Source organism: Anabrus simplex, chromosome 6, assembly GCF_040414725.1.
Source record: "Anabrus simplex isolate iqAnaSimp1 chromosome 6, ASM4041472v1, whole genome shotgun sequence".
In the NCBI taxonomy this organism is placed as follows: domain Eukaryota; kingdom Metazoa; phylum Arthropoda; class Insecta; order Orthoptera; family Tettigoniidae; genus Anabrus; species Anabrus simplex.
In genome coordinates, this window is record NC_090270.1 from 139,218,942 (window position 1) to 139,279,889 (window position 60,948).

Consider the following 60,948-nt stretch of genomic DNA (forward strand, 5'->3'; position numbering starts at 1 on the left):
GTTGTCAATTAGTGTTTTGATTTTTTCCATCTGTTCTTGGCATTCTTCCACTTTCCTGACATCCAATCTCCTTGAGAGTGTTCTTCTTTCTTGTTTGTTCTTTCCCTTCCATTCACTTTGTATGTTGATGCTGATTGGAATGTGTTTTCTTGTTGGTGTGTGGTTCGCATTCCAAAGTGGGTTGATATCCCCTTTTATTTCTCCTCTTATGAGGGCGATGTCTATAGTGCTTTTGCCATTGTGGCAAATATATGTAGGGACATTTGTGTCATTTAGCAGGATGAAACCTTCTTCCTGCAGTGAAACTATTACTAATTTTGTTTTGTGATTTGGTATGTCCAAGTGACAATTTAAACCCCCATCAATAACTAAGGGGTGTCTTTATTGCTCTGTGTTATTTGTTGGCCCAATTCGTCTATTATGTCTATAGCTGTTGCATTTGGCTGAAAGTAGGTTGCTAATATTGTGATGTATTTTGTCTCTATTAAGATGCAGTGGTTCTGCTCAGATGTCGATACAATTGGTGTTATCCACGGTTTAAGAAGGACTGTTATTCCTCCTTGGGGTCTTCCTCTATCTCCTTGTTTCGCTAGCAGGGGTATGCTATAGTATTCCAGGTGTTGCGAATGGTCTGTAATAAAGGTTTCCGTGAATATAGCTCTGTCATATCCTTCAGGAAAGTCTGGTGGAGCTATGTATGCTGCGCTTTTTAATCCTTCTACATTCCATAACATAATTTTCATACTTCTTCTCCTATCGATTTCTCCAAGTCTTTTAAATTCCGAGAGCTTCTGAATTGTTTTATTCACGTGATGTCCCTGTGTCCCTTCTAAAAAACTGAATAAAATGGTAGCGTTTAACTGTTACTCCCGTTGGCCAGAATTTCCTCTTGTTTGCACTTTCAAGGGAGTTGAACGGTATTCCTACCTTGAAAGCTTTGGTGCTGTATCTTGTTTCTATCTCTTCGCAAGTAACATTCTCTGTGATTCCTTTTTTGGCTAGAAATCTTTTTACGGCGTCTTTCATAGTCTCCTGTTTGAGTCTTCCCATGAACAACCAGGCCCTCTTTACTTCTGCTTGTATGTCATCGTCCTCCGATCCTGTACCTTTCCTGGTTGGTTGCTGTCTTGCCGGGCGTCTGTGCATATTGTGGGTTACTTGTACCAATTTTTCCTCTTCTTCTTCATCCATTGTCTGATCATGTTCTTGGTGTTGATGCGAGACTTCTGCATGCGGTTGTTGTTCTTGCTCCCAGATGGAGTGGTTCCCCCTTCCACTATTCTCCTCCGTGAGATGGTTGATTCTCCCTCGTATGATGTCGTTCTTATTTGTTCTTACAAATTCCAGTGATGCGGGGTTCTGCGGCTTTGTAGCTGCCATTTCCTCTTTAATCATATTTTTGATATTGTGTGTGATGTCTTCTATCATTGCTCTCATTTGATTGTTTATTTTTTCGGTAATTTTGTATTCTAGTGTTCGATGTAGCTCGGGGTTCAGGTCGTTTGCCGTTTCTCCGGTAGGTGACGTGTGCTGGGTGCCTCTTGTTAATTCTTGTTCTCGGTTGCTAGATGGCGCCACTTGTCCTGCTGCATAGCTGTCGTTCTTCTCTTGTATACTCTCTGTTTGTGTTCTCGTAAGCTCCATTGATGGCATGTTTTCATCATTGTTTTTAGATTTTTGGGCCTTTTTCTGAACAGTGAAGTAATTTTTCAGTACACTCACCGCTTTTAGGATTTCCTCCTTCTTTTCTTTCTTCATATAACCTCCTGTTTCCTTTAAATCTGTTAGATGAATACAATTATTTATAGCCTAGATTGTAGCGACTTATTCCCCGACTTTGGGTACCAATTTTCATTAAGATACGACCACTAATGACATAAATGTTTGAGAATTAAATTTTAGGCCTTCCCCTAAACTACCATTTCATACAGCGTGAATACAATTATTTAAGGGATAGATTATATCGACTTATTATACCGACTTTGCATACCAATTATCATTAAGGTACGACCACTAATAACATAAATATTTTAGAATTAAATTTTAGACCTTCCCCTAAACTACCATCTACCATTTCACTCAATGTGAATAAAATTATTTATGGCCTAGATTGTAGCAACTTATTCCCCGACTTTGCATACCAATTTTCATTAAGTTCTCTTCAGCCATTTTCTCATGATGCGTGTACATACAGACAGACAGACAGACAGACAGACAGACAGAAATAACGGAAAATTGAAAAGTGCATTTCCTTGTTACTGTGGACACGACTGATACAGAAATACCTTCCTTTTTAAATTCTGAGCAATGTACAGACAAAACTCTTATTTTATATATATAGATTATGTGAAGCACCATATAAAATGGAATAGGCTGAAGTCATCATATATGTACACCTATAACGACCGTGGACAATTGTACTGTGCACATTGCAAACGAATATTCAAGACTGAGATTGGATTATCTTGTCACATCCATGCACACCCAAGAAAATAATACTAATGCCAGGATGTCATCATAAACGGATACCTGAAGGAGGTTGTTGTCATCATCGTCACCACTACCACCATTACCATTAATCAGGTGGCGCATTTTACTGTTGTAATGCTAATATTTGTATAATATCTGGAAACTTTTGACTGTCATTAAGGCCCTTTGAGAATATTCTGCCAGTTATGTTGGAGTATTATTATTTTATATGCTTGACAAGTGAAATAATTTTCAGTATTATCCTGTTGTCAATATGGATTGGAAAATGGAAATAATCACTTTTGTACAAACATATAAGAAATCAGATAGTCCTTCAAATTACTTTAACTTGAAAAGTATACCTTTCATTCTGATTTGGTTTTGGGTTGAAAATCCATCTTTTGTATGTGATATTGGATAGATATAGATATAGATATAGATATAGATATAGATATAGATATAGATATAGAGAGAGATAGATGTCTGAAATCTTTGCCTTAGTGTAACCACACTTAGAACAAATTTGACTCTAAGAACACCCCACTTTGAAGTATTGTATTCTATATTTTTATCTAATATCTTATATGAGACTACAGTGGTCTTCATATGGTAAAGACTTGTGAAACAATTAGTATGTATGTGGAGTCTTACATAATGAGAGAGGCATTCTATTTGACAAAACAGAATCCACCATAAATATGACAATAGTTACAGCTTTTTTGATGTTAATTTGCTTGTTATTACTTTCTTTTTGTATGCTCTGTACAGCACACACAATACTGTATAGTAGACTACGGTCAGAATTTAAATATAATGACCCCCTATATTCTAATATGAACAATATGGTGGTCTTGCTTTGTCATGCAAAATGACTCTCATGGAATCAGTCTCGCTAACACACAGGGAAAAAGGTTAATTAGAAGTACAAGCTTTCTTCCTACAGAAATTAGGTCAGTAACATTGGCCGTTAAGGGAGTGGTTTAAATCCCAGTCTACCTCAGGAACTCTCTGAAATTATTTTTGTAGAAACTCCAGCTCCTGTAGGACTTAATTCCTTCAGAAAGGATATTTCATTCTGGGGTTCAGTACATACTGTAGTTGTCAGCAGCTATATATACATATGTATCATCGCCATAAAACCTATTTGTATCTGTGACACAAAGCAGATTGTAAAAAAACAAAAGTCTTCTTGCAAGATCTGCTGCATAGAATTGTTGGTTTGACACTCTCCTTGTACACTTGCAAAAGTAATCCTATCCTAATCAGCTGTCATTTAAAAATGCTGAAAGGCAGCAGATTTAATGGCATGTTAAGCAGCCCCTTTCCAGTGTAAATTAAGGGCACTAATGTCTCTTGGTAGAGATTTTAAGAAATATCAAACGTCCTGCATTTTTATTAGTATTGTCCATGTGTATTCTGAACTGTAGAGTTGTAATTTTCTCACATATGTCATACAGTAGTGGAAATTAGTGTAAAGGCACATGGTTTTGTGTGGGAGAAAAAAAGTTTTATTTACTTATTTAGTATTGCACGCATTTTTTCCCATTCGGTTTGCAATCAAAGCATTCAAAATACATTCTCATTTTATGTTTAACATTTGTACTTGAAAAAGGAAAAATATATATCTTATACATATGTGGAAATTGATATGAAGGCACTTGTGTACTTGTTTTTTTAGAATAAACTGATGTAAACAGTAAACATATCACAACAGTGACCTAGTATTTAGTTGAACCTCCATTGTTGTTAATAACTGCAAAAATTCTCTTGGACATTGATTTTATAAGAGCAGTGATCACTACTTCTGAGAGTGAGGTCCACTCCATTCTAATTGCAGTTTTCAGCTCAGCCACAGTCGCAAACTGCCATCCATTGTGATAAGCACATCTTGCCAGGATCTCCCATAAATTCTCTATTGTATTTAAATCTGGACTTCTTGATGGCCAGCTCAAAAGTGCAATTCCTTTATCTTGAAACTCTTTCCTTCTTTGTCTTGGCAGACTTGTGCATCTCAGCATTATCTTTTGGAAAATTAAATTATCATCATCAAATTCCTCATACATACGAACCAATTCAAATTCCAGCATTTCTGTATGATCATCAGATTTCATTTTGGGGTGTAGCCATGCTATTTTAGAAGTGCCTTTAGCACAGAATGCTGCCCAGAGTATAACTCAGCGACCACCAAAATTTCTACTCATCTGAACTTGTTCTTCTTTACGAAGATCATGCCAGTAATACTGAAAACCATATGGCCCATCCAAATTAAACTTCTTCTCATCACTGAATAGTAATTTGTTTCATTCTACGGTCCATGACATAGTTCTTCACCAAACTTCAATCTAGCCTCCTTATGAACATTATTTAAAGATGGCTTATGGAGCTGTTTCTTGAATTCAGAATTCTCATCTTCAGCCAGGATTTGTCTAACGCATCTGGAAGTGACTGGTAGCTGCAAATCAGCCACAGTTTTTTAGAGGAATACAAGCTGTTGACTTTTGCTTTATGGAGAATCAAACACTTATCCGATGCTGACAATTTTCTTGCCTGACCATATGTACCGTTTTCTCCATATGGTGCACCCAATTTGACAAAATTATCAATAACACAACTTGAACACTCTAATTTCTTAGCAGTTTGGTGATTAGACAAGTCCACTTCTTTGTAAGCCTTAATACTTGCTTGCTCTTTACCTAAGAGAGGAATTCCCCTTTATGTTTTCTTATATATATAAATGATATGAGTAAAGGAGTGGAATCGGAGGTAAGGCTTTTTGCGGATGATGTTATTCTCTATAGAGTAATAAATAAGTTACAAGATTGTGAGCAACTGCAACGTGACCTCGATAATGTTGTGAGATGGACAGTGGGCTATGGTATGATGATAAACGGGGTTAAAAGTCAGGTTCTGAGTTTTCACAAATAGGAAAAGTCCTCTCAGTTTTAATTACTGTGTTGATGGGGTGAAAGTTCCTTTTGGGGATCATTGTAAGTACCTAGGTGTTAATATAAGGAAAGATCTTCACTGGGGTAATCACATAAATATGATTGTTGATAAAGGGTACAGATCTCTGCACATGGTTATGAGGGTATTTAGGGGTTGTAGTAAGGATGTAAAGGAGAGGGCATATAAGTCTCTGGTAAGACCCCAACTAGAGTATGGTTCCAGTGTATGGGACCCTCACCAGGATTACTTGATTCAAGAACTGGAAAAAATCCAAAGAAAAGCAGCTCGATTTGTTCTGGGTGATTTCCGACAAAAGAGTAGTGTTACAAAAATGTTGCAAAGTTTGGGCTGGGAAGACTTGGGAGAAAGGAGACAAGCTGCTCGATTAAGTGGTATGTTACATGTCATAAATCCTCTCCTCCCTTCCGCACTCCCCTATTCCTTCCCCTCCGAGTTCACTACCGCCTCTGCAGCACAGTTATAACACCAGACTCAGAGCCAACAGACGGGCAGCAACCAACTCAACAGTAGTTAACAAATAACAACTTCCACTTACATGTAAGTCCTCATCTGTTTCAAAATTATGTAAGACTGAATTCTCTCCTTACGTTCAATTTCTTATTTCTTCTTTTCCTTCTCTTACAGAAAACTTATTTCTGCATCTGTTGACATTTTCTGGCAAGGATTCAGCCATTTTATTACCTACCGGTGCTAACGGCCTCTTACAATTTTTCAATAGACGCTTCTGCCTTACTTGCTACGAATTTCATCAGCGGCCTTGAAAAGATTGTATTCATGACAATCAAGTTTATGCTTGTGTACACGCCCTCATGTTGTTGGCTTTTTATTACTACCACTTTGATTTTCCAATATTTTATATGAACTGTTTTAATTAGAATTTTAATAGAAGTTTTAGTCTCCGACAAGATTATAGTTTAATCATAAGACAGTTTTCCATTAGCATCTTTTTATTTTATCATTTTTCACATTTTTATTGTTCCGAATTTTAATAACAGACTAAACTTTTAACTTCCACTTTTTATTTTAGTTGTATTTTTGATGATTGTATTTAACTTCCACTTTTAATTTAGTTGTATTTTTGATTATTGTATTTAGGCTGAAGATGCCCTTAATTGAGGGCGAAACATGTCCCATGTAACTAAGAATTTAATTATGTAACAACTATAAGTGAAAATATAAGTATTGAATAGGTGGAATAAATTGAAACACCTTTATTATTGTTGAACTGTTAAGTGGTATGTTCCGAGCTGTCAGTGGAGAGATGGCATGGGAGGACATTAGTAGACGAATAAGTTTGAGTGGTGTCTTTAAAAGTAGGAAAGATCACAATATGAAGATAAAGTTGGAATTCAAGAGGACAAATTGGGGCAAATATTTGTTTATAGGAAGGGGAGTTAGGGATTGGATTAACTTACCAAGGGAAATGTTCAATAATTTTCCAATTTCTTTGCGATCATTTAAAGAAAGGTTAGGAAAACAACAGATAGGGAATCTGCCACCTGGGCGACTGCCCTAAATGCAGTTCAGTAGTGATTGATTGAGTAATTGATTTCTGTGTGGCATTATTACAACTGTTGTACATGTGAACTGTACATTTGCAGACACACACTTCCAAGCTTTGGAGCTGTTTCTTGAATGCAAAACACATTACCTTTATCACTGGTGAAGTCAAATAGTGGATCTGCCTTTATACCAATTTCCACCCCTGAGAGAGTCGTTTTGTTTTATTTATCCAAGTACCAATGCTGAAGGTAAAATGAGAATGTATTGTGTATGCTTCAATTGTAAACTACAGGAATAAATGCTTTCTGTACTAAATAAGTAAACTTTTTTTCCCCCACACAACACCACATGCCATTATACTAATTTCCACCACTGTATTATGGCTACTTGGGTGAAAAGGGAAATGTTCAATGGTGATGATGGGATAGGAAAAGGCTAGGAGTGGGAAGGAAGCGGCCGTGGCCTTAATTAAAGTACTGCCCCAGTATTTGCCTTGTGTGAAAATTGGAAACCATGGAAAACCATCTTCAGGGTTGCCGACAATGGGGTTCAAACCCACTATCTCCTGAATGCAAGCTCACAGCTGCACGAGCCTAACCACACAGCCAATTCACTTGGTAGAAACTCTTTGAAAACAGGCAAAATATTATTTCCAATTAACCTTCCGTCAGTCGCAATATATTTCAAGGCAGGTCGCAATGAGCCTGAGAGATCCCCCCACGTATAAGTTTCGGGAAGTTCAAGTGGGCAGCTATGATGTACTCCTTATGTTATATCATAGGTGTGTTTGAGTCAGTTAAAGATGGTTTAGCAAAATTCTGATCCCAAAATAAGCCGCATTTTATAACCATATATTTTCTTCAAAATTTTAGGTATCTTTGCAGTATTTAAAATTTTAATCGCAGAGAAAATCTTATGTTGGCAGAAACTATGTTCATATGTCTCAGCAATAACAACAAACATGAGAAATATCATAAACAGGGCTAAACAGGTCATATATTCTTCAGTAAGGATTCTACAAGAACAGTAATATTTCGCACAGGCACTAGTCGATCATGTTCCTTTCTTTCTTCATGGGTTTGGCGGTCGTCAAATCTTAAACAACGAATCAAGAACTTAAATCTCCTGAGGCTTATTACCAGTACAAACTTTTCTATACTATCTGCACACTTTTTATGGATAGATTTGTGTACGGGCTTGAGGAGTAAGGAGGGAGCAATTCCGGTTCCAGTAGTACTGCCAACTGAATGGAAATGAAATCTGAATTGAATCGATAATATGATCGATCGATATGAATTTTGCTAAACCTTTGTTATCTTAAGCCAACAACTGTGTCACACACACATTATATAACATTTCTCGATGCAAATCTTATTCCTAGAGTGAATTCTATAGTTTGGCTTTGCTTTGTAAATAACAACAGTACTAGTACGTAAAGTGTACGCCAGATGTCGCACAGCAATGCATAAGCGATTCATTCATTGTGTTTCAAAGATTGCCAGTATGAATCTCAAAGATTGCCGAGGTCGACCAATTCAGCACTAGGGTGTAAATCTATCCAGAAAAGGTGCGCAGATAGTACCATCTCCATCAGTGCCCCAGAGATCTTCAAGGCTCTGCCTATTCCCTCTGTAAGATCCTGCCAAGTACAGTAGGCCAAAGAATGCTTTAATCTCTATCTAGTCTGTAAGCTCAGTATCCCTTTCACGAGTAAAATTTTGTTTCACGTAGTCCACGTATTGATTTGTGTAAGTCATAATAGTGTCTATTATTTCCTCCGTAAATAAACACTACCAGGAGTCAAGCTGTGATTTAACTTGCCTTGCTTGTCCTATAACTCCAGGTAGATGTCGTACGAGATTGTGCTTCCTGGCGCAGACCCGTTGGGTTGGCGGCATCGTACACCATTTTGTCTTGTCTTTCCCTTCATAATAATTAGCACTGGCCTCTAATGCTCCTTGTTCATCAGCATCACCGTTGTCATCTTGTTCTGTTTCCGAGTCACTATCTCTTGATTCCAGAAGATCGTCACTGTTTGTATCACTTTCGTCTTCAAAATTCTCATGTAACGCATTATCATCTTCATCCAGCAACAGTCGTTGGGCATCCTCCACATATTTTGCTCTGTTTGAGTTAAAATGTTCCTTCCTACTGGCCATAATGTATGCTAAATCCAAAAATAAAGATTAATTGGGACGTAAGTAGTTGCAATGTGCCTGTGAGGCACGAGGCACTATCTACATGCTTACGTGGGAAATTACACCAAATTTAGGATAAACAAATAATTTAACTTCTTGCAGAACAGCAATTGTTTGCATCTCTTTGAAACACCAGTCGCAACGGGAACAGTCGCAATGATCTACCAGATCAGATGCAACACTTCCGGCTTATGGAGCGTGCGGACACAGACTGCCTGTCACATGACTAACAAACGTGGCAAAGAGCGAGGCTAGTCAGAGGATGAAAATAGTAGGTCTGTGCATTGGAGCGGTAGCGACCGATGACTACAGCCTGTGCCTGTCAGATCAGTTGCGACTGACGGAAGGTTAAATAAAAATAGGATTGTCATTCCTTTGAATTAGTTTTCACTGGGTTCAGTGCTGGCTCAGTCTGGTGGTATTTGAAGGAGCTCAAATAAGTCAGCCTTATGTTGGTAGATTTACTGGCACGTAAAAGAACTCCTGTGGGAAAAAATTCCAATACCTCAGTGTCTCCAAAAACTGTCAGAATTAGTTACTGGAAAACTTTTTGTTCTATTTTCCAGTTAAATACAGAGTTTCTATAACTACTTGTTTGCAGAAAAAGGAATGCAGTAGACAGAATGTTGTTTAAGCTACAAATGCAGTTTGCAAACTGGAAGGGCTACGAACAAAAACTTGACAGCCTGAAAACGTTTTATGGCTTTTAAAATAGCAAATCACATCTGGTGTATTTTGAAACTATTCTTTTCCTTTTACAAGTTGCTTTACGTTGCACTGACACAGATAGGTTTTATGGCGATGATGGAATATGAAAGGCCTAGGAATGGGAAGGAAGCAACCATGGCCTTAATTAAGGTACAGCCCCAGCATTTGCGTGGTGTGAAAATGGGAAACCATCTTCAGGGCTTCCAACAGTGGGGGTTTGAATCCACTATCTCCTGAATGCAAGCAGATAGCTACGTGACCCAAGCCGTGTGGTCACTTGCTCGGTCATTTTGAAACTAATACACAGAGAACTATTATATTACACTTTTAGCCATCAGTGTGCGCTAAAAATACGCTACCTGACAAAAAAATGTTAAGCACCCAGGAGTGGTTGAAGGTGAATGAAACTACATGTGCTGAAAGACCATGTGCCATTACTGAACTGATTACTATATGGGATGAAAGAGACAAGGCCGTTAGCAATTACAGGTGGAATGTTGGCACCAGGTCAGTAGGGCGTCGCACCCTCCCCAACCCCGGCCTTACATGGTTCAGTTCCTCTCTTGAGGCAAGTTCATCCACAGTTGTTGCAGCTGTTCCTCCAGGTTTTGCAAGTTGGTACTGGGACGGAGTCCCCTTCCAATGTCATCCCACACGTGTTCAAAAATGGAGAGGTCCGGGGATCTTGATGGCCACAGGAGGACCTCAGGATACTCTAGGTGCTCCATTGACACATGTGCTATGTGTGGGCGTGCATTATCTTGTCGGAACACTGTCCCAGGGTGCTGTGCCATAAGGGGTAGGACGTGCGGACACAGAATATCTGTGACATATCGCTGTGACGTCAAAGTCTGCTGAAGCACTATTAGAGGTGACCTGAACGCATATCCTATGGCTCCTCACACCATGATGCCAGGGATTATGCTTGTGTGACTTTCCACAATATGGGCAGGATCTGCCCTCGATGCCGCGAAACCCACACACTATGGTCATCGGAGGTTATGGAGAAGCGGCGGGACTCATCACTGAACATGATGCGACACCAGTCATCTTCTGTCCATGCCTCCTGGGCAAGGCACCACTCCAAATGCAGGCGTTGGTGTTCTGGTGTCAATAGCAACCGACGCAAGGGGCAGTAGGACCCCAATCTGGCGAATGCAAGTTGTCGAGACACTGTGCGGGAACTAACAGGATGTTGTAGAGTCTCCAGTATATGTTCACAGATGGTGGGTGCCAAAGTTATGAGATCCCCCAATGCTTGGCGCACCATACAATGATCCTCTCTCAGGAGGGTGTTTCTTGGTCGACCTGAACCTGCACGGCGTGATTGGGTGCCCTCATGTACCTAATGAGTCCAACATTGAGCCACTCTGATATCTGAAAGGCCCACATGCCAGGTAATTGCACGATACGACCAACCAGCCTCATGCATTCCTACAATGCAGCCTCCATCAAATGCTGTCAGTTGGTGAATAGGCTAACATGTCTGTGATGCATCGCGGGTGCTTTGTACTGTACGTAGTCCTCTCTGCACATCTTGCTTAACTGTCTGACTCACGGCAGTTGACTGGTAACAACTTATCAAATATAAGATGGTGCCATCACGAATGCACTCTGGTGTGCGTTCTACACATTACAGATCCTTGTAAACCCAATAATTTACTCACACATCAATGGTATAATATTAGACCACTGCTGGGTGCTCTTTTTTTTTTTTTTTTTTTTTAGGCAGTGTATTACATTCACTAAACTGTACTATGGTCTTTCGCTTTGCACTCAGTGTATCATGTAGTGAGAGAAGCATGCTTACTCTTCATTGAAGTCTCGCAAGATGCATCCTACCAGCGAGAAGTTAAAGACTTGTACTCTTGTTTCCTATCTCCACTTTCAAGTAATTAATGTGCAGGCAGATATAAGTATTTGGTCATATACAATTTTATTTTTCCCTGTGTGTCAGCAGTGAAGTTTTGTGAAGAAAAATGGGTGTAGGAAAGATAACATTGAGCATAAATAATGCAGTTTGAAGAAGTGCAGGTGGGCTTGGTAGAAGAAAAATTGTGTGTTCTTAATGAAAATAAACTAAGTCCAAAATGTAAACAAAGTCTCCTGAATTTTTGGCTGATAGACCTAGTGATTGAGAAAAGCTTGTTATTCTGTCTTGACCTTATTGCATTATAATTGCTTCTTGTTATCTTTCCTACTTTGGAAGTAATTACATATTTAATTACTTTTGTAAAAATAAATTTTTTTTGAACAGGAAACTCCGAGATTCATAGAAGTTTCGACGCTGGACCTGGACACGTGAAATGAGGTGTTGGACTTAGGGTATATTTTTAAGCAGTTTTTCTGCCAAAATAAAGGAAATTTTTTGCATTTTACTTTATTTTTTAGTATTTGTACAGCAAAATTGGATTTTCCTTCTTTACAAGTTTTCAGTTTTTAAAATTTTGCTGCTTTTTTAAATTTTGTAAATATTGTTAACAAAATTAAATGTAAATGAAAAAAAAAAGTCCAAAATGTAATTTTTTTTTTAATAACTACCTTGTATAGAGATATAAAGGAATGTGCAGGATTATTGTAAGGCAAGATTTCTCATAATACACAATGTTATAATTTAAGTTAAATTTATTTTTCAATCAGGCTTGTTACATAGATTACATGGAAATACTAATATTTCAAGATATTTGATAATGTAATGATATCTTCACAAGAAATAAAAGACAATTTTTTAAATGTACAGCCATTTTAATCACAAACCCTTTTTTTTTAACAACTGAATCACATAATGAGAAATTATGCCACAAAGAAAATGGTAATAAGTCGAAGACAAAAGTTCTTATACATAAATATGAAATAATTGAACACCAAAAGATGCAATTATATACACACATAAGCACAAGCTGAATATATTCAGTGAAACATTATCTGTATACTAGCACACAAGTTATCCTAACCAATAAAATTATAATTACAATATTTACAAAATATAAAGGCAATTAAACCAAAGGTCTCAAACTAGCACCAGTGTGCCCAGTGACCTAGACTAGTAGGGAAGAAGGGTGGAGGGTACACTAGAATTATTAAAGAGCAAACTTGGCATTCTACAATGAAGTTACCAGCTGAATATCCTGCAATTGACAACTTTTAAACCATTCTGCAGACCAAAAATAAGCCCATGCAGAAGTGCCAGATCTACCTCTTATCAGAAACCATTAAAAAACTGACCATTCCTTGCAAACATGCCACAAGTGTTAAATTATAGCTTAATCTCTACATACTGCATAAAAACACAGATAATACAAAAAAAAGGAAAGCACAATATGTTCAATAAGATAAAATAGGTGTATAGAATGTGCTATACAAATGCCTTTACTGCTTAATTGTAAGCATTAGTTTCAATAAAGAATAACACCATTTAGCCAAAAAGAAACTTAAGAACCAGTTCATAGCAGTCCTAGCAGTACAGAACCTTCATGCATTTTAACAGCACACTGAACAAGAAAAAATTGCTAAGGTATGAGGACACACAAAAAGAACGAACACATTTCTTAGCAAATTAGTACACTAGTTTATCAACTCTTCCAATGAAAGATCTGTGCTTTGATACTGGTGTTGATGGATAGTGCAAGCCCATGTCATTTTTCCTGGAAACAGAAAAAAAAATTAGTTATATGCTAGGCATTATAAATATTTTTTTAGGAGGGAGAGAAAAATACTGGCAAAGGATGTCTGTAAAATATATTCAGTAAAAAATTATATGTACACTAGTGCACAAAAACTGGCCAGCAGCAAAATATTTTAATACATTTTTAGAACAAACAGGAATTCAGAAAATAGTTCATCCCATTTCAAAGAAGATTAGGAATCTTCTGCAATGGGAAATTTTTGTGCACAAATGTACAGTACCAGAAATAAGTAATGGCCTATCTATTTAGCAGCAAGAGTAAAATCCCACACAGCATGTTACAAGATGTTTCAGCAGTCACAAAGTTCCTGGGAGAAATTCTCACCAACATTATACAAAATTTTGTCAGAGACAAGAATTACATGAACATGCTACCAAACATTTCAAAGTTAATATTAAACTGGCCTGGACATGTTAGAGAAATGTGGTTATCTTTGTCAAGTATCTCCATGGCTCAGACATCTGAAGAGTTTCACATACGACACACATTCAAACCCAACTCTAAATTATTTTAGTACTGTTACAAGCAATGTGCTTGCAGTCACGGCTATCCTGACTGCAATGTAAAAAAATGAACAAATATTTGCACTTCACAACCTGTGGGCTAGTTTTAGACCTTACCTACTCCAGGACAGAGGAAAGGAACATTAAAGAACATCAAGAATTTGATGAACTTTTCCACAAAATGAACAGGAAACAAAACAGGCATACAATCCAAATACTTTGTACACATTTTTTGGATTCTCCATGGCATGGAGCCCAACTTACAAAAATAACCCTCATCTGCATTCCTCAACAGGATACCACCTGGGTGCTGAACCTCTTGTTTAAACATCACCCATACATTCTCAGAGACATTCAGGTCCAATGACTTCAGAGACATGATCTTGGGCTTCCTCCAAACACTGATGACTTCAGCTTGGTCCACCAGACAGTTATCCTGCCAGAAAAATCCTTTGAAATAACATTCTGGGTTAAAAGTAAGCGTAGTGTTCCCCAGAGTATTAGTATATAGAAAGGGTATCCCAGGATGAATGGTCAATATTCACAGATATGACAGGAACAATCATTTGAAGCAAAAAGACTTCATATGAATGTATGCCCTATTCCAAATGGTTTGAGACAGAACGCATTTAATGTACATTTGTTTTAGGGCCGTGTGCTGGTAGGACTATGCTGCCCCATTTCAATGATGTGTTGACCTATGTTGACTGGGCAGGCTGTTTAACTACACATTTAGAAGAAAAATGGGAACTTGTAAGAATACCTGTTCCATGCAACGTGCTCCAAACTCTGATAAACACTGTACAATCAGGAATTCGAGGAGTCAAAAAGTGCCGACAGTATTCCTCGACAGCAGCAGGACCACTGCCATTGCAGAAGCCATCAACATACACCATATCTGCATATTCTTCATTAGTGCAGACGTGTGGCATTTTAGCCAGTCCATGTACAGAGTTCAACAATGGTTCTCTCTGATACACTCAATCCCTCACACTAATTCACTCACAGAAAAACCATGGACATCTGTGCATTCAACAGGTTAGTTTTATGGCAGAAAGACATCTTGAACAAAGAGGCTGAAAGGTAGGTTGGGCTAACATGAACATGAAAGAGGTTGGGTGGGTGAGACACGTGCGTGCCACTAGTACAAAAACAAATTACATTAAATGTGTTCCATCTCTGAAAACATTCAGAAGAGCATTTTTCCATATGAAGTTGGCTTCAAATGATCATTCTTATATCCCTGAATATTGACCATTCCTTCTGGGACATGCGGTACTATATACTACATATATATCGTACCAGGAAGACATGTCTAGCTGCAGATACTAGCTTGAAGAGCATGGAATATTTCTAAGGGGGTGGTACATAAGCATTGGAGTTGGTAGAGAGAGGGGTATTAGTTCATTGAATTTATATTCTTTTGAAAATCTTGGTTTATTGTTCATTGGAAACAAATTCATATCACCTTTTACACAAGTTGAGTTGATGCATTTTAGCAGGCTGGAATCTCCAGACTACAGGATGGTTACTCGGCTCTGTCTGGACAGGGACCACGCACGTCCTCGATGCAAAGTTCGACATTCTAGAATTTGCAAGTGATAAATATCATCATGGATCCATATGGAAATTCTCAAATTTGTAGGTGCACACATTGCAGAGTTCAATCTCACATGAGAATACTGAGAGATGGGGTGTGACAAGCACAAAAGTCCCCCATATGGTATTCAACTCACTTATATCACTGTCAAATTAATTTTTGCTTTAAATACTGCATTATTTTATTATAAGTGGGATATGTCAAATGTTAATGAAATTGACACTCGAATCTTTGACTCAAACACCTCGTTGAATCACAAAGGTTCACAGAATCGACATTTGAAAAGAAAACAACTGAACTGAGTAACTGATCACACGTTGCATGCCAGCCAAATTCATACTTGGGAAAATTATGCACTAATTTACAATGTCAAGTTTGCTACGCAAGTCCGCTGATATTGGCACGACAATCTGAAATATATTGTTAGGTCACTAACTCGTATTATCACTGTTCCTAACTGACTGGCTTCATTTTTATTATTGGAACACAACTCTGAACATGATATTTACAGTTCATACAAGTTTAGGACATATTAGCATGTTTGTTGTAAATTAAACTTCTAAAGTGCCCCAACCTTAAGATACCAATTCATAGTGTAGGTCACAACTAATATGAGGCTTGTGATGAATTATCATTTTGTCTGCTTTTAAGGTTGTCCCAGGTGGCAGATTCACCTTGTCTTGTACGATATCAAAGAAATTATACTCAGTCATTTGAGATGCATGTCAGATCACTCTTCTCCAATAAGCTACAATGCCCATTGCATGCTCCTGTCATGGCCTCCTTCCCAACAGCCCTACAACTACAAAGATTATGAAAAACGGTTGAAACCCCTGTGGATCAGTAGTAGTATGTCTACCTCTAGATCTTAAGATCAGAGGTAGTTGGATTTTTGAAAGGCAGAAAAAATCCATTTAACATCCATGCCATAAGATGTTGGCATGTATAAGATCTGTGGTGACTTTACCCCACAAAATTAAAACCTTTCCAGTTCCAGTTTACTCTACCATTTGATACTCACAATCTATATAGCACACAATAGCCAAAACCATATGATTTATCAATTATCTAAATGCATGCAAGAAGATGAAGTGGTTTCATGTTAGTAAACATGAGATCATGATACTCTGACATGGGTTACATGAATGAGAAGACAATATTAGTAAAATTGAATGTTTTTAAGGGAAATGGTACATGGAAGAAACCACTGTATACTATTGCAAGAGGGTTCAGGAGCAAACACTACCACTAAACCAACTGAACACTACTCATATCTGTGTATTACTTTTGTTTTGTCCCCCTTTCAGACTAGATGTTATTTGAACTACTTTTGATGAAATGTAATCTATTTGGCCCCTCAGTGACTGGGAACATTTGAGTGCCACTTTACCCAGCAGTCAGAAGAGATTCAGGTGTCAACACTAAGAAAATGCAAAGGTTTCTAAAAATTCAATTACAAGAGTTTAGCTCAGATTATTTTCAAACATTTACAATAGATTCTCAAAATATTGTAGTTCACATTCAACTTTACATTTACCTTAGAGTCTACTAATGGAGAAGAGACCTTCCACATTTTATACAGAATGAAAGAAACAATCTTATTTGCATAGGTTGCTTCACATTGCAATGAAAACTATCGTAATTGTTGCCTTGAGAACTTTGAGCAGAAGAACCAGGAACAATAATTTAGAGATTTATTTAGCAAAATCCCAGATTAACAATTTGTTCATGAGAAAGAGGACATGTACTTTGTCATATTTCATTGCCCATTACTCGTTCTTGCTTACCATGCACACTCATTCGGTACGTTACGCATCCACTCTTGCTTTACTCAGTTTGGTCTGATGCAGTGCTGTTATAGTCTGACTTATTTAAACTTAAATACCTCCCTTTCATTCAAACTGCACCGTGCCATGCTTCTGCACCACACAATGTTGTACTTTAAAGTGACAGTGTGTTAAGCCATGAGTTTTAAGAGGTTTCAAGGTGGTAAAAGAATTATAGAAATGCATGTCAGTGAAACAGTTGTTATTTATACTATTATTCTACATGCAGAAATTTAGTGTTGCATACAACCACTAGAATGTGCAGAAATTTAAGTCAATATGCTCTCAAGCAGAAAGAGTCATTTCAAAGAAAAATAGGAAATGCCAATTTGGACTAATTCATATTGCAACAGTAAATGCCATACTTGGGCTAGCAGAGCATAAGGTTCAACACAGGGCATGTACAGTACTGAACTGGAGTGCTTATAGAGGAAGAGAGGTTTATTGAAATAAAGTTTGATTCAAAAAGACTGAATTTATCAACAAATATTCAAATTTCAGATCACCTCTGTACAGAAGAAATACTGGGAAGTGCTCTTTTCTCGTCCTACAGCTAGTCATGTCGAACTCCGGCTGCTCCTCCCCTTGCTGCACCATGGAACCACAATTCCTCCCTTGGTGGAAATTCTGGATGTTCTTGAAGATCTAGAAGATCTATACGATGTCTAGAAGATCCATGCGGTGTAGAAGTAAGGGTGTCAAAACAGGTCACGAAATGAGGAATGTGAAAGCACACATTTCAGCCTTGGACGTGTTAATGTGGAAAGCGGCTTCTGCACAGACAAGACATATACTGTAGTAATGGTTTCAACAAGGTTTATAACACATAATTGTATAATTGAATTATCACATGGTAGAATGTCACTGAAATCTATCCTGTGTTCTATCAATCATTTGAAATTAATTCTACGTGGCCGAATATCAATAAAACCGAACACGCACACCAATTTTAACACTTGGAAATTAAACAAGCTAAGTTGAATGTTAATGAAATGAAATTCATAGCCACTAGAAACTTTATGTCTAATGTCAATGAGATTGACCTAATAAAATAAACAGCCACTTAAAGTTTGTGATACTTGACAATCTGAAGAAATTTCACGTGAAATATTTCTAAGTCTTAACACAGTTTAAATATGATCACTGATTGGATTGAAATGAAAATCTTTCACTTGTGAAGGCAATCTTGTTCACGCATGTTAATGGAAAAAAAAAATGAAATTGACTGTTTATCAACAGTCCTTAGTTTGAATGTTCATAAAGTTGAAAAATGCAGTTCAAATACACAGTCTACAGTATCATCTACATGAATATTTACAGTTTTAGAGAATCAGCTACACATTGAAATTGTAAGTCTAGTGACGCGGTCATGAAGTATAAGTTAATTCTGTACTCAATCAAATGTTTGCAACACAAGAAATTCTAAGTTTAATGCACAGTTCTGTCAATGAGAATTCTCAAAATATTTCAATCACTTGGTAAGGAGCAAACACTATTCAAAATCCTATCACTGTTTACAATGTTAACTTTGAATTATGAGCACTTGGAAAAAATAATTGCAAGTCTTAAACATTCATTCAGAATAATCAATCACTTGAAAAATATTTAGAGGTTGACAAAGTACAATTTATATCGCTCTAAGTTGGAACAGAATTCTATCATTCACAAGTCGAAGAAAAATTTTATAAGTCCGCACTCGACACTACGGAGTTAAAGTCTGGAACTCGACAAAGAATTATCACTTAGAGTAACATCGCGATCCCCACGAGCCGACCGACTGGGTTCGACCATGGTACAGAAGACACTGTTCTGCCTTGAGAAATGGTTCTCCTTATATACTCAAATCTTTAAGATAACAGCAATTTCATTACATTGAATACCTCCGTTGGTTTACATTTGATTCACATCAAACGTGGTAGAACTGGAGATTCTTTGTTGCCATAATCTAATTATTCTCCTGAGAAAAGGTATTAAGCATAGAACATTTTGAATGTTCTCTGGCTGATATAATCTCAGCCACAAGGAGGGGTAGCTGTGAAGTCACTCGCTCCACGTCACATACGAACTGCATGCTGTCACTCACTGTTGAGCCGGCGCGCAGCACGGAATTAAAGTTCAAAGTGCGAAGACTTTTCTCGGACCAGCATTCCTGGTACAATACATACAAGGAAGGCAGATATCTTCTCCTTCAAAGATATACCATTTCCATCTCTGTTTTAAAATTTTACAAGCTGGAACAAAATGAAGTTAGGCCTACAGGGGTCAATACCACGCATGGTGGTCGGCAGCATGTGAAGAATAGGTCTATACGACGTACAGAGGTCAGTGTCAAGGGGTTAGCATTCATTGTGACAGACATTTGCATTTTACATTTTAATATTTAACGGCACCAACTGACCACCATGCGTGGTATACACCCCTGTAGGCCTAACTTCATTTTGTTCTAGCTTGTAAAGTTTTAAAGTTGTAGAGATGGAAATGGTATATCTTTGAAACATGTCTCATTAATATATTTTAATGTAGTCATAACTATAAAGACAATTCACAGTATTGTAAAGGTGGAACATTTGATGTAATGATTTCACAAGTTAATATATAACAATACAGGCTCTAATATGAAATTAATGTGTAATGTAATAAGGAGACAATAACTTGATTCCGTTAATACCAGTCCCATAGTTCATGCCAGTGTGTAAAGTGCTTTGCATCCTTGGTTAAGCAGTCAACTATCTAAGACTTCCCACAATTCACATATGCTATTGTTTGAAGTACTGTACGTGTCCTAATCCAAGAATGTCTGCTTAACATGAAAGTTTGCATTCTGCTACAAATTGATCTAAACACAGTTTGTCACTTTCCTGATAGAATCACAAGTTTATTAGCAAAGTATGCTAGATAAAATGTATATTAAAGACTTTTTTTTTTTTTACAAAATATACAAAATGTACACAACCCACTTATTCCCATGTCAAAGTCAATACTGTAAAGTAAGATACAGTGGTGGAAATCAGTATCAAGGCACATTGTTTTGTGTGGGGAAAAAGTTCATTTAGTATTTCCCACATTTTTTCCCGTATAGTTCATGATCAAAGAATACAAAATACATTCTCATTGATGATGCTTGTTTAATGAGGCCTAACATCTAGGTCATTGACCCCAAATACATTCTCATTTTACCTTTTAATGATAGTACTTACACAAAAGAATGACAGTCCTGGGGGTGGAAGTTGATATAAAGGCAGGTCTGCTGTTTGGCTTGCATCAGTGATAAATAAGGCCTGGATATTTTAAAAATGCAAATTCATATTTTGAGCGGTAGTGCATATTTTGGATGTTAGTGAATATACAGATATATTTTTCTCTTATGTGTGATTAAGATTTCTGAACGAAATGAAAAATCTAATGAACTCTATATGTTGTACATCATTTGGCAACATGAGAAGCCTTCCCTGCTCAAGGAAAGTGCTTTGAATGTCACAATACAAGCAGGTAGATAAAGGCATTTTTCACAACTGCTATTTCCTTCTTTCTGATATTCTTTTCTCCTTATAGTAGCATCCCAAAGTTTGCTTAAACAAGTGCATCCATCTGTTAACTTAAGCTATAAAAGTACCGAAAGATAAGGAACTCTAAGTCTTTTTTTTCCATTTTAAACAGTGGAATCAGATAACAGTGGCTATACAAGTGGCTGATGTAGTGTACTGTCAAGTGTGCAACAAGAGTGTAAAATACGATAAATTTCAAATTGAACAGCATTCAAAAGCAACTTCACATATCAGATAAAAAGAACAGTAAGAATACACAACAGCTACTTTTAACCGACATGAAAATGCGGTGTGAAGTTAGTACATTTTCCGCAGATATTTGTAAAGCTTTTGTATGCATCAATATCCCGGTGCCTAAATTATTCGTAAATAATCCACATCTACGCTCCTTTCTTGAAAAGTATGGTGCTAATCAAAGGATGCTCTTAGGAAGAACTATTTACTTTCACTGCACGCTTCTGTCATGGATTTGATACGATCCAACATAGGAGGGAACTGTCTGGATATCTGTAGATGAACAACCAATTTGTGTGATCGATACATTGCAAACTTCACAGAGGTAAATTATGTCCAGAAGAACCCAGCAAACCACATTTACTTTCGTGCAAAGTGCTAGAAAAAACCAACCATGCTATAGTTGCAGGGGATCATTAACAAATCTTGCAACTTCTGTGACCTAGTGTATAGGAGAGATTTTTACAAAGAGTCTTTTAGTTGCAGATGCAGCTTCATATATTTTGAAAGGTGGTTAGTCTCTTTCAGTATTTGTTCCAAATCTCATCCATGTCAGATGTATGGCCCATGGATTGCATCATATTGCTGAAGAGATACGTAGCCTCATTCCATCTGTCAACAAAATAATTTCAAGTGGGAAGAAACTGTTTCTAAAAGCATCAGCTTGTGCACAGTTGTACAAAACTCATCGGCCCACATTTCTCTTCCGCCGAAACCTGTTCTCACAAGATGGAGAACTTTGTTATCCACAGAATTGTTCTACCAGGAGAACTTTAATCAAGTAAAAGATGTAGTTAAAAGTATTGATAATAGTCATACTGCGTGTGTTCATGAAGCAAAGCGTGCATTTGAATCTGAAGCAGTATATAAAGGTATCAGTTTATCCAAGTGCATTATTCATCTCTTTTGAGGACAATTAAGGGCGTAGAAACTCGCGGTGTACCCATACATGAATTCCTTCACTTAATTCAAAACACCATTAGTTCTTTAAATGGTGTTCCTGGTGAAACTGGGGGAAAAGTTAAAAACAAACTCAATGCAGTGTTGGACTTAAACCCAAGACTGAAGAATATTCAATCAATGAGCAACTACATAAGTGGAATCAGGCTGTCTTTGCCAGAAGAATGTTCTGAATAGTCAGTGCCAGTGTACAAGTATTGCCCAGTTACGTCCATCAACGTAAAACGATCATTTTCAGCGTATAAATTAATTCGGTCCGACAACCGAAAGTCTGACTCCTGAAAACATTGAAAAACTGTCTATAACCTACTGCCATACTTTATTTTGCAAGGAATGAAACATGTTTATCAATTTAACACCGAGTTAAAATTAAATAATGCGTTCGGTAAGAATTGTGTTTTATTTTCTGTGCATATTTTCAACATTTGTAGTGCATATGTGCATGCATATTTTTGGAATTTTTAGGACATATGAATCTGGACCCTAGTGATAAATGAACATTTATAGCTTGGAAGTGTATCTGCAAACATTTTATAGTTCACACGTACAGCATTTGTAATGACGCCACATGGAAAGCCTCTCAGGTGAAGAGCAAGCAACTATTAAGGCTTACAAAGAAGTGGGCCTGTCTAATCACCAAATTGCTAAGAAATTAGGGCATTCAAGTTGTTATAATTTTGTCAAATTGGGTGCACAGCAGTGGCGGCTGGTGGTTTAAAAGTTGAGTGGTGCACAATTTTTACCAATGATATAATATGATTACAGGCTAATTTTCAAATCTAGATACAATACATTTTTATTATTAAAAATAAAAACATTTTACATTTCTATTTTCAGGAATATTACTACAACGCATTAACATTTTTTCATTTAAAAACTCTTACCATATTGAAATAAAACACTTTGAGGTAGCCTAATTCCGGTATTGAAAAAATATCCTTTTGTAATGTATCTGGTTTCGAAATTAAACGTCGCATGGGCCTACCCATTCGTTTCACCACGGATTTTTCCTGCACCGAATTCATGATCTGGCAAAATACCACTAACTGAAAAACTCACAATAATAATAACACACATGCTGACACGAATGTTTACACAATGAAATCAATAAGCTACTTAGCTTGTACGCACATAAAGCTCACGACTATACTGAAAGAAATAGCGGTGTTTGTTTTCAAATTTAGAGCCATTAGTTTTATATCCAGCCACGACCGACTTGATGCGTCGCTCTAGCCGTCCTGCTCTACCTAGCTCCTTATGGAGGGCAGCGAGGGATCAAACCGGCCGTGGTCCAGCAGATGAACTTCCATCTGGTGTCACTAGATGACACTCCTGTTCTATAACAATGTCACATTGAGCAGGAACAGTCTCTAGCGACTTTGCTAGTAGTTGGTTACGTAGGAGCACGGCTGATTTGACGCTTCACTCTAGCTAGCTCTGTAGCGCAGCGAGGGACCCAGTCGGCCGTGGTAGGAGGAGCCAGATTGATAAACCTCCATTTAAGCAATGTATAAGAAGCCACGCCTATCTTTTCCTCTCCCCACGCACCCCTCTAGCAGCCCAGAAGCACACTTCTAGCAGCCCCGCGCACACCTCGAGCAGCCCAGGTTTCATCCTACCTTAGGTTGACTTCCCGCTGCAAACTTTTCGCTTCCTGCAGTGAACATCTAAGAGTACCGGCTTGTAAAGTACCCTGTAGTTAATATTAGCTCTTTCAAGCTCTTGAAAGGTTTGTCTTGTTGAATGAAAATACAGTAGTTGAGTAATCCAAATTATACAACTTTACCTAAAAAAAAAAAAAAAAAATTTATGAGGGTAGTGCAAACCTGCAACCTTATGGAGAAACCGCCCCTGGTGCACAGTATGAACAATATGGCAAATACAATCAAACAAGGAAATTGGTCAGCATTGGATAACTGCTTGATTATCTGTAAAGCAAAAGTCAGCAGCTTGTGTTCCTCCCAAATTGTGGCTGATGTGCAGTTTCCAGTCACTTCCAGATGAGTTAGACCTGGCTGAAGATGCAGAACCTTTCATTCAAGAAAAAACTGCTCCATAAACCACATTTAAACAATGCTCATAAGGAGGCTAGATTGAAGTTTGCTGGAGAACCTATGTCCTGGACCTTAGAGTGGAACGAAGTAATATTCAGCAATGAGAAGTTTAATTTGGATGGGCCAGACTGTTTTCAGTTTTATTGGCCTGATCACCATAAAGAACAGAATTTTTTTTTTTCACATACAAATGCTAAATGTAAAATGAGAATGTATTTTGTATGCTTTGACTAAATTGTACAGGGAAAAATGCATGCAATATACAGTATATAAAACATCCTGAGTCATTGTCAAGCCAAAACTATTACACATGGCTTGGTCAGACTTAAGAGCCATTGCAAGAAATCAGCTTCATTTCCTGTATCTAATCTTATTTACATGGAATGAATATCAGTAAATTTCCACCTTTTTGATACTTATATTTGCTTTAAGCAAATCAATTAATTTACAGTACATGTTTCATTCCATTTGGAACATCCTCAGCTATATTACAACACTTAGGTGAAATTACAAAGGATATTATCTTCTTAAAACATCTTAAACCTTGTTTTGCTTAAAATTATGTGAATTTAAAATATTAATATACAGTAATTAAAAAGCAATGGGAAGGAAAATTGATTGATTTCTTTTAATCTATATTAAAACTATATTCATATGAACAGAAGTTTAAAATGTTTTTGTTCCCAGCATTTTTCCCCACTATGTAAGATTTTCTTCTTGTGACTATTTACAAGGACGTTCTCTTCATTAGCTCTTTCCAAGGCGAATGTTGTTTATTTTAATTTTTATAAAAGTGTGTTGAATTCAGTTTATGCAGGTTCCCTGAAGCCGATTGCTGTCATACTACTGTATTATTAAAAGAGCTTCCCCGAAATCCTAAATGAAATAAAATGGGGGATTGCTTTTAATAGTGTTTTTTAAATCTGCACAAGGAAACCTAGTGTTTAAAAGAGTGGTTTCATACCTTGTTGTTGGCGACAAATCTACTGTGTCCTTGGAGGAGCGACAGCTGATGCAACCTTCCGCCTTATGAAGTGAAGGGGAGGCAAGGCTGTGGAAGGTGGAGCAAGCTTCAGAATACACACATTACATTCATCTTTTTCCTAATGACTTATGGGAATTGCCTGTGAACTGAGATTATCTTAACTGCAGAAGAACAGATTGAATGATAAATGCCAGATCAAGCTCATCATAATATTCATTAATGGAAGCATCAGCACATTCCTGTCAAATACATAGTTCAAATTAGAAGCAAAACAATTGTTAAATACCTGAAACATTTGCAGCTTCATCTCCTAGAACACAAATCTGTAGGCCATAACTCGTTAATTTTATAGACAACATTATTGGTAATAATTTGTCCACATGTCAATTTCAGTCCAAAGATACAAAATGAAATTGACATATGCGAACAAATTATTACGAACAATGTTGTCTATAAAATTAATGAGTTATGGCCTACAGATTTTAGTGTTCTAGGAGATGAAGCAGCTAATGTTTCAGGTATTTAACAATTCTCTCCCTGCATTCATTATGTACACATTCACAAACAATCTATAGTCATTCAGGAAGATTCCCTTAAATTTCTTTGCATATTATGATGCTTGTGGTTTTTGATTCACCTATGTTCTTATCAAATATCTGCATAATCCTTGTCAAAATTTGAACAATTTAATAGGTATGGGTTTTAATAGAACCAACAATATGAGTGGACAATTTAACCCTTGAACGCCCCAATTTTTTATTTTTTGAAATGTTCAGTTTTACTTAGTAAACCTTCTTAGGATAGGGTATTATTCAAGGAAGATCCACTATTTTGAAGCAAACATGTTTAGTTTCGGAAATATAGTGTGTTTCATATATGCAACACTAGGCGCTGAAGTAGTATGCATGGTACCATCACATGTTTTCTTCGAGAAAATAATGAAAATAAGAGGACAGTGAGCATGGAGAAGATGTTATTGTTGAGTTGATTATTTACTAAGAGACAAAATAAAATAGTTTATATACAATAAGACATAATTTACAGTACCGTACCTTATATATATAGCAATCAAAATAAATATATTTATTAGAAAATTATATTGAAAACTGACAGGGTATTCAGATTCTTCAGTTTACTGGTGTGATTTGCTGTGGGTTTCTCTGAAGACTGATCTGTATGTCCCTTTGTGTGGAACGGAATGAAGCAACTTATGCAGAGCCTAATGTCACACTTTACACACGCTGTACATACTACGCTAGAGCATTTCTCATATGCAGACGGTCTTATTGTCTGGGATATACATCACAAGGTAGTCTCGCCCGTCGTACCGTACAACTTCATGTACGCGACCTTCCCCCGCACACGAAAGCGATGGGCGGCCTGCTCCCCTAGCCTCCGTGACGTAGGATTTGACATTGCACCACTTCCCGCTTGAACTGGAGCTGCGTCATTTTAGGCTGTGACATGTTGCTGAGGTACCAAGTATTTTGCAGACTGACATCTAAAATCCAGGAAAAAATTGTCCACCACCATTTTTTTGCTCCTAATCGCCACGCGGAATCTGTTGACATTCTCGTCCATGAGATCTGTTCCTCCCATAAACGTATTATAAATTCCAAATAGTGCAGGGCATTCTACCGTGATGACTTTCTTATCTGCCCCTCTTGATCAGATCTAGTGGGAAGACGGGGTAAACTGTAGAAGCAACAGTTACAGCATTGTTGATACTTGCTCACTGGCATGACAAGTCATCATTGCTTATTACCCAGCCAGTGAATTGTTGCCGGTGGCAGAAATCTGAACTAATCTGCTCTGCCCGGTCACACACCTGCGATAGAAGTGCATTTGTCGCCAGCGAAACCTCATCGCATGTCATGTGAGTGAATGATTCGTGCTGGGTCGTGCATTGTGCATTGTAGATTAGTGAACCCTTGTACGTAAGTACGCACGTACGGAAGTGAGAACAGTTAATAGACTATTGTTCGTTGAATAGTGGAGTAGATATACTTTAACATATAGTACATAGTACGAATAATAATAATAATAATAATAATAAACGCCGAAACAGAAAAAGGGCGGAAAATGGACTCATTCCGCAAAGAAGAAAATGATGTACAATGTCATGCAGTTTTGTAAGCAAGAGAAAAAAAGAGAAAGTAATTATACCTCTTCAAAAAGCAATTTTAAGGGCAGCACATACGGTTGGCAAGTCTAAAAAACCGTAAGAAATATTTTGAGACATTGAAAAGGCGGACCAAACTGGTAAAAAGGTTACACCACCGCGAAAAAAAACGGTCTGAAAGAAAAGTGATTTCTATAGACGACTTTGATAAATGTCATATTCGTAGAAAATTTGTGGAGTATTATGAACAAAAGAAAAATTCGAACACTGCAGAAACTGCTTGTATTTGTGAAATATGAAATACAGTTTAAGGGAGGAAAGGAAACTTTCTGGAAAATTGTAAAAGAAATGGGGTTTTATTTCCGGAAGTGTAAAAATAAATGAACTATCCTCGTGGAAAGGTCAGACATTGTTACTAGACGTGCGGACTACTTACGAGCTATAAGAAATAACACAAAGGGTTCAAATAAACCAGTAGTGTACACGGATGAAACATGGGTTCATACACACTACACTGTAAAAAAATGTTGGCAACATGAAGACGTTGCAGGGGTTATGACGAATCACAGTCCAGGACAATGAGCTATTGTCCACGCACGAAGGAAAATGGGTTTCATAGAGGGAGCAGATTTAATTTATGACTCAAAATCCAAATCACAAGATTATCATGATGAAATGAATAGCTGCAATTATCAGAAATGGGTATAAGATAAACTTATTCCAAATATTCCACCTGAGAGCATAGTTATCAATAACGCGCCCTATCATACTGTGCAAATCAATAAACCCCCCACTAATGCATCTCGTAAAGCTGAAATGGTAGACTGGCTTACTCAGCGTAACATATATTGTGATCCCACTTGGAGACTAGATGAACTTTTGAAACTTATAACACGTAATAAGCCAAAACCAGCATATGAGTGGATACAGTGTTAGAACAAAAGGGGTTTACTGTCTTAAGGCTCCCTCCATACCATTGTGACCTTAATCCAACTGAACTGATTTGGAATTTGTTAAAACAAAAGACTGCTGCTAAAATCGGTGTTATGGCGACGATGGGCTAGGAAAGGCCTAGGAGTGGGAAGGAAGTGCCCGTGGCCTTAAGGTACTTCCCTAGCATTTGCCTGGTGTGAAAGTGGGAAACCACGGAGATCCATCTTCAGAGCTGCCGACAGTGGGGCTTGAACCCATTATCTCCCCGATGCAAGCTCACAGCTGCGCGCCCCTAACCGCACGGCGAACTCGCACGGCCAACTCGCCCGGCAAAGGAAAAGTAAAATCACGAACTAGGGACCGGAATAATAATAATAATAATAATAATAATAATAATAATAATAGTCCGCCTCTGTGGTGTAGTGGTTAGTGTGATTAGCTGCCACCCCCGGAGGCCCGGGTTTGATTCCCAGCTCTGCCATGAAATTTGAAAAGTGGTACGAGGGCTGGAACGGTGTCCACTCAGCCACGGGAGGTCAACTGAGTAGAGGTGGGTTCGATTCCCAGCATTTGCCTGGAAGTGGTTTTCCGTGTTTTCCTTCTCCAGGAAAATGCCAGGACGGTACCTAACTTAAAGCCACAGCCGCTTCCTTCCCTCTTCCTTGCCTATCCTTTCCAATCTTCCCATCCCCCACCAAGGCCCCTGTTCCGCATAGCAGGTGAGGCCGCCTGGGCGAGGTACTTGTCATTCTCCCAGTTATATCCCCCGACCCAATGTCTCACGCTCCAGGTCACTGCCCTTGAGGTGGTAGAGGTAGGATCCCTCGCTGAATCAGAGGGGAAAACCAACCCTGGAGGGTAAGCAGATTAATAATAACAATAATAACAATAATAAATATCAGAGTATGTAGTTCGGACAAAAAATAGCCAGCAAACTTAGCTACTTTTAAAACAAATGCAGTATTAACCTTACCTCTATTCATCATTGTCTGCTAGGTGAATTACAAATCTATCTTGGTTACTATCCGTGTCTTGTTTAATGTACTTCTCTTCTGACTTAATGGTGCTTCGAACACAAGCAGACCACCTCTCAGGACCGATCATTCCAGCTCCTTCACACAGAAGTTGACACACTAGCACTCAAAGTTGACATAACATTATTTTTCCTAACATACGCCTTCAGCTGAGACCAGATCATTTCTGTGGGGTTTAAAATACAGTGATATGGAGGGAGTCTCACAACTTCGTGTCCACATGAGGCTGCGATCTCTACAGCCCATCTTTTACTGATATTGGCTGATTTGATTTCCTGCAACTTAACTGCCTTGATGGGTACAGGTTTTGGCACGGGAATGTTATTGTACTCCATAAACTTAATGTCCTTAATAGCTTGCATTGTCCATCACAATTACACATTTTCGGTCACGTGGTAGGTTCTGTAGAAGATGAGACCTAAACCAGTTTTCAAAAACTTGAGCTGTCATTTCGTCATGGATATCAGCTTTGCAGTCTCCAATGTTTTTAGCCGATAAAGGCAATTCTCAACCCAACCCTCACTGCCTCCAGCATGCAATACCAAAATACGCTTGCCTCGCGATGTTGGCACTTTCAGTATGCAATTACAAGTTCCATCATCCCACCCTTTCTTCACAATGTCATGAGTATCGTACCAAGTTTCATCTAGACAGACAACTCTGCACCCCTCGGAATGCAACTTCCAGAGACTGTATTAATTTATATCGCCAAGCTACTATTCTAGCAGATTCCATTACAATGTGTTTTTTCCTCAGAATATGGAAACAAAACCCAAGTTTTATCAACAGCTCTTGTAGTGTAGCTTTTTCATAAGGAAAGCCACACACATTTTTCAAATGTTTTAACAGTTCCTGTACAGTTGGTGACTTACCTTTGGTAAAGAATGTATATACCTCGCGTCTCACCAAGTCACAGCAAAAATCAATTTTATTAAAGATAACCCTATTATTATCATACTTTTTTGAAGTTGTAGGTCCCCTCTTTACTATTTTACTTATAGTTTTCCTGTTAAGTTTCAACATTTTAGCTGTCTCAGAAATATAACCCTTGCGAACATTGTTCTTCATAACTTATTCGTATGCGTTACATACCAGCCGTTGACTTTGCTTACTTAAAGTTTAGTCTTCTTTCTTTTCTCCGCAGAACGACTACTACCCGGCTGAATATCACTCGCGGGCGCGGAACCACTGCTACCCGGCTGAGTATCACTCGCGGACACGGAACCAGTACTACTCGGTCGAATATCACTGTTACTGGTGCTCGGTTGAAGATCGTTTGTGTGCACTGGCAAATTGAATTCAGGATTTTCTGATGCGATAATTTCCAGGTGTGATTCCCATGGCCTCCACATTACTGCATGAAGTGAAGTGAAAAGCAACACACTTCACGAATATTAATTAACGAAGCAAAGAAATAATCCAAAACTTTCAAACAGCGAACAAAGCAAGTGTGAATTGTCTTAGCTGAAAAAAAGAGACCGATGACTATTTAACAAGAGGTACATTGGCAACAGAGCTGTGAGGATTTCTGAAGGGGAATGCGAACTTCCGTTTTAAAGCCTACTGCCGTCAAATCACCCCCTGCTAGGACAGTGAGTGGCCAGGGGGATCAAACATTTGCCGAACTGAATGCCGCTGGGTACGGGTTGCCCGTCTCAGCTATACTATAAAACAGCATTAGATATAACTGGCTGCCGCTACACGCACGTCTTGCTTGCCAGATTCTGCTAACTTCAGCGGCTACGGACTTTTGAAAGTCAAACGAGTTTATTGCGCCGTGGTATGTCAATTGATATAGATGTTGATTCCCATAGGAATCTGAAATATTTGTTCCGAATGAGTAAATTTATAATACCAATATAAATGGTACGTTATTGGACATTATAAATTTTCCAGCTAACTCATTCCTGTTTGCCAGCGTTTCGCCCCCGTGTGCTCAGCCTAGCACAAACACGCTGGCAAACAGAAATGAGTTAGCTGGAAAATTTATAATGTCCAATAACGTACCATTTATATTGGTATTATAAATTTACTCATTCGGAACAAATATTTCAGATTCCCTATGGGAATCAACATCTATATCAGCTGATGGCCAAGCAGGCATCAATTTTTGATAAGGAGACAGTCTCTCATAGTGCATTGGCACTGCCGGTGGCTACAATTAGCCTACGCAGTGGCCTCCACGGTATGCACTAGCCAGCATCTTGGTAGGTGTGCTAGGTACCAACTGATGAGCCCAGCCTAGCACACGGGGGCGAAACGCTGGCAAACAAGAATGAGTTAGCTGGAAAATTTATAATGCGGTATGTCAATTCCGCCCTTGCATTTTTGTGCACATACCTCAATTTCATCTTCGACTTCTTTAAAGCACCCTTGTTGCGGGCCACTGAATTCATTTTTTGTGCAGTACCTACGCATTTTTAAGCTATCTTTGTCTTCACGGTAACGCCGAATATTGGCTTTAGTTAGGCCAATGCCGTATTTTCTGGCGGCTTGACAGTTATACATTTCCAAGTGTTTAGTAAACATTAACTTAAAATGAACATCATAACATCGACGAGAACCCGTTGAAAATTTGCCGGCAATACCTATTCCACGTATCTTTACAATTTGATGATCCATCACAAAAATATTCCTGCTGTCTATAAAACTTATTTTAAAGCGTCAGGTACAGCAGACGCGTTATAACTCGTCTACTGAGTAGCCGTGGCCTTTCTAAGAATTCGAAGGCTCGCATGTCTTGATGCCATTCTGCAGATATGAGAAACATTTTTGTAGATAATAGAATGTCATTCTCTCTTTACTATTTCCCGAGATCAAGGAATGTTACACATAGGCACTGTACAACCGGTTTCCGCGGCTAGCGATGTGTGATAAAGAGACGATCATTTAATGTCAACGAGTTATGTGTATGCGCGCGTGGGGGTGAAAAGAAACAGCGTGGTTACTGCGGTAGTTTCCAGTAGTGTTCATTACTATCAGGCCGCGAATGCAAAACGACGCTTGATTTTTCACATGAGATTCTGAGAAAGAAACATCGTCTGATTCAGAGAAATACGGTATCACTCCAGAGGCTTCTGTGGCAAGCATTTAAGTTTTCTTCTTCAAATGGTGTCACCTAACCTAACCTAACTTAACTATATACGTATCATGAAAACCTATTTGAAACGCACGTAGAGAAAAAATAACCTCCTCGCTAAAAATTGACATGGGAATAGTCTTCCGAAATTTAACTAGACGTGAGAAAATATAAATATCTTCTGAAATCAGTGATGTACCCTGCTATATTTTGAGGTGTATCACATTCTTAGTTAATTTCAGTATACGGTATACCATTAAAATTAAGATATTGTTTACTTCAGCCTTTATTTTTAACGAGTTAACAACTGCTATTGGCCACATTTACGCATTTATTATGAAAATGTGTTATCCTCTTCATTTCGTATTAATAATAATAATAATAATAATAATAATAATAATAATAATAATAATAATAATAATAATAATAATAATGTTATTAGCTTTATGTCCCACTAACTACTTTTACGGTTTTCGGGGACACCGAGGTGCCAGAATTTTGTCCTGCAGGAGTTCTTTTACGTGCCAGTAAATCTGACACGAGGCTGACTTATTTGAGAACCTTTAAATACCACCAGACTGAGCCAGGATCGAACCTGCGAAGTTGGGGTCAGAAGACCCTCAACCGTCTGAGCCACTCAGCCCGGCTCATTTCACATTTTCTTTAGAGAACAGCAGCTGACGGGTATTACTAATTGACTCCAATATCGCATCCGAATGTTGACGAGAGAGCTCGTAAATGCACATAGCGCGAAAACTATACCGCACCGAAGATTATCGATCGCACTTAGTGGCAAATGTTACAGTTTTGTCATTCAAATAGCGCCATCTATCCTAACTTAACTGTACTATATGTATGATGAAAACATTTCAAGTGCCAGTAGAGAAATTATAACCTTCTCGCTATAAATGTACATGATAATAGCCTTTCCATAATTTAACGGACGCGAGAAAATATAAACTAACCTCGTAATCAATGACTTGCTCTGCCATATCTTGAGGTGTAAGCCCATCTCATTCTTAATTGTGGTATTTAGCATTCAAATTAAGCTATCATTTATACAGCGTTTATCTTTAACGAGTAAACAGCTATTGGGCACGTTATTTACGCATTTATTACGAAAATATGTTCTTTTTCATTTTCCTTGCGGAAGAGCAGTCGATGGGTATTACTAATCAACTCCGACATTGCCTTCGAATGTCGACGAGAGCGCTCGCTGGTGGACATAGCGAAAAAACGCTATGGTGCCGAAGATGATCGATCGCATGCAGTATAATGACTGGGTGCATAAACATCGGCAATGAAAAAAATTGAACGTGGGAAATCGCTCGTAATAACGGATGCATCAGTGATAGGGCTCTTGCTGTAACTGAAGGATAATACATAGTTTAATATAGGAATTTTGAAGGGGCAGACAAAAGTGTTATAACGGGGTTCTCGTTATATGCCGTACTCGCTATATCTGACTTCTACTGTACGTGCGCAATTTCAATTCTTTTACTGGAAAACTTCATACATTGAAAGAAAAGAGCACCAGCACGCCATTGCACGTATGCAATGCTAGGCGTTCATTGGTTTACCCATATGTGTATAATGGCTGTACTGGTAAAATAAGGGAGAGTACTCAGACACTGTGTGTACTATGCAAACTATTAATCTAATTTAACATTCTCAAGCATGCAGCATGCCTAGCATAAGGAATATTTGGCCACTATGAACTATATAATTACATTTTTTTAGAGCATCACCTAATGGAGAAACTACATTAAAGAAACATTGAGCAGTGTACGTGAAGTGCTAAAGGAAAGCGATTACTCAAATTCTGCATGATACGCAGGGTTGAACACTGATGCTATTGCTTTTCTGCATGATGTCATTGTAAACTCACTTATAGAAATTCAGAACTTTGTAGATTTTGAAACATCAAGCAAGTCATTTTCATTCGCAGCTGAGATACATTCTGATTTTATAGTATCAGTGGTTATTGTTTTAACTTTTTTCTGTTTGTCCCTCGGACATTCCACAATTTTTCAGTCAAACCAGGTAGATCAATACTTGTGTTAATCTGTGAGAACATCTTGAAGAACTGCTAGAAATGAAATACAAATTCAGTTTGATTTTCTTGCAGTCGAAGAAAATTGCAAAAGAATTTAAATTTATAAGCAAGGGATTCCTCGGAAAGTTGTCGACAAATACGTAGGGATACCTAAGACCTGGAGGAGTCTTACAGGATTTTAATTTTCTTCTTCATTAATTTCTGCAACAGAAGTATATCCTGAAGAACACTGAAATGAAATGGCATATGGCATTTTTTTGTGCCGGGAGTGTCCAAGGACACATTCAGCTTGCCAGGTGCAGGTCTTTTGATTTGACGCCAGTAGGCAACCTTCGCATCGTCATGTGGCAGCGAAATTAACAAATGATGGTTAAAATTCCCAACTCTGCCGGGAATCTGACCCGGGACCCCTATTACCAAAGGCCAGCACACTAACCATTTAGCCATGGAACCAGACAACATTGAAATAGTTCTCCCTCAATCAATTTTGAAGGCATATCATGAAATATTGTTGAAGCCATGACGACTCAATGGCCAGAGGATAACATGGGTAAAATAGTATTTTCCAGTGAATTCAAAATGTGGGAAAAGAACTAAATCATCCAGAACAAATGGACAATATTTATGCACTTAACATTTTGCAACAGAGATCTTTTCTCAACAATATATCAAGTACTGGTACAGAAACTGTTTGTCTTACTAGTTACCAGTGCCACACCAGAATATTCTTTTTCATCCATGAAATATTTAAAAGGTTATTTGCAGAATATGACTGCACAGGAAAAATTAAATGGACTAGCTCTTGTATGTACACAAAGCAGAACATGTGACCATAGAAAATATAATCCATGAATTGGCCAAAAAACCCAAGAGGTCTTAATGTAAATCAACATTAATACATATGAATTAGCTGTATGAATCCCCTAAGGGCTATGGCCTCCTGCAATGCAGGGACAGTGCTCAGTTTAGCTCATCAGGTGAGCAGGTCCTGGTTAATCTGTAGTTTTTCATGATAACGTATTACCGCATATTGTACACTTGTGTAGTCTCACCCGAGTGAATGCAATGGTGTTTTTCTGGAACAACAATTCGCGAAAACGCACTGTTGCATTAATGACACCTGTACACTTTTATCCCAGGGAGGGTTCAGGTTGCTTCTAGGTGAAAGCGTAAACTTGCACTCTTCGTTCTTGCATAGCTTCTCCGAATGTTGTAGACGTTTCTTGTAATTTCTAGACCTTATCCTCCGTTGAAATTCTCTTGACATACATTACAAGTGCATCTCCTCCTTCCACTAGGAGTTACGTGTTGAGTTGTTATATCACTACTTCATGCAAACGTCTGTCTGATATTCGTCTTGCTAATCTCCTGAGTGCACAGAAGATGACCATCACGGTATCCTCTTCATCGAAGCGTACAATTGTATGTTGTATTCTTCGCCTCTGTCATGAGAGCGTACTTTACACTTACACGGCTTCTTTCCGCAGTGTACGCGAGGATGATAATTTTATATTCACCACTTCATAAAAACCTCTTTTTATCAATTTTACTGTATTATGCCGTAGTGATCAGAGAGGTGACCTTCAGGTCTCTTTGTGGAAGCGACTGGGTCTTAAATAATTGTGTTATTTTGAAATTTTAAATTTAGTGTTTCTAATTTCACAATATGCATCCTGCATTATTTTATAGAAGTCCTCAAATTTTAATATAATATCCCCTCCACCCAAAAATGTTTTCTGCATACGCCTCTGGTTTAAACCTCTGGATTCCAAGAGCCAACACTACCACTGATCCACTGATGATTGTGCAATTTGCATTGATTATATTCAAAATATACCTTTTCCATATGCATCTGTGCAAGAAATATTTTACTACAAGCAGTAGTGCACCTGTACGTTCCACATGCATGATAAATTAGTAAATCAGTTTTCTACTTTTATCATGAAGGGCAAGCTTATAAAGGGCTACCAAGTTTGCACTTTTCTGAAGGATTATGAAAACCTCAAACTTCATTGTTTAAGAAGACTTATCCAATTTATTCCCTGGCCAATATCAAAATCTCACAGTGCTTAGAATTCTGCAGTCTCTATCAGATGCAAACCACTTTAACATAGAACACCGTTTGCAGATATGAGGTCAATCATTACTATTGTGATTGATCAAGATTATCGCAGAATAGAGGAATAGCTGAAGAAATAGAATTTACATTGCAGATCAATCATAAGACTGTATTCCAGGTGCAAGACAAGTAAATTTGTTGTCAGATTAATCTGTATGTATGAAATGACATTAAAAATTGGAAGAGTTAAGGGCTATAAGAAAAATTCAATAGGTTTCTTAGGGAAGAAAATTACACAATCCAAGAAGCAGTCTGTATTATTTCATTACTTCTGCTACTCAATGTATCCATAAGTTGTGAAAATCTGAGACTATTAGTGGTGAAGCAATGTTACACTTCCAGCTGAGACATTCCCATTCGATACTTGCACTGCCCTAAGAATAAGCTTATTGACATGGTCAGCATCAACCCAAAGAATTAAAGACATCCAGAAGATTGTAGATTTGTACATTCCTAATGTTCATGAAGCATTTTATTAAATGCTCTTCCTTTGGCATGTAGATCCTGAGGAAAGCAATGTCTAAGATTCAGGACAGTTTAATTCTAACTCATATTATACAGAAAATATTTTTATGTTGCAAGAATAATCTATATATTTAAAGCACTAGGCTGATTTTTGTAACATCCATTTTGAGAGAACCGATGGACATCATGAAGCATTCTGATGAAAGCTCTTTGCGTGCATACTTGCAGAGTCTTTAAAAGCATAAAAATTTCTTGACGTATATTTTTAAATAATTAAAGAAAAATGTAGCATTCTGATTGGCTAATGCACTCTTACTGGCAAGCCCAAGCCTGCATGAACCATGAGAGCACTGAGCAGCAGGCATGATGGGGTAGTAGGCACAGTTGCGCAGGGTCTTGTTTGTCAGCTGGTACTTCGTGGACAGGGAAAACTTGTTTGCTGGCCAGCTGTTTAACAGTGCACATTACATTGAACATTCCTTTACATTTAAGTGAGAATTTGGTGTCTGGTTTAAAATTAAATTCCAAAGCAGCTGGTGATATTCGATTAGCACAGCTCAATATAGGATAATCCCCAATGGCAAATAGTCATTCATGAACGCATGTGAATCATTTTCTAAAATATATCATAGAAAACTACATTCCATTCCTTCTTGTAGGAAAATATTTGTTCTTGGGACAGTAAATTTTTAGTCCGTTTTGTCACATGCTTAACGCCAAACTATTTATTTATAAAACCAAACCCCATGATGTAACAGTCCCAAAGGGCTATGGCCTACCAAGCGACTGCTGCTCAGACCAAAGGCCTGCAGATTACAAGGTGCATGTGGTCAATACAACAAAAGGAATGGAATGCCCCTCTGTAGATGATTGATCAAATGTTATTAAACTACCAGCCCAAATTTTAGCACATTATGTCGTAATTGAAATTTATAGCAAAACATTCACTTCTGCAAAAGAAGTTTTTTGCAAGTTGCCATACTTAATTAACTAATGTATTTATTTATTTATTTATTTATTTATTATTTATTTATTTATTTATTTATTTGTCACTGGGCTTATACCCGCTAATTCAAAACTATACACCAGCATCAATAATTGAGTAGGGTGCTGAAGATTAAAGCTAGCTACTTCAATTTCCTACTCGTGCATAATTATTGAATTCCTTATGCTTTTCCTCCACATATTTTAAAAACTGGAGCCATAGTTATGCTCCTTAAAAATCTGAACATTTCCCAACGGCTCCTATATGGAAAGATTTGGGCCTAATTCTAAGTACGAAAATTCATTAGATTTGGAAAAATAAGTGAAGATAAAGCTGGACAGAGACTCTGATCTCTCAAATTGACTTAACATCTGATAAAACACTTTCTTACAAGAGGCATCAACAATTTCTAATTCGCTTGGCATTTTTGCATCGATCAATAAACTCCAAGGGATGTGAAGGTTCTGTTTATCTCAGTTTTCAGCCATGGCCAGTTAGATGTTCCAATGTCAAGAGAGCAATATTTTAGAGTGCCAAAACGTACCTGGTTGGAGGTACAAGGAATGCACGGAGCAAGGGGCTGCACGATTTGTGTCACGTAGCTATCAGGCAACAAGAATCTAATTGTGATAGGAGACTGGGATGCAGTGGTAGGCCACCAAGGAAGAGAAGGTAATGCAGTAGGAGAATTCTGATTTGGACAAAGGAACGAAAGAGGAAGTTGGCTGGTTGAATTCTGCACCAATCACAATTTAGTCCTTGCTGATACTTGGTTCAAACACCAAAAACGATGGCTGTACACATGGACAAGACCTGGAGATACTAACAAGTATCAAATAGACTTCATTATGACTAGACAGATTCAGAAACCAGGTGTTGGATTGCAAAACTTTCCCAGGAGCAGACATGGACTGATCACAACTTGTTGGTCATGAAATGCCATCTAAAGTTGAAGAAATTGGAAGAAGAGAAGGAATCCAGTGAGATGGGATCTAGACAAGTTGAAAGAAAGGAGCGTGAAGGATTGTTTCAAGGAACATGTTGCACAAGGGCTAAATGGAAAGGATGAAAGAAACAGTAGAAGAATAGACAGTCATAAGGAATGAGGTCAGCAGGGCTGCTGAAGAGATGTTAGGAAGAAAGAAAAGAGCAACTAAGAATCAATGGATAACTCAGAGATACAAGACCTGATCAATGAATAATGAAAGTACAAGAATGCAAAAAATTAAGAGGGCAGAAAAGACTTTACAGGCGATTAAAGAATGAAGTGGATAGAAAGTGCAGGGCAGCTGAGAAAGAATGGCTGCAGGAGAAGTCCAAGGATGTTGAATGTTGGAAGGCCCTAGGAAAGGTAGATGCTGCATATAGGATAATTAAACCTTTGGAAAAAGGAAAACTAGGTGTATGAATATTAAGAGCTCAGATGGAAAACCACTTCTAAGGAAAGGAAAGGCAGAAAGATGGCAGGAATATATAGAGCAGTTGTATAAAGGTACAGATGTACTGTAGATATGGTTCTGGAACAAGAGGCTGTTGATGCTGATGAAATGGGTGAACCAATTTTGAGGTCAGAATTCAACAGAGCTTTGAGAGATCTAAATAGGAATGAAGCACATGGAATTTATGACATTCCCTCTGAATTACTGACTGCTTTAGGAGAAACCAGCATGGCAAGGTTATTTCATTGAGTGTGCCAGATTTATGAGACAGAAGTGCCATCTGATTTTCAGCAGAATGTTTTTATACCTATTCCCAGGAAAGGCAGTGCTGACAAGTGTGAAAACTACCCCAACATTAGTTTAGTATCTCACACCTGCAAAATTCTAACATGTATTATTTACAGGAGAATGGAAAGAAAAATTGAAACAGAGTTGGGAGAACATCAAATTGGCTTCAGAAGAAATATAGGAACATGTAAAGCAATCCTAACTTTATGTCATCTTAGAGGATCGAATTAAGAATGGCAAACCCACATACATGGCGTTTGTAGATCTAGCAAAGGCATTTGATAATTTTGATTGGACCAAGCTATTTGAGAATCTGAAAGTCATCGGAATCATGTACCAAGAAAGAATTATCTACAATAAGAAAATAAATTATATATATACTTAAATCGGTCTGCAGTAATAAAAATCTAGGGCTATGAAAAAGAAGCAATCCAGAAAGGGGTGAGGCAAGGCTGCAGTTTCCCCCCCTTCTTTTCATTGTTTATATAGAATAGGCAGTAAAGGAAATCAAAGAAGAATTTGGAAAGGGAATCACAATCCATGGAGAGGAAATCAAAACCCTGAGGTTTGTCAATTATATTTCATCTCAGAATGCAAAAGAGCTGGAGAAGTTGCTGAATGGTATGGATAGAGTCTTGGGTGAGGAGTACAATATGAAAATTAAGTCCAAAACAAAAGTAATGGAGTGTAATCATTTGAAGTCAGGGGATACAGGAAATATTAGACTAGGAAATGAAGTCTTAAAGTGGATGAATATTGTTACTTGGGTAGTAAAATAATGGCAGAAATGAGGATATAAAATGCAGGTTAGCACAAGCAAAGAAGGCCTTTCATGAGAATTTTGCTCACTTTGAACATTGATATAGGAATTAGACAAATGTTTTTGAAGACTTTTCTATGGAGTGTGGCATTGTATGGAAGTGAAACATGGATGATAACTCGCTCAAAGAATAGAAGCTTCCGAAATGTGTTACAGAAGAATACTGAAGGTGAGATGGATAGATCGAATCAAGAATGAAGAGATACTGAACTGGATTGGTAAGAGGAGATTGTTGTGGCTAAATTTGAAGAGAAGAGAGAGAATGATAGGATGAATCTTACTTAAGACACCCAGGACTTGTACAGTTGCTTTTTGATGGAAGTGTACGGGGTAGGAATGGTAAGGGTAAGCCAAGCAGATTAGAGGAGATGTAGGATGCACCAGTTATGTAGAAATGAAAAGGTTGGCACAGGATAGGGTGGCATGGAAAGCTGCATCAAACCAGTATGGACTGATGACTCAACAACAACAATTATTATTATTATTATTATTATTATTATTATTATTATTATTATTATTATTATTATTATTATTATTATTATTATTATTATTATTATATTGGCTTTACATCCCACTAACTACATGTAAATATGGTTGGTTACAAGGTTAACGTCCAGATAGAGAAGGTGACTAATTCTAAAGAAGTACTAAAATGTACCTATGATAACAATGAAATTTACAATAAGATACAAAACTTGAGAACTAGAAAACCAGCTGGAATTGATAAGAATTCTGGAGATATACTAAAGACAATGAGTTGGGATATAGTACCATATCCAAAGTACTTACTTGATTGTTTGCATGAAGGAGCTATACCAAATGAATGGAGAGTTGCTATAGTAGCCCCTGTGTACAAAGGAAAGGGTGATAGACAAAGCTGAAAATTACAGGCCAGTCAGTTTGACATACATTGCACGTAAGCTTTCAGAAAACATTCTTTCTGATTATATCAGACATGTTTGTGAAATTAATAACTGGTTCGATAGAAGGCAATTCGGGTATAGGAAACGTTATTCCACTGAAGCTTAGCTTGTAGGATTCCAGCAAGATATAGCAGATTATCTTGGTTTCAGGAGAGCAAATGGACTGTATTGCAATTGATCTGTCTAAGGCAATTTGATAGGGTGGATCATGGGAGACCACTGGCAAAAATGAGTGCAACTGGATTAGACAAAAGAGTGACTAAATGGGTTGCTATATTTCTAGGGAACAGATTTCAGATAATTAGAGTAGGTGAAGCTAACCCTGTAATAATTAAGAGGGGAATTCCTCAAAGCAGTATTATTGGACCTTTATGTTTTCTTATATATATATATATATATATATATATATATATATATAAACTAGCTGACCCGACAGACGTTCTGTCAAAAATAAATGCCAATGAAACGAATTTAAATTCAGTCTGTACTGCACACAAAAGTCAGAATAATACAAATGACGAATCATCAACATCAAATAAGTTAATTTTCTACTGCTACTAAAAGTAACAAACTACTAGAAAAACGTGTTTTCATTACCTGCAATATTAATATCTTGATTGTGAATAAGGAAATGCTCAAATAGGTCACAGCATATTACAACCCAGAAATAACCCTGATTGACTGTAACGTAGATGGGAACTGTTCAGCAGGTCTTCAAATCCCTCACAGATCCCATTGCAAATCAAGTAACCTGATAAGTTGATGGCGTGAAGATAATGTGGCAAAACTTACTCCTCTTTCTTCGTAGGAAATAACTATCATAGAAAACACTGATTCCAATCAACACTGAAGATATTTTTCATTGTAAAGCTTTAAGGTACACGATATTTTTTGTTTGATTACCTGGTGCATAAACAAAGTTGATGGTTTTCCAACACGGGAACAGGCAACATACAATTGGCCATGCGAGAAACATGGGTTTTCAAGATTAATGCTGCAAACACTCGATGACTGCCCCTGGGATTTATGGTCATAGCAAAAGCAAGCCATACTGGAAACTGCAGTCGTTTAAATTCAAATGGTATGTCAGTCGGAATCCTAGGGATGCATGGTATCAAAGCGTCTTTATACTTCCCGTTAGAATGGTTGCTTCGATCACGTTCAGTAATGTTTTAACCGCTAGCCATGTGCCATTACAAAGGCGCGGTTGGTTGATATTTTGCAACATTATGACCACTGAACCGACATTTAATTGAAGAATGTGAGGTGGCAATCCTGGCAAATCCAGCGAGTTCAAAAATTTGGGTGGATAGTTTACATCATCTTGGTTAGTAGCGGAATCAACTGATTTGTATGTCCTCAATTCACCAGCAATTTCATTTTGAACTTTGAAATTTAATTCATTTACATCCATGTTTTTGGCAGTCAATATAGCTCGTTCACTCAACCAAATTTGATCTGTGTAATTTTGAACAATGTGTTGAGAGAGTTCAGTTTTGGATTCAGTCAACTGACAAAAATTGTCAGGAAAAGTAATGCAGCCAGTCAGAACGTCTGAAGGGAATTTGCCATTACCAATGTCAATGAAAAAAAACTGAACTGGTGTATGGCTTTTAGTGCCGAGTGTCCGAGGACATGTTCGGCTCGCCAGGTGCAGGTCTTTAGATTTGACTCCCGTAGGCGACCTGCATGTCGTGATGAGGATGAAATGATGATGAAGACGACATATATAGCCAGCCCCCGTGCCAGCGAAATTAACCAATGATGGTTAAAATTCCCGACCCTGCCGGGAATCGAACCCGGGACCCCTGTGGCCAAAGGCCAGCACGCTAACCACTTAGCCAGGGAGCCGGACACCAATGCCAATTAGTTTTGAAATTATCTCTCCAGGTGGATCATTTTGCAACTCGACACGCATATTCTGGCTTAAATTTAGTATCTTGGCGTGTTTCTACAAAACTGATGACTAAACACGCATTAAATTCTTCAGCTTGCGTTGAACATGGAATCACTGGCAATGTTTGACGAAAATCTCCTGCTAACAAAATCATCGCTCCACCAAATTGGTTTTGATTGTTCCGCATATCTTGCATGGTTCCGTCTAATGCCTCCAAAGACATTTTATGTGCCATGATGCATTCATCCCACACTTAATTTACATTGTTGCAAAACCTTTGCCATTGCAGAGTTCTTTGATATGTTACAGGTCGGAGTTTCGTTGCTTTGCATATTCAACGGAAATTTGAGCGCTGAATGGGCTTCCAACAATGTAGCTGCAATGCCTGATGAAGCAAGTGCGAGTGCAATTTCATTGTGTGAGCCAATTGTTGCTAAAAATCAATGAAATTAAGAAAGTTTTTCCTGTACCCTCCAGTTCCATCATTTACTACTTTCATTAGAGTATCAAATACATACTTTTATTGTTGGTTCAATAGCGGAACTGATTCCCTTAAAGCACCGAGATCGTGCAGTTTTTCATGTTGCAACTCTTGATTAAAAGCGTTGTGCATCGGGCGATTGGGCGCGACCATGCCTAATTGAGATAATACTTTGACATCAAGCACATGTTCTTAATTGATATCAACGCCTCATTGTACATTTCTTCTCTGATTTGTAAATTTGTGCAGTCCGATTAGACTGAAAATTGGCTTGGCTTGCAGCATTGAGTTCTTCGACCGAAGTTGCTCCGCCCGCGTCTTATAGGCGGCATGAGTCTTGAAATGAGTATACTGTATATGGAAACACATACAAAATAAACCAATCGACCAAAGAAATCGATGAACTTGTTTGTTGAGAAGCGAAGATTTAAAAACAATCAAGGTAGACAAAGGTCTAACTACGACACTGCGTGCGACTGTCTGGAGAGCGTTCGCGCAAAACCAAAACCCAAGGAGATATTCTTCCTGTCACAAACTGAGAACTAAGCAAGATAAGAACTTGGGGCGTTTCAAAAATAACTTCCATATCTGAAGACCATTTGTCTCGCTTTGACCCCCCATGCAAATTTAATAGCAAAGAAGCTGGCCAGCGACTGACTTTCGTGCCTGCACATAAATATCTCTGAATATGACTGAAAGGAAACAAATAGTGCATGTTCCTATCATTTAAATTTAAAACCAAACTAATCTACATTGAGCTGAAATGTTCCTTTACCAGCAGTGAAAAAAAATTACAAATATAGTGAATATAAAATAGTTATGACATGATAAATTCTATGCAATGAAGATTTTGCATTTGAGGTAACATTCCATTATATTAACATTCTTACACTCAATTATTTTGTAAACCTTTTTTCTGTTAATGGCATCAAATGCGGCTTAAAATTTTGTACATAATCTGATATTCACCCATTTTAATCTATAACATTGAGATTTACGGGCATTTGGCAAAAGCGCTGGATTAGAGGTGGACAGCGCTAAGTGCAAACGTGGGAGAAGGAAAGAGAACAGTTTGAATGGAAAAAGAGAAATGGGGCTTTTGCGGTTTTTCCTGGCATTTTTTCCAATTTTTCTCTTCGTAAAAACCTTACTCGGACTTTGACGAATATTTGAAGAAAAGAATTAGCCGAATTGGTCCAGCTGTTCCCGAGTTGCGCTTAGCAACACATTTAGTGATTCATTTTTATTTATATAGATGATATGAGTAAAGTGGAATCAGATAAGGCTTTTTGCAGATGTTATTCTGTACAGAGTAATAGGCCTAAATAAGTGACAAGATTGTGAGCAACTGCAAAATTACCTCAATGTTGTGAGATGGACAGCAGGTATGGTATGGTGATATGGAAATGAAAAATTAAAATCCACAGCCTGTTTCCAGTCATCCGACCAGGTCAGGAATGGAATGAGCAACTCTATCCAATATCATTTCGCCTGTCATTCATTAATCATTGCCCCAGAGGAGCGAGACAGGCTTTGGCAGCTAGCACAATTCCCATCATCTCCACTAGATTGGGGGTATGGTGATAAATGGTGTTAAAAGTCTCAATGAGAGTTTTACAAATAGGAAAAGTCCTCACTTTTAATTACTGCATTGATGGGGTGAAAGTTCCTTATGGGGATCATTGTTAAGTACCTAGGTGTTAATACAAGGAAATGACTTCATTGGTGTAATCACATAAATGGGATTGTAAATAAAGTGTACAGATCTCTGCACATGGTTATGAGGGTGTTTAGGGGTTGTATTAAGGATGTAAAGAAGAGGGCATACAAGTCTCTGGTAAGACCCTAAATGGAGTATAGTTCCAGTGTATGGGACCCTCACCAGGATTACTTGATTCAAGAACTGGAAAAAATACAAAGAAAAGCTGCTCGATTTGTTATGTGCGATTTCCGACAAAAAGTAGTGTTACAAAAATGTTGCGAAGATTAGGCTGGGAAGACTTGGGAGAAAGAAAACAAGCTGCTCGGCTAAGTGGTATGTTTTGAGCTGTCAGTGGAGAGATGGCATGAAATGACATTAGTAGACGAATAAGTTTGAGTGGTGTCTTTAAAAGTAGGAAAGATCATATGAAGATAAAGTTTGAATTCAAGAGGACAAATTGGGGCAAACAATTTTTAGGAAGGGAGCTAGGGATTGGAATAACTTACCAAGGGCAATGTTCAATGAATTTCCAATTTCTTTGAAATCATTCAAGAAAAGTCTAGGAAAACATATGGAATCTGCCACCTGGACGACTGCCCTAAATGAAGATCTGTAGTGATTGACGATTGATTGCAACTACTTGCAGGTTTTTGGAGATTCCAAGGTGGCAGAATTTAGTCCCACAGGAGTTCTTTTTGCTAGCAAATATACAGACATGAGGCCGACATATTTGAGCACCTTCAAATACCACCGGACTAAGCAAGGATCAAACCTGCGAATTTGGGGTCAGAAGGCCAGAGCATCAACCATCAGCTACTCAGCCCAGCCATACAAGTCTACGATTCACCATACTCTCAGACAGCTTACACAGACAGTGAAACAAATAGGTCTAACTTCCTGTATACTTACAGTAGGATCTTTGGCAGGCTTGAGAAGAGGAATTACTATTCCCCCCTCTCACCACTGACTGAAATTCACCCTCTATCTAGAGATGGTTGAACAGCCCATGAAGATATTAACGGCTATTGTCGCCAAGGTGTTTCAACATGTTACGGATATTATCTGGTCTGGGAGCAGTTTCCTTGAAGAGTGTCAAGACGCTGCAGAGTTCCCGCTTTGTCTTGTGAAGCTTGAGTGGCAAGCATAAAATTACTTTGTCTCCTGCTTCAGAGCCAGGAAATCAGGATGGTAATTCCTAGAACGACACACATGCGAAACAACTTGCTAGATTGTTAGCAACCATGGATGGATCAGTGACTATACTGCCTGCAGTGGAAATTTCGAGTATTGACGATTCCAGTATTGTACTCCCTAAGTACATTTAAGTCTAGTCCACACTTGTGAAGACTAACATCAGACATCATTCCGAAGAATCTTTCTTACTCTGTCAAATAAGAACTCTGTTGTGGCATGGAGTTTTTTTTAATGTTACCAAGATGGCCACAGTAGGCTGCCTACGATAGCATTTATGAGTGCAACATTCTTTTATAGCTGCTGCATCTTTGTTCCACCAAGGAATGAGTTACCGTCGAGGAGTCCCAGAATAAGATGGAATGGACTCTCAGCAGCAGCAGCAGCAGCAAGAATAACGTGTATGATATAAGCTATATCGTCTTCTACGCTCTGGATATTCATGTTGTTAAAGACAGCTAGTGATGTGAACTTTGGCCAATCAGCACATTTAAGAATACATCAGGGAAGAGCTATGGATTTCTGTTTCAACAAAGTAAGGATAATGGGGAAATGATGATGATTGTTGTTTAAAGGGGCCTAACATCGAGGTCATCGGCCCCTAATGGTACGAAATGAGACTATATGGAATGACAAATTAAAATTCTAAAATTCTCCACTGACCAGAATTCAAAGCGTGAGAACGAAGAATGAATGAATGGACATGAATTTAAAACAATCAGTGGATGCGACCCGCAATGCTTTACATTCACACAAACTGACGTAAAAGAATAGGATTACTGACCAAGGGACTGCTGCTATAGCATAACACAAACAATGATGCTTGCAGTCTAAAGGGAGTCCAAAATCCAAGTTATCGACTCCTCATAACGGTACTGATCGCTAGGAAAATAGAACCATGGTATTTGTCATATTGCGGTACTAATCAAAAGGAGCAGAGACTTGCGGTATTCCACACATTATAGTACTACTCAGAGGTTATGAAATTCGACATATAATGCAGACCTATGTTTTTCTCACTTTGCGGTGCCATTTACAGGCAACACAAACCTATGGTGTTCATCACATAAGATGTACTAACCACAGGGACCTTCCCCTATCCCTGTGTTCCTCATATAGTGGGTACTAATCACAGGCAAGGCAGAACCATGGTAGCTATCATCCCATGGTCCTGCTCATATGGTGGTACTAATCACAGGTACTGCAAAAGCCGACCGCACGGTGCTCCTGTGTGCTACTAATCACAAACCCATTTGCTACCTAATATAGTGGTACTACGCGCAAGTAAAAGCGACCCATGATGCTCTCCGTATGGTGGTACTAATCAAAGTAGTTTCATTGTTCCAAGACAATCATCCCTTGGTCGCCCCTTTTAGTCGCTTCTTACGACAGGCAGGGGATACCGTGGGTGTATTCTTTGTTGGTGTCCCCCACCCACAGGCGGTTGTGTTTGGTCCACGAGAGGTATTTTATTTCCCTCAAGTCTGCCGGCAAGCCGGTTAGGACCCCCCCATCAGCCATCTGGGATGCGCCATGTGTATCACCTCTCCCTCTGCCACGCCAGCGTAGTAGGTTCATGGAATGGGAAAATGGTCACTGCCACAGAGGTCATCATGTACATCCCACCGAAGCAAGAGAACGAGCGTTCTGCTACACAGACTAATGTAAATGAATGAGAAGGTGCCGTGCGCTATGCTGAAATGTGATTGTTCCACTGTATTTTAAAATGCACAAATCCAGCTCTTGTTAACTGTTTTAGCATTAACAGGCTGGCCTGGTGTGAAATCAATACAAAGCACAGTTATAACAGGCAATGAATAATTTACAGCTACTGCCGTCAGCTGTGTTCTTAGTGGAATCTCTTTGCTGTAGGTGTCAGTCAAAATACCAAAACTACTGGAAGCCTGGTTAGCATATTTATGTATTTATTTTAAAGAAGGGAGCTATATTTCCCAGTGTTAACTCAGTTAAATGTAACTAAGCTTTCCACATATGTTCAATGTCAATCAATTCCGATCTGCATTTAGGGCAGTCGCCCAGGTGACAGATTCCCTATCTGTTCTTTACCTAGCCTTTTCTTAAATGATTTCAAAGAAATTGGAAATTTATTGAACATTTCCCTTGGTAAGTTATTCCAATCCCTAACTCCCCTTCTTATAAATGAATATTTGCCCCAATTTGTCCTCTTAAATTCCAACTATCTTCATATTGTGATCATTCCTACTTTTAATGACGCCACTCGAACTTATTTGTCTACTAATGTCATTCCATGCCATCTCTCCGCTGACAGCTCGGAAGATACCACTTATTACAAGTGATGAAATTCATTTTTCGTCCGTATTGAGTCATAAAATGTATATAGGAAAATATTTAATATTTATTTCCACCTATTCAATACAATACAAGATGTTGGCATTCAAGTTTTTTTTTTTTTAATGCGAGACATTTCGCCTCTTACTGTGAGGCATCTCCAGTCACTATCAAAACCTTATTATTTTTGTCAGATAACAGGTTGAAATGATCCTAAAATGTGTGATAATGATTGTAGGTGAGGTAATTTTACAGTTATTTTTCCAGATGTTATTCTGTACAGAGTAATAAAGAAGTTACAAGATTGTGAGCAACTGCAAAATTACCTCAATGTTGTGAGATGGACAGCAGGCTATGGTATGGTGATATGGAAATGAAAAATGAATATCCACAGCCTGTTTCCAGTCATCCGACCAGGTCAGGAATGGAATGAGCAACTCTATCCAATATCATTTCGCCTGTCATTCATTAATCATTGCCCCAGAGGAGCGAGACAGGCTTCGGCAGCTAGCACAATTCCTATCATCACCACTAGATTGGGGGTATGGTGATAAATGGTCTTAAAAGTCTGATTGAGAGTTTTACAAATAGGAAGAGTCCTCACTTTTAATTACTGCATTGATGGGGTAAAGTTCGTTTTGGAGATCAATGTAAGTACCTAGGTGTTAATATAAGGAAAGATCTTCCTTAGGGTCATCTCAAACAGTACTGTAAATAAAGGGTACAGATCTCTGCACATGGTTATGAGGTTATTTAGAAGTTGTAGTAGGGACATAAAGGAGAGGGCATATAAGTCTAATAAGACCCCAACTAGAGTGTGGTTCCAGTGTATGGGACCCTCATCAGGATTAATTGATTTGAGAACTGGAAACAAACCAAAGAAGAGCAGCTCGATTTATTCTGGGCGATTTCTAACAACAAAAAAAAGTAACATTACGAAGATGTTTCAAAGTTTGGGCTGGAAGACTTGGGAGAAAGGAGACTAGCTGCTTGACTAAGTGGTATGTATATCACTAAATTTACACAAGGAGTATTTTATTACACCACCTATTCAATACAATTCATTCCACTGTTGCGTGGTCAAATGAACATAGAAACTACCAGATTTTAAGGTAGTTTGACTTCAATAAAAAAAACTTAAATGAATTAGAGTATACATATCTTTTTAGACAAGACAAAGATCAAAATCTTAATGACAAAATGGAAGTCAGAAGTCCACTGCATAGTTTAACACCTAAGTTATTACCAAACCTACACTTGCTCCTCCAAACGACCCCCTCCTACATTAGCATCGGCATGCAAATCTCCGCCTACCCCTCTTCCCCCTCAGCATTCCCCACCACCTCTACCGCATCGATGCAACACTAGGAGTAGGAACGCCCAACAGACTAACGCTGCTGAAACATTAGGACGTACATAGTATTTTGTGAATGAGTAAGTACCCATTTTATACAACAAATTATATTTTAATGAAAAATGATCTACTCACACGCCATCAAGTTCGCTTTCTGTTACATTACAGAATGGGCACATTCTTTTCCACAGACATCTACATCTTCAAGGGGCATTATGTTTTTACGAGATTGTCGTATGAACCTATCGCTCATTCTTTTGATTACTCTTAGCGATTTTGACCAACACTCCAATGCCTGCTGGTACTAGACATACAATGATTTTTACCCAACATTACAAGATAACTTAATCCATATATCCTTCAATTTGGCTATGTATTTTAACCCTTTTAATAATAGATCTCAACCACAATATATACGTTTTGTCATACTATTCCTATCCATTGATGGCTTGGGTTCAATAATCTGGTCCCCAAGAGTTTTATACTGTTCAAGCATTTTACAAAGAGGATCCATTTCAGAGTCAGACATGAATTACGTTTAAGAAATAATGTGATAAAAAATTATTTTAGACAAACATTTTAATTTTCAAAGTGATTTAATATGTGTACATATGTTTTATCTATCTTTGTACTGTAAATATAACGTATCCACAGTGTCAATACTATTAAGTGTTCGTCAAACCAATTTATGTAATTTTGATAAAGTCCTCAGACCAAAGTTTGTTTTAGGATTGAATAAGACTGATGATGCCCAGTAAAAGAGGGACAAAACCTGTACCTTAAAATGTGGTAGTTTCTATGTTCATTTGACCACGCAACAGTGGAATGAATTGTATTGAATAGGTGGTGTAATAAAATACTCCTTGTATAAACTTAGTGATATAGCTGTTTTCAATACAGAACAATGAGAATAATGGTTTGTAAGTGGTATGTTCCAAGCTGTCAGTGGAGATGGCGTGGAATGATGTAAGTAGATGAGTAAGTTTGAGTGGCGTTTTTTTAAATTATGAAAGACCACAATATGAAGATAAATTTGGAATTCAAGAGGGCAAATTGGGGCAAAAATTTATTTATAGGAAGGGGAGTTAGGGATTGGAATAATTTACCAAGGGAGGTGTTCAGTAAATTTCTAAATTCTTTGCAATTAAAGAAAGGAGTAGGTAAACAACAGATAGGGAATCTGCCACCTGCGTGACTGCCCTAAATGCAGATCAGTGGTGATTGATAGATATGACAGAGTGCAAGGACAAGCATTGTTTACAGCTGTGCTGCATTCAGTTGTAATAACTGCCACTAAATTTGGCAATTTCTCTACATAAAAACTGTAAAAAAGTATACTTTGATTCTAGAAAACAGTCACGATCTGACCTGACCCTTTCCATGCTGCGACAGACTAAATTTTTATTTTTCCATGAGGAATCTGTGGGACCACTTAAAAGGCCCAGGCCTGCGTGCATTGCAGGCCCTAATGTTACACCCCTGATTAGTCTGTGTGGGGTGGAAATCAGTTTCAATTCTTTTACAAAGAATTTGCGTGAAGACTAGCTTAAAATAAGCTACAATAGTCTATTATTTAGAGCCGATTCTTTTCAGTTCCAACTGAGCCAATTTATAACTGTTAAGTTAAATTTAGAAAGTAAAGAAAACCCATAACCGAATTATACCCGAAAAAATATCTGGTTTTAATTAACTTCTTTCTTTTTTCAGGTAGCTATTATTAAGCCTAAGTTTTGCTTTTCGGGTAGTTTTTAAATTAATTTACAAATAAATTAGTTCCGACAGACTGAAGAACTTAAGTTATAAGTTAAGCTACAGTAGCTGACAAATTAGATCAAACTTTCCAGGCTGAGAAAACTGTCCTGAAATGAGCCCTATAGCAGTAGTGCTCCCTTTCATAACAATCATACTTTCGTATTTGCTTACAAGTTCAAAATAAAAAGGTTAACTCTGATAAAGTTAGTTTTACTGGTTTTACTTCCCACTATGTTTTACAGTTTTCGGAGATGCCGAGGTGCCATAATTTCCTCCCGCAGCAGTTCTCAAGTGCCAGTATATTCTACTGAAATGAGGCTGAGGTATTTGAACTAGCGCTGTGAAGAGAAGGTAGCCCTCCTGTTGATTGAATCGGATAATACGATTACAGCGCTTCTCCGGTGATCTCCAGTACTACCGACGGAGGCAAAACAGTTACGGAAATTCTGAGGTTAACTGGAGGGCCGCCTCCTGTTCATGAATGTTGGCACCCTGTAAACAGCATTGCCTACATACACAGAAATAGATCTATATCACTGATATTCCATACAATACCTCTTAACTAAGAACATATACCGTAGTCATTCAGAAGAATGAATGCATCCTCGCACAAGTATTTCATAAAAAAATTAAAAATTAATTGACATGTAATTCATTATATCTACATAGGTTCAATTCTTTCCCAGAAAAGTGTAGGCCCTACCTGGAAAGAATTTATACAATACTTTGCATTCATTATTATTATTATTATTATTATTATTATTATTATTATTATTATTATTATGTAAATATTCTCATATTGGTGCAAGAATACAGTACATTTATATTGATTTCGCTTTTAATTTCTGGATAAGTGTCAAAAACGTAAAAGACGTGACCTGAAATATAGGATGATTAACTTGTTTGCGAGCTGACGGAGGAGTCCAAGTCTGTCTGTGCTGCACTGTAAAACATGGCACAGTTGAATCGGAAGTTTCGAGTGAGTGCACCTCCGCTCCATTACGAGCACGAGAAACTTTCAGCTGTTCGCAAGAATATGGGTTGAACGTAAGATTCAACGAAAGATGATATAACTACTACAGTAGTGTAGCCAGGATCGAACAAAGGAGGGGTGGGGACTATAGGTACAAAGTGATGATAGAACATAATAAAGGTGCTTGTGCATGTGTTGTGCATGCATGAAAGACTTGTTCGCACTGATACACGTGAATTATGTTGGTATTTAGATTGCAGTACGCTACAAAATCTTCCATTAAAATACAGAACAAGAACAGTATGATCAACAGTTGTACAGCAAATGATGTAAGTTTACAGTCTGAAATCCTACTTGCGAGGCTTCTTAGAAAACAGATTCAACAGATGTTTTTTTTTTACAATTATGTCTTGAATATTTAGTTTGTCAGTTTCTGTTTATTTTCTTTTTGTAAAGATTTCATAGAGGGGGGTTTCTAAACCCCTCCCCCCTGTAGTCTACTCCCCTGAACTACTGCTACACCACCACCACCAAAGTTATCATTCGGTCCCTGATGGGGACGGCAGGCCTCCTGAACGGTAACACCGTCTCTCAGATCAGGGAGATTTTATCTGGTGAAGATGTTGGGTGAAGGTGAGAGGTCAGCAGCCGTTGTCTATACTAGGAACTGTGCCGGCACTCATCTTAGTGCAGGAGAATGGAAAACCACGGAAAACCATTCTCAGGACTGCCAACAGTGGAGACCAGTCCAAAAGGATATAATTATGTCGAATAGCGATGAGGACAGGAGCCAAACAGTTTATGGAATCGGTTCCACTGATGTTCATTATGATGCTTATTTAAAGGGGCATAACATCTAGGTCATCAGCCCCTGATGGTACGTATGTTGGGTATCCAGCCTGAAGACTGGTTTGATCCTCCACAGCTCCACCAAAAGCTATCGTAGACAACCTACGAGTCACTGAAGAGGCATACTAGAGAAATGAGGAGTGAGGTAGTTTCCCGTTGCTTTCATCTAATGGTACAAAATGAGAAAATGAAATGACAAAAGCCTAAAACACATCCACTGACCACAATTCAAAACGTGAGGATGAAGAATATATGGATGGATGGATATGAATTTAAAACTATCAGTGGAACGGACCCACAGTGCCTCATATGCACAGAAGCTGCCATAGAACAATGGTATTACTGACCAAGGTACTGCTTCTATAGCACAATAATGAATTGATTATACTTTTAGTCGAAAGGCATCCAAAATCCAAGTCGGAGGCCCCTCACAATGGTACTTATCGCTAGGAAAGTAGAACCGTGGTATTTGTCATGTTGCGGTACTAATCAAGAGTAGCGTAGATTCGCGGTATTCCACACATTATGGTACTACTCACAGGTATTGAAATTCGCACATGTATTACAGACCTATGCTGTTTCGCACATTGCGGTACCATTTACAGGCAACACAAACCTATGGTGGTGATCACAAGTGTACTAACCACAGGGACTCTTACTATCCTGTGGTGTTCCTCATATAGGCAAGCCAGAACCATGGGTTCCCTCATCCCATGGTGTCGCTCATAATTATAGTGCTACAAATCACAGGTACTGTAAAAGCCGTTGCACTCTCGGTTGCTACCAATCAAACCTATTTGGTACCCAACATAGTGGTACTACGCACAAGTAAAAGCAACCCATGGTGTTCCCCGCGCGGTGGTACTAATCACAAGTAGTTTCATGTTCTAATTTGATCATCCCTTGGTCGCCCCTTTTAGTCTCTTATGACAGGCAGGGGATACCGTGGGTTAATTCTTCGTCTGCGTTCCCCACCCACAGGGGTCCACCGCGTACACTCACCCAGCAAAGGGCCGCACGGCGTGGGTTACTTAAGACTGGCATCTGTAATACCGCCAAATAATTCAAGTATTAACTTACGGATGGGCGTAGTTTCACGCTGTAATAGCGACGAGTTATAAATTTCCTGTAAAGAAAAAGAGGCGCTTTCATTTTTCCCGTACCAAGTTCAAACTACACGCTTGTCATTCAATCGTAGGTTCTCCTGAAGCACCGACTGAAAGCCCCAGAGCCTCCGCTCCATAAACAGCTCTAATTTGAACATACCGCCGGACTGAGCGAGAATCGAACCCGCGAACTCTAGCTCAGAAAGCCAGCGCTCCACCGTCTAAAACAGTCCGGCTTAAAAAGTTCTTAACTCCAAAGATTAATATTTGTCTAGGTCTGGGATGAAAAGCTAACGGAGCAACAGTTTCCCTAACGAGGAAATCGTAAAGCTGTGTTTATAGACGATTTTTAAGAGATATTTGCCACGATGCAAGGACACGGATATCTACACCAGTCTGCCAAGATAATGGCTTGTTGCATTCGACGGAGTCTTCCATTCAGACTGACCGCGTCAATGGATCACTGGTACTCTAATGGTACTATGTTAGCGGGTTCGATCCCGGCTGATGTAGTCCGTTTTTGAAGGACTCCATGTCATCGCCGTTGGCGTGTTAAAACATCCCGGGTGGTGCATTGTCACCCGATAAAATTAAAATGAACTCAACACCCGTTCCAGTAGAATTTCGCTTTCTTTGTTAGTTAGCAGCACAATCGAAATGTTGAAATTTTTGGGCAGGATGCGTAGAGGACAATGTCAAAGTCTGCACCACGGTAGCAGAAGCCGCACGATTATTATTATCATGAACTAAGTGGTTTTAGATTAATAGATATCTATTTGGAAATCTGCTTTGTGCTTTCCTGCAGTTCACATCGAGCATTCCCATGTCTCTAATCAACATTTTACTTTAATTTCGTCACCTAACTTTACCAGTCAGGATTTAACTTACAGAATAATACCATACCGGTATTTGTTTAATCTAAGAATATTCGGCCAAAATTCGAAACAAATTACAGTACGGTAGCCCATTAGAATCCAGTGCACACAATATTAGCCTAGACACTGAGTTAACCCTCGTATAACAGCTAAAAGGGTTGATGTTCTCCATTTCAATGGACAGCCTCCGTGGCGTACGCGCACTCCCATCCCCCAGTTAAAATGAATGACTGAACGCTTTTAGTGCCGGAAGTATCCGAGGGAAAGTTCGGCTGGCCAGATGCAGGTCGTTTTGATTTGACGCCCGTAATTCCTCAGTTAAACTATTACTACCGTACTTAAGTTTTCATTCCGTCTTTTGAGAGGACGACGGGCCTTCTAGACAAATACAGTAGAGACAATACGCGACACTTACGGATTTAGCCTCGCTAACATGGGAGACAATTCAACGGTGGCGCTCCTAGTGACTTGACCTGAAAAAAAAATCACGCTAAATTCAAATATCAATGGAAATGTATATACGGAAATGGATAAATGAATGAAGAATTATTTAAAAGGTAATTATTCAAAGACTGAAATTAAGACATATAAACAAGATGTGAAATTGACTGCTGTGAAATGGCTTGATCTTTCATTTATGCATTACTTTTTAGCTTTAGCATTCCTGCCTGAACTCTTACGGTTGGATTTGTCTTTTTTCTCATTTAAAAACATTGTATCACCACATTAAGGCACTTGTCAATAAAAATATCGGCACATTCCTTACACATATGCAATGCATTAACATTTAATAGCTGGACAATTTTCCTCTTAACATGAAGCCTACTAACAGAAAGAAAATCTATAACATCCCGGCTTTAATCTGAGAAGAGGGATAAAAGAAAGAAAAGTATGAAAATGTTGTCGATAGTGATGCTTTGAGGAATATTTATGTAGCCTACAATTAGAGTAAAAATGTAACATACCCTTGGCTGTATAGTCGAGGATTTTTAAAGTCACTGGCCTGGAAATGATCTGAACAGATCTTATAGTTCTTATATAAGCGTAACGTCCCTTCTTTCTTGTACACCTTATCCAAATCACTTCTGTGACATTTCAAAACCCACAGATCACACCTACAACAACACATCAGTATTGAAGGTTAACTGCTGCACTATACAGTAAAATATGCGTATTTCATTTTAAGCCAGTTAAAATATGGGTCGAGCAGCTCAGAAGATTATGAAGTACTATAAAGGTCTCTGTCACTGGAAGAATATATATGCAAACACAATATTACTTACATTTTCTTGTCACGAGGGAACCTGAACGACCGCGCATTCTTCTCTACTTCATAGTTACTGCAGCCAAACACAGCACATACCTTTCCCCTCGTGTTGAGAAGAGATATCAAGGAATGACACACGCTACTATTTAATTATGTCAACTCACTGAAAACGCATAAATAACACCAAAAACTTCACACAAAAATACACGTGCTCTTATGACAGAATCAGTAGTTTTCAGGTCTACTCGCTAGAGAGAGCTCCAATAGATGTCACTCGATATCTCGTTCAGTGTCGCGTATTGTCTCTACTGTATTTGTTCTAAACTAACGTCGTCTCAGGCCAGGAAAATGTGATACGGTGATGGAGATGTTCGGAAGTGAGGGGGTTGGCAGCCGTGGCCTATACGAGGAACAGTGCAGGTGAGTGGAAAATCACAGAAAACCATTCTCAGGACAGCCGACGGTGGGGACAAACCCCTTCTCCGTCTCCCGAATGCAGAGGCGTAGAGCCACGACCACCCCTCTGCTCGCTTGATCGGTCGCAGAGCCGTCGAACCACGGACCACCTGAAGGCCGAAGCCCACTTTGCATCCACCTACCTTAATCTACTGACAAGGATGTATTTGAGCACCTTTAAATACAACCAGACAGGCAGGGTCGAACCCGCTAAGTTGTCACCCAATACGCTAATGGGTCCTAAACGATTAACAAACTTCACTGGAAGCAAGTATAGGCAAAGCCAACACACGGGTATTTAAAGAAAACTTAGTTCAAAGATGTTTGAAGATTGACTAGTTAGTAACACTATTGATACTTAAGAGTTAAGAATTTGATTAGATCATTGCATCGTCAGTACGAATAAATCCGTTCAATTTGAATGCTAAGTAAACAGCGGCGGCTGCTCGCTATCCGACTGGGAGGCCTGCCAAGTCTAGGTAACAGTGATGGAACTAAATACACCCACTTAAGTTTCCTCGAGGTATAAGGGTACTGGTAAGAGAACCCCAGCGAGTCTTCAATGCTGTAGAAGTGGAAACACTTGTCATGAGCCCTTGCTGCCCCATTTGGACCGCACCCATTTCTGTTTAGTATTAACTCATTTACCTAGATAGGCCTACCTAGAACATTCATAGTAAGTTCTTTAAATTACAGTCACCTCCGCCTATTGCCATTTCTTTGCATCTGTTTCTTGGCACAGGCCAGAGCAAAATGCAGCTTCCACCGAAGCCCCAGTCTCGTCTATGGCTGTCTCAATACGGAAGCTGCTGAGTAGCGATATTCGAAGTAGGTACTAGTGCGCCTGAGTGTTATGAAAGGTATTCTTAACTTGTAGGGTCAGTTTTGTTGCAATAGTACCTGCTGGCCAAGTGACAAAAGCAGTGGCAAGCTATCTTATCTTACATAGTATATGCCTACCTTGATTTGGTATCACCATCGATGTTTCTAGCTTCCGTAAAACCACATAACCACTGGTGAAGATCCAACCAGCCTTTGCTCTGACCATCACATAATTTTTGTCGAACTGAATTTTGTCAATACCTAACTTTTTGTTCTAAACAATTTACTCGAAGCTACAAACAGACAAAAAGTATTCCATAGGGAAAATTAAGGTAGAATGGGGATTAGAGATTTGAGTTAGTAAAGATGCCAGTACGATTGGATAAAGCTATTCAAATTGTGAATAGGAAGGAAGCAAACCACCGGTAGGATAAAAATATTCTAAATTAGGGCCGCTTCTAGAGAAATATACAGTAGGCCTACTAAGTTACGAGAACTGCCAAGTTCTCGGACTGAATTAGTGATAAGGTTAAAGTCTGTGTGATAAAAGTGTGGATGCGAAAGAAAAGACTAACGCAGTTCAAATTAATGGAACTCCATACCGTACAGAAACAGACAAATGTGGCTATTAGTTCAGAGAATGTAATATGTCCAGGAAATAGGTTTACTGTATCAGGCAATGAATACGCTGGACTGAAAGCAAGTGAATATAAGAAAATTAATGCCCAAGCCGTTAGCATGTACGGTAAATCGAATGACGAAGACGAAAACGTAGAAAAGGCCTGGGACTCTCAATAGGTTTTCGATTTTTATTACTTTAAATGCAATTTCTACTGAGGCTTGCGCTGCTGTTTTAATTATGTACGGTAATTTACATTGTGAATATGTGTTCAGTAAATAGTCTGTAATTTCCAGTAGATGTTTTTTTAACTCTACTACATGCTCCATTCAGCCATCTTACCTCGAACAGATGCGTTAGGAAAGCTCTGGCTCCGATGACAGGTACCTGTTCGTGACCTCCTGTCCTGAGGGTCCTGATAGAAACAAACAACCAAATCACCTGAACAGTTGATCATCCCCACCTCACATCATGACGTAACGACGAATAGTAGTCGAGAACGAAGCAAACCAATCAGCGAATTCCACGTAACAATTTACGATAGGGCTGATATAAGTATGGGCTTCTCACTTTCATTACCTCACGAAGTAATTGCTAACCATCCTTTTTCGATATTAAAAGAAAGAAAGAAAGAAAGCGTTAATATTTCAAAAACAGTACGGTATCCTCTGATTTGTAGGTACGGTATGTGTAAGTAGCAAAACAAATACAAATTATGATATACCTAGGCCTACTCATCAGGGCCCATGTGACAGTTTGTAGGGGGGGGGGGGAGAGACCTGGGGGTACGTAGTATTTTTAATATTTGGGAAGATAAATGGCGACTTGTATTCTGTGGTAGAATAACCCACGGTGTTCCCTGCCTGTAGGTGGGGAACGGCACTACCGCTTCTACGTAATACTGACTTTTACATCATTTTCTTGAAAGGACAACGCCTGACTAGACTAGATTTTTGCCTTTCCCTGAGAGCTAGGGGGGAGGAGGCCGCGGCCCCACCTTGCCCCCAGGTATGGGCGCCCTTGGGCCTACTCAATAGATGAATATACCGGTACCTAGTCTCCTGGATATATCGTATAAATTGTTAAAAACATATGTTTGTATTACTTAATGTATTCATATCTCAATAATAAAGACACTTTTGGCCTAAGAGAAGACGTGGCCCCCATTTAGAGGGAAGAATGAAACACACGCACAAAAGTAAATATATAGAGAGGAATAATATGATGTAAATACCTAATAACGCATTTTGGAAATTACTAGGCTAAGTGTTATATCATACGTAAAGTAAAATAAACTCATGGCCTCATCTCAAGTTGGTGCAGCTCTTTTCAGGCACACCCCCATGGAGGTGAGCTGCATGTACTATTTCAACCACATAGGCCTACCATTCTTAAAGTTTTGACACATAATAACAATAACCGTTACGCTACGGAAGCGGTCATCTATATATATAAAACAAGAGTGTTGTCTGTACATTGCTCAGAATTTAAAAAGAATGTTATTTCTGTATCGGTCGTATCCACAGTGACAAGGTAATGAATGCACTTTTTAATCCTCCGTAATTCCTGCCCGTCTATCTGTATAGTCATCACGAAAAAAACGGCAGAAGAGAATTTAATGATAATCGGTATGTTAAGTCGGGGAATTGTGCGCTAAAATCTACGCTATAAATAATTATATTCATACTGAGTGAAATGGTAGTTTAGGCAAGTAGTGTTCCACCAACACCGCACGAGAGGGACATCGCCAGGCGGAGGAGGATGGCCTCTTAATCCCTTTCTCCAAACGGAGA

General features: G+C 38.4%; 1 protein-coding gene across 4 annotated transcripts; it reads right to left on the reverse strand.

Annotated features, from left to right (window-relative positions):
• Nucleotides 1–12,412: 12,412 nt before the first annotated feature.
• Nucleotides 12,413–59,588, reverse strand: LOC136875564 (uncharacterized). 4 transcript variants are annotated; one of them, XR_011018409.1, is made up of 5 exons: nucleotides 59,498–59,588; nucleotides 25,218–25,304; nucleotides 17,967–18,233; nucleotides 15,503–15,619; nucleotides 12,413–13,489 (listed from the first exon to the last, which is right to left on the reverse strand). XR_011018409.1 is itself a non-coding variant. In XM_068228069.1 (4 exons), exons 1-4 carry the CDS (start codon nucleotides 56,424–56,426, stop codon nucleotides 13,402–13,404), a joined length of 312 nt encoding a protein of 103 aa, XP_068084170.1. In that variant the 5' UTR covers nucleotides 56,427–56,453; the 3' UTR covers nucleotides 12,413–13,401. The 4 variants fall into 4 exon arrangements, 1 of the variants encoding a protein (XP_068084170.1); XR_010860471.2 differs by lacking the exon at nucleotides 25,218–25,304; XR_011018410.1 differs by lacking the exon at nucleotides 17,967–18,233.
• Between the last annotated feature and the right edge of the window lie 1,360 nt (nucleotides 59,589–60,948).

Excerpts from the sequence above, each read along its gene's own strand:
- LOC136875564 (XM_068228069.1), bottom strand. The coding sequence starts at position 56,426 with ATGTTAGCGAGGCTAAATCC. Across the intron at positions 15,620-25,217 it reads GATTTGTCGCCAACAACAAG|AATGTCGAACTTTGCATCGA; the intron begins GTATGAAACCAC and ends TGCAAATTCTAG. Across the intron at positions 13,490-15,502 it reads CAACTCAACTTGTGTAAAAG|GAAAAATGACATGGGCTTGC; the intron begins GTGATATGAATT and ends TTCTGTTTCCAG.